At 43.0% G+C, this 60,948-nt stretch overlaps 2 protein-coding genes across 6 annotated transcripts; both read right to left on the bottom strand.

The window, feature by feature from the left end:
* Positions 1 to 701: 701 nt before the first annotated feature.
* fbxo34 (F-box protein 34) lies at positions 702 to 49,702 on the bottom strand. Of its 2 annotated transcripts, none has more exons than XM_014194751.3 (3): positions 49,413 to 49,702; positions 14,151 to 14,355; positions 702 to 5,143 (listed from the first exon to the last, which is right to left on the bottom strand). In XM_014194751.3, the coding sequence occupies exons 2-3, from the start codon at positions 14,249 to 14,251 to the stop codon at positions 2,719 to 2,721; spliced, it is 2,526 nt and encodes an 841-aa protein (XP_014050226.2). In that variant the 5' UTR covers positions 14,252 to 14,355; positions 49,413 to 49,702; the 3' UTR covers positions 702 to 2,718. The 2 variants fall into 2 exon arrangements, with proteins under 2 accessions (XP_014050226.2, XP_014050231.2); XM_014194756.3 differs by lacking the exon at positions 49,413 to 49,702 and adding an exon at positions 49,134 to 49,241.
* Positions 49,703 to 51,670: 1,968 nt separating this feature from the next.
* Positions 51,671 to 56,428, bottom strand: lgals3b (lectin, galactoside binding soluble 3b). 4 transcript variants are annotated; one of them, XM_014194762.3, is made up of 5 exons: positions 56,329 to 56,424; positions 53,689 to 54,030; positions 53,517 to 53,605; positions 52,397 to 52,565; positions 51,671 to 52,137 (listed from the first exon to the last, which is right to left on the bottom strand). In XM_014194762.3, the coding sequence occupies exons 2-5, from the start codon at positions 53,962 to 53,964 to the stop codon at positions 51,976 to 51,978; spliced, it is 696 nt and encodes a 231-aa protein (XP_014050237.1). In that variant the 5' UTR covers positions 53,965 to 54,030; positions 56,329 to 56,424; the 3' UTR covers positions 51,671 to 51,975. The 4 variants fall into 4 exon arrangements, with proteins under 4 accessions (XP_014050237.1, XP_082830456.1, XP_014050240.1 ...); XM_082974330.1 differs by lacking the exon at positions 56,329 to 56,424 and adding an exon at positions 54,165 to 54,445; XM_014194765.3 differs by lacking the exon at positions 53,517 to 53,605 and having other exon boundaries at positions 56,329 to 56,428.
* Positions 56,429 to 60,948: the final 4,520 nt, after the last annotated feature.

The raw sequence follows: 60,948 nt of genomic DNA, 5'->3' as shown, positions 1-60,948 counted from the left end.
TATATATACACACACACAGGTGTGTGCCTTTCCAAAGCATGTCCAATCAATTGAATTTACCACAGGTGGACTCCAATCAAGTTGTAGAAACATCTCAATGATGATCAATAGAAACAGTTAAAGGAAAGGGGGATGATGCATCAGAGCTCAATTCTGAGTCTCATAGCAAAGGGTCTGAATACTAAGGTGTGTTTGAATTTGTTCTAAAAACCTGTTCGCTTTGTCATTATGGGATATTGTGTGTAAATTGATGAGGGATTTTGTTTTAATCACTTAAGGCTGTAACGTAGCAAAATGAATAAATAAGTCAATACTGTACTTTTTGAATGCACTGTAGTCTCTATAATACCGTAATAAGCAGTTGTCACTGACTAGTTGGATATTAATTTCCCAGAGAACAACTTCTGTACTTATAGCATTCATATAAATCCACATGTCAATAAAACTCATGAATGTAGCTGTTTGTTAAATTGTTTTGTCTCCTTGTAGCTGCCCTGGTTGTTCTGAAATAAAATTGTATAACACTTAATTGTGAGGCTAAATACAAGGGCTTGACATGCAGACAAATGAAAAGCAGGTTTTTGCTGGGGTCTTGGGACTGAGGGTTAAAATAGAGATCTCTAGCTAGTAGCAAATGTATCAAGTTGGGATTTAGAAGATGATCCTTAATGCTCAAATCAAAACCACTGGCAACCCACAGGATCTTTTCATGCATTTTATTGCCAAGTCTTATTCATCCCCTACTGTCTGTTGTGAATTCAGAAAGGTCACCCAAATGAAGAAAGAAACGAAAGAGCATGCATATGTGAACACACCATTTCAGGAGGCACTGACATGACAGACAATTCCATGCTAGTGTTCATATTAGGACCCATTGATACATTGAATACTCATCTCACTTTGCCTTTTCAAGTGGACAATCCAGACCCTTTGTCGGAGGACTGCCATTTTGGTATTAAAGTTGACAAAAGGGGAAATTTCCCTCAAATGTTTGAGATGATTAATATCAACTTCTAGGAAGTCATTTCTCACACAGCAAGGAATACATATTTATTTTGCTTTTATAAATCTGTTGTGCGTGTCTTTGTGCTCTTTCCCCAACACACCTGGACCCAAACAATACCCCTCACCCCAATGAAAGGCAAGCCTACCAGTTCTACAGTATAGACCTTAAGTTGTGAACAACATTGACTGACGTATGTCAATGACAACAAGATGTGATAAATAATAGAAATGGGTGACATTTAAGGCTGGAGACCCTTAATATACATTTAGTCTATATCCCTGAATCTTCAGTAAAGAACAATATATTCCATTTTATGTTGTAACCTTTACACTTTCTTTCAGTTTAAAGACACCACGAGAAGGAAAGGTGGGTTATGACAGTTAACCTCAGAATGAATGCACTTTATTGAAGTAAAATGCCTTTGCAGACAGAGTACAGCTGGAATATTATACAACAAACTGTTTTTTAAAATATCTGGGGGCAAATTACTTTTTGAGACCATTTTTCTCCCCCTTTGTAATCAACCCTGATTGTTCTCCTGTTTTTAGATCATGTCCAGTTAATCATTGTAAAGAAGAGACACACAGGTGAACTTCTCCAGAAATGTTTCCCTTCAAGAAATATCAGCATCATAAAAAGGAGGGATGAGCACTTGTCCAAAATGGCACTCTATTCCATTTATAGTGCACTGCTTTTGACCAGCCTTATTGCTCTGGTCAAAAGTAGTGCACTATATAGGGAATACTGTGCCATTTCAGACGCACATTAAAAATGGTGGAGAATAATGCACTGAGGACGGCCAATAAGTATATGGTTTATACATCTGGGACCCATCGTAAAACACCCAATAATAATAATTCATAAATATATACATGACGGGGTCAAAATAAACTTTTTTTCATTTTTACCAAACTGAAGATAAATGCATTCAAGTCATAGATACTCGTGCTGCTTGTCAATCTTCTTCACTTTGTTTTTGATATAGGACTCAGTAGCACTATCTACAATGTAAACACAACTGGGCTCAGAACACACTTTTTCCAATCAAACCAGATACAGGACAGACAAAACCCTTTCCCTCTCTGACCCGGAGACTGATACAGTTGAGTTGGGATATAGGATGGGGTTGATTCACATTTTGCATAAACCGGGGGACCTGCAGCAATGTATGTATCCACTTAGACAACAACACATTAACACTGAGTAAATCACACTTCTGGGTGGGGTATACTACATAACGTTGATAGGCTTACCTTGACTAAAATAGCTATCCAACGTATTGGTTAATGCATAAGCAAGGAGACATTATGGCTGTGGGCAAGGAGACACATTAAGCATCAACACTGGGGAGAAATCTGAAACAAGGCTTCTCTCTTCAACACACTCTGGTCAGAATCAGATGTTTTAACCCAACACGTTGAAGCAAGTAAATAGAATACCCTGTCAGAATCCTTTGAAGACTGAGAATTATGACCAGGGTTAAAGTGCTGACCATCTCAGAGGACCTGAGGAGGGGTTAGAGGTCAGTGGTTAGGGGTCAGGGGTAAAGGAAGAGATCCAGTGATTCCTCATCAGTACCAGCAACCTGGTTGCGGTCAGACACTCCCCACAAATAAATGCACATATGGCAACACAGACACGCACACAAAGCCCTCATTGGCAAAGTAAAGCACACAGAAGTCAAGTTACTTTTTCTCCCATTGTCTATTCCACTACTCCTCAGTGACCGCCCTGGGTTTCTTATAGATTGGCATGTTGATACTATGGAAGGCGGGCACCCAGCGGTTGTCATGGAGACCGACGTTGCAGCCGGGCGTGTCTTTGTGGGAACCGTGGCAACACATCCAGTATCCGGGGCCGTAGGGCAGCGCCTGGCAGTAGGGCTTGTGGTGCCAGCGGCAGAGGGACACATCCCCGCGCCCATACCGTTTTTTACACTGCTTGCAGGGATCGTCTTTGTAGCGGGGGTCGCACACCCAGCGGGAGTCCGCGGGTCGAACGCCGTAGCTCTCAATGAGGAACTTGAAGTAGTGGCAGGTGCACTTAAGCGCTGCCAGGTTCTCTGTGGGCAGCAGGCAGAAGATCTTAACGATGATGTGGTGGGGCAGGAAGGCCATGTACTGCTGGGGTTCCAGGAGCAGCTGGATCTTAAAGCGCATCTCCAGGAACTCGTGAGACACCAGGCGGCGCAGGGGGAAAGGCACGGTCTCGCACTGGCTAAAAGCACTCCCCTCTCCCTCACTCACCGCCTTCTCCTCCCTCTCGTCCTCCTCTTTGGCCCAGTTCTCACTGTGCGATATGGTTTCAGGGAGGAGGGAGGTGATAGCAGGGTCGCAGGGCTGAGTCTTGGAGGTTTCCGCTAAGTCTCTGGTGAGTTTAGGGCTGGACTCAGTGTCCTGGGTGCAAGTACTGTCTGGGTGTGGGAGTGTGTGTTGTTCTAGCGCCGGCTGTGAGGGCAGAGGGTGTGAGAAGAACAGCATGCCTGGGAGGGGCTCCTCACTCTGTAGACTGCTGCTGGCCCGCTCTGACTGGAGCTGGAAGTACAGATCCTGCCCAGCCTCAATGACCCTGCTCCCCTCCTGCTGTCCCTGGGCCTCACACATCTCCTCTGGCTCTCTGACAGCATGGACGGAGGCTCCACACCCAGAGGCTCCACACCCAGATTCCACACTGTGAGACGGAGAAGCTGGGTCAGAGGAACGGGAAGCCCAGTAGGAAGCTTCATGGCAGCTGCTGGGAACTAGTTTGTCCATGCGGATGGTGCGAACAGAGGGACGGCCCTCAGAGGGACTAGCGTGGAGGTGCTGCACCCCCGTGGTCTCCTCTAGTCCGTGCTGGGGCCCGGTGGGAGACGGAGGTGGCTGGGCTGAGATGGAGCAGGCGTCTGCTCCTGCCAGTAACACCCGGCCCACCCTCCTCCGCAGGCTGTTGTTGCGCGACAGCTCTCCTCCAGATCCGGACCCTTCCCTTGGAACACTCCGGCGCTTCAGGCACTCTGACTCCAGCTTGGCCACCATGTCCGACACCTTTACACACTCTGCATCCTCATCTGTCCCCTGGGGGCTCTGGTCTGGGGCTTTGGGCTGCTGGGGCTCTTGGGTCAGTGACAGCCCCCTGGATAAGGTAATGCTAGTGGAGCTCCGCAGAGAGACAGGCTTAGAGTCCCCTTGCTTGTCGCTGGCTCTCTGCTCCAAGGCGGCCACCAACTCCCCCACAGAGAGAGCCTTACCCGTCCCACTCCCCTCCTCGCCCTCTACCCTACATACCTGCTCCCCACCCACCCCTACAACCCCACACTCAGGCACTCTAGGGCTCTCGCCAAGGGTCACCTCTTCGGGGCCGTTCTTGGTGGGACTCAGTGGGCTCTGTCTCTCTAGGGCTCTGGGTGACTGTCGGTCTCTGTCCTGGTGGTGGCCCCGATGCCCTGACCTCCTCCTGCGCTTGGCCACAGAGCCACCCTCTTCCTCCCAACAGCTTTTCATCTTCACAGACACCGTCCTCACTGAGATGCTGCTCACCGAGTCTCCCTCACACGCCTCCCTGACCGGCTCTCCTCCACCGCCACCATTCACGAGGCCGCCGCGGCACTGGGGCGAGGCGAAGATGGCGATTTTCTCCTTGGTGTTGCCGGGCTTGATGACGGCCCAGATGTCCAGCGGTCCCTCTCCGTCCTCCCCCTGGTAGGAGACGCTGAGGGAGGCCTCCTGGTTCTCAGATCCCCCCGAGCCTGTAGAGGAGGTGGGGAGGAGAAGCAGCAGGGACGAGGTGGTGGTGTAGGAGGTTTCGGAGGTTTTCCTCCGGGCCCAGGTTGTACTACTGTGGAATACATTTCCCCCAGACCCACTCAGCCTTGAGGTCTGCAGCCCACTACCACTGTTGCCATGGGTACTATTACTGTTGTCACTGCAGCACAGGGTGTTGGTGGATATGACACTAAGGGGGGAGCGGGCCGTGCCCGGGCCGAGCCCGCTGCTAGACGAGCCCACTAGGGCTGGACGGACCCCCCAATCTGTCCTCAGAGACAGGGCCCCCTGCTGGCTCATATGGTGAAGACCTCTCTGGCTGTCCTGACTGGACTCCAGGTGGAACTCTTTCTTCTGCAGTTTGGGGTATGGCTTGAGGTGCATGGCTGCAGCCCTGGAACAGAAGAAAGGAGTCAATGTGTTATTGTGGTGCATGTGTTATGACAGCCTAAACAGGGGCCTGTTCAGGAGGATGCAAGGTTGGAGGACATTCATAGAAGGCAGAATAGCAAATGAAGTCAGCTCTAGTTATTCTATTTCTATCCGACACGCCCTGAATATTTTGCCAATGCAGCAAATATATTATCAACAAACGCAGTTGGGAGTGGGACAACCAGAACTATAACCCTCCATCTATGCTCAGACTACTGGGCCTCAGGTCAGCTACAGAAGAAAACAAGAGGTGCATTCCAAATGGCACAATATGTAGGGTATAGGGTACTTATTGCAACACAGAGCAGGGGTTCCCAAACTTTTTGGACCCGGGAGGGGACTAATGACGCGCTGGTCAGCTGTTTGTTCACCCAATTGCTAATAACCCATCCGCAACCACCCTTTTTTCTTCTCTTGAACAATGACGTTTTTCTTAAACATTTATTCATTGGGTATTTAGGCCTATTGAACAGTATGTAACGGTGTGAGCTCTAATCACGTTGAACCACTGTTCTCCATTCCCCATGCACGCCAAGTACCCTACAAACATTTCCACTTCATTAAACTGCATTAGGCCTACTGCCATTGCATTAAACTGATGAGACCACCATTCATTTGTGCTAATAGTGGTAACACATTTGGTATCGGAGAGAACATTTTGTAGTTTAAGCTAATTCCCACTAAAACAATTGTAATACAAGAGGTATTGTGTTGAAAATGTGATAATTGGTAGAGAACTGTGGATACCAATATCCGTGTGAGCCTCCCAGGCCCATGTTACAAATGGTTAAGAACATGCATAGTATTGTATTATCCCGCAACTTATTCTACAGATTCCTTTGCCAAAATTTAAGTCATCTGTACGCAATATTCATCAACTCAAATGTCTCAGGGAACCCCTGAAATAGAAATTGAAGAACAGGTTTCTGCACTTAGCATGGAGAGGCAGACGGCCAGAAGGGGAAGATTTGCCCTGCCTGCACCGGCCAACATACACCAAGTGTACAAAACATTAGAAACACCTTCCTAATATTGAGTTGCACCCCCTTTTGCCCTCAGAACAGCCTCAATTCGTTGGGGCATGGACTAGAAGGTGTTGAAAGCGTTCCACTGGGATGCTAGCCCATGTTGACTCCAATGCTTCCCACAGTTGTGTCAAGTTGGCTGGATGTCCTTTGGGTGGTGGACCATTCATGATACACACAGGAAACTGTTGAGCGTGAAAAACCCAGCTGCGTTGCAGTTCTTGCCACTCAAACCGGTGCATCTGGCACCTACTACCATACCCTGTTCAAAGGCACTGAAATATTTTGAATTGCCCATTCACCATCTGAATGGCACACAATGTTTTGTACACTCAGTGTATATTCCTCTGGCAAAACCTTCCTTGCGAAAACACTAACAGTGGAAAAGCGCTGAGCTTGCCTTAAACTACATAGCTTACTTTACACTGGAGTAGGGTTTAGTGTCGATTGTGCATTGGGTACTTTTGGTGCTTATCTATGAGATCACTTTCATCCTATTGATCAGGCAGGCAGTGAGAGGCAGCACTCGATCCTTGCCTTGGATGGAGTGGCTCAAACCCAGGTGATCCCATTTGTTCACACTGCATAAACAGTCTGCTTCCCAAATGGCACCATATTCCCTACATCAAATAAAAAATATATATTTGTCACATGTGCCGACTACGACCTTAGTGAAATGCTTAACCAACAGTGCAGTTAAGAAAAATACCTTCAAGTAAGAAATAAAACAAATAATTAAAGAGCAGCCGTAAAATAACAATAGCGAGGCTATATACAGGTGGTACCAGTACAGAGTCAATGTGTGGGGGCACCGGTTAGTCGAGGTAATATGTACATTTAGGTAGAGTTAAAGTGACTAGGCATAGATAATAACAGAGTAGCAGCTGCGTAAATGTGGGGGAGGGGGGGGCAATGCAAATTGTCTGGGGTAGCCCTTTGACTAAATCTTCAGGAGTCTTATGACTTGGGGGTAGAAGATGTTTAGAAGCCTCTTGAACCTAGACTTGGTGCTCCGGTACCGCTTGCCGTGCGGTAGCAGCGAGAACAGTCTATGACTAGGTTGGCTGGAGTCTGACAATTATTTGGGCCTTCTTGACACTGCCTGGTATAGACGTCCTGAATGGCAGGAAGCTTGGCACAGTGATGTACTGGGCCGTACGCAATACCCTTTGTAGTGTCTTGCGGTCGGAGGCCGAGCAGTTGCCATACCAGGCAGTGATGCAACCCGTCAAGATGCTCTCGATGGTGCAGCTGTAGAACCTTTTGAGGATCTGAGGACCCATGCCAAATCTTTTCAGTCTCCTGAGGGGGAATGGGTTTTGCCGTGCCCTCTTCACGACTGTCTTGGGGTGCTTGGACCATGTTAGTTTGTTGGCGATGTGGACGCCAAGGAATGCAAAGGCACTCTCAACCTGCTCCACTACAGCTCCGTCAATGAGAATGGGGGCGTGCTCGGTCCTCTTTTTCATGTAGTCCACAATCATCTCCTTTGTTTTGATCACGTTGAGGGAGAGGTTGTTGTCGTCGCACCACACGGTCAGGTCTTTGACCTCCTCCTTATAGGCTGTCTCATCGTTGTCGGTGTTCAGGCCTACCACTGTTGTGTCATCGGCAAACTTAAATGATGGCGTTGGAGTCGTGCCTGGCTGTGCAGTCATGAGTGAACAGGGAGTACAGGAAAGGACTGAACACGCACCCCTGAGGGGCCCCCGTGTTGAGGATCTGCGTGCATCATTTGTGGATCTGTTGGGGAAGTATGCAAATTGGAGTAGGTCTAGGGTTTTTGGGATAATGGTGTTGATGTGAGCCATGACAAGCCTTTCAAAGCACTTCATAGCTACAGATGTGAGTGCTACGTGTTGGTAATCATTTAGGCAGGTTACCTTTGTGTTCTTGGGCAGAGGGACTATGGTGGTCTGCTTGAAACATGTTGGTATTACAGACTCGATCAGGGACAGGTTGAAAATGTCAGTGAAGACACTTGCCAGTTGGTCAGCGCATGCTCGGAGTGCACGTCCTGGTAATCCGTCTGATCCTGCGGCCTTGTGAATATTGACCTGTTTAAAAGGTCTTACAACGGCTGCGGAGAGCTTGATCACAGTCGTCTGGAACAGCTGATGCTCTCATGCATGTTTCAGTGTTACTTGCCTCGAAGCGAGCATAGAAGTAATTTAGCTCCTCTAGTAGGCTCGTGTCACTGGGCGAGCTCTCGGCTGTGCTTTCCTTTGTAGTCTAATAGTTTGCAAGCCCTGCCACATCCGACAAGCGTTGGAGCCAGTGTTGTACGATTTGACCTTAGTCCTGTACTGACGCTTTGCCTATTTGATGGTTCGGAGGGCATAGCGGGATTTCTTATAAGCTTCCGGGTTAGAGTCCCGCTCCTTGAAAGCGGCAGCTCTACCCTTTAGCTCAGTGTGGATGTTGCCTGTAATCCATTGCATGTACGTACAGTCACTGTGGGGAAGACGTCATCGATGCACTTACTGATGAAGCCAGCGACTGATGTGGCATACTCCTCAATGCCATCGGAAGAATCCCAGAACATATTCCAGTCTGTGCTAGCAAAAAAACTGTCCTGTACCTTTGCATCCGTTCCATCTGACCACTTTTTTATTGACCGTCACTGGTGCTTCCTGCTTTAATTTTGGCATGTATGCAGGAATCAGGAGGATAGAATTATGGTCAGATTTGCCAAATGGAGGGTGAGGGAGAGCTTTGTACACATCTGTGTGTGGAGTAAAGGTGGTCTTGAGTTTTCCCCCCTCTGGTTGCACATTTAACATTGATAGAAATTAGGTCAAACTGATTTAAGTTTCCCTGCATTAAAATCCACGGCAACTAGGAGCGCCACCTCTGGATGAGCGTTTTCCTTTTTGCTTATGGCGGAATACACCTCATTGAGTGCGGGCTTAGTGCCAGCATCGGTCTCTGGTGGTATGTAGATGGCTACAAAAAAATACAAATGAACTCCCTAGGTAGATAGTGTGGTTTACTGCTTATCATGAGATCCTCTACCTCAGGCGAGCAAAACCTCACAACTTCCTTAGACATCGTGCACTACCAGATCCCTAGACCTTGGTCAAAAGTACTGCATTAAAAAGGGAATAGGGTGCAATTTGGGACATGTGGTGTCTTGGGGATGGAAAGCTGTGTCACACTGAATCTGATTATGGCAAAAACAAGGGTTGCTGTTCCCCCAGCCCAGCCACCCTCCCTCCATTGTTCCCCCAGCCCAGCCTCCCTCCCGCTGCTATTCCTCCAGTCTCCCTCCCTCTGCTCTGACATAATGGGAACAGAGCCTAAGTTCAGACACAGCTGGGCCCTTACACAAGTCCTGTCAGCTGATCCAGCCCCTGACACACACACACACACACCACACACTCTCCATCAACGACACACAGGACTTCAAGTAGCCGCAGTGGGACAGGACAGACGGCAGTACATATAAGGCATTATTCACTGCTGCTCTGGAGCTCTGATAAATGTGGGACAGTAGGGTGGAGGTGGGGGGCACCTGAGGTGACCAAATCAGGGAGGCATGCAGGGGAGGGGGGCGACAAGGGCACAGCAAAGGCACTGGCTGCATCTCAAATAGCTTTTCTATATAATACACACAACCAGTCAAAAGTTTGGGCACACCTACTTATTCAAGGGTTTTTCTTTATTTTTACTATTTTCTACATTGTAGAATAATACTGAAGACATAACACATGGAATCATGTAGAAACCAAAAAGTGTTAAAAATAAAAATCTAAATATACTTTATATTTGAGATTCTTCAAAGTAGCCACCCTTTGACAGCTTGGCATTCTCTCAACCAGTTTCACCTGGAATGCTTTTCCAACAGTCTTGGAGTCCCCACATAGCCAACAAGTGCTCAGCCTGTTTTTCCTTCACTCTACGGGTACCACTCATCCCAAACCATCTCAATTGGGCTGAGGTCGGGTGAAAAACAAATGATAATCCCACTAAGCGCAAACCAGGTGGGATGGCGTATCGCTGCAGAATGCTGTGGTAGCCATGCTAGTTAAGTGTGCCTTGAATTCTAAATAAATCACAGACAGTGTCACCAGCAAAGCACCCCCATACATCACACCTCCACCTCCATGCTTCACAATGGGAACCACACATGTGAAGATCATCCATTCACCTACTCTGCGTCTCAAAGACAACACGGCGGTTGGAACCAAAAATCTCAAATTTAGACTCAGACCAAAAGGACAGATTTCCACCGGTCTAATGTCCATTGCTCGTGTTTCTTAGCCCAAGAAAGTCTCTTATTGGTATCCTTTAGTTGTGATTTCTTTGCAGCAATTTGACCATGAAGGCCTGATTCACACAGTTTCCTCTGAACAGTTGATGTTGAGATGAGTCTTCTGAGGCTGGTAACTAATGAACTTATACTCTGCAGCAGAAGAGACTGAATCAGGCCTTCATGGTTGAAATGCTGTAAAGAAACCACTACTAAAAAAAGGCACACCTATCTATATAAAAGGTCCCACAGTTAACAGTGCATGTCAGAGCAAAAACCAAGCCATGAGGTCGATGGAATTGTCCGTAGAGCTTCGAGACAGGATTATGTCGAGGCACAGATCTGGAGAAGTGTACCAAAAATGTTCTGCAGCATTGAAGATCCCCAAGAACACAATGGCATCCATCATTCTTAAAATGGAGGAAGTTTGGAACCACCAGACTCCTCCTAGAGCTGGCCGCCGGACAAACCGAGCAATCGGGGGAGAAGGGCCTTGGTCAGGGAGGTGACCAAGAACCCGATGGTCATGCTGACAGAGCTCCAGAGTTCCTCTGTGGAGATAGGAGATAGGAGAACCTACCAGAAGGACAACTCTCTCTGCAGAACTCTACCAATCAGGCCTTTATGGTAGAGCGGCCAGACGGAAGCCACTCCTCAGTAAAAAAAAGCACATGACAGCCAGCTTGAAGTTTGCCAAAAGGCACCTAAAGACTCACAGACCATGCTAAACATTCTCTGGTCTGATGAAACCAAGATTGAAATCTTTGGCCTGAATGCCAAGCATCACGTCTGGAGGAAACCTGGCACCATCCCTACGGTGAAGCATGCTGGTGGCATCATGCTGTGGGGATGTTTTTCAGCGGCAGGGACTGGGAGACTAGTCAGGATCGAGGAAAAGATGAATGGAGCAAAGTACAGAGAGATCCTTGATGAATACCTGCTCCAGAGCGCTCAGGACCTCAGATTGGGGCAAAGGTTCACCTTCCAACAGGACAACGACCTTAAGCATAACCCACTTGAACCCAATCGAACATCTCTGGAGAGACCTGAAAATAGCTGTGCAACAACACTCCCCATCCAACCTAACAGAGCTTGAGAGGATCTGCAGAGAAGAATGTGAGAAACTCCCCAAATACAGGTGTGCCAAGCTTGTAGCGTCATACCCAAGAAGACAAAAGGCTGTAAACTGAGTAAAGGGTCTGAACACTTATGTAAATGTTTTTATTTTATATATATATATATTTTTTTTTAACTGTTTTTGCTTTGTCATTATGGGGTATTTTGTGTAGATTATGAGGGGAAAAAAAGTCTATAACCTAACATAATGTGGAAAAAGTCAAGGGGTCTGAATATTTCCCGAAGGAACTGTATATAAAGTGCACTACTTTTGACCAGGACCCATAGGGTATATAATAGGGTGCCATTTGGGACACAAACACACTGCTCTCTAGGGGTGGGGTGGCTTCATCTAGTAATTGGCTAGCTGGAGAGCATGTAAAGCGGTGTGCCAAGGGAGGGAGAATAACAGCGAGCTGTGTGTCCTTGAAAGGCCTGCAGTAGCCCCAGTCACTCTCCTCTCCACCACCAGTCCCAGTGTTTTCACTGCTCTAGTGTGTGTGCACGTGTTGACTGAAAAGGGGAAAGTGTGGCACCAACATCAACAACTGAGTAGGCTCACATTATACAGCCGTGGCAACAACTACACCTGTAATAACAATTATAATTCATTACACTTTTTTTTTTTTTTTTTACAATCTCAAAGCACTTTAAGCAACAACAAAGACATGGAATTTTGAAAAACAAATCATTCATGGACAATAATGGCAGGCATGGTTCTTGGACTCTAACTGATTCATATCAGTTATCCATTAGCTGACGTTACCAAAAGGTCATTGAAGCTCAGACAACAACATGCTACACTAATGTCACTAGCATCAGCCATTTTGTTCAGAGATCCACACTCCAGGGTTGTATTATAATCAGTGAGGTGAAACATAAATGTTGCGAAAAGTAAATGAATATAGATGCTGTAACTACTCTATTCCACATTTTTGTTCTATAAAATACATTTATATGTGAATGTTCTGCAATATTGTGGTTGCACCCTCCTAAACAGCCCCTTGGTGTGGCATGCCAAGTTTGACTGTTACTCATTATTACACAACCTGGCCAACAGAGACTATTTCCCCTTCCCAGCAGTGCTCAGACCCCACACTGAGACTGCGTCTCAAATGCCACCCTATAGCCTATATAGGGCTCTGGTCAAAAGAAGTGCACTATATAGGGAATAGAGTGACATTTGGGATGAGCCCATTACACAAACACCACCCTCCTCCAAGTCATACTTTCCTCAATGCCTGGTGCCAGCGCCAAAACACACATCAGTGCTAATGGCAATTTCAGGGAAAAGTACAATTTAGCGTTATGTAAAAAAACTAAAAACTGTCTGAAGTGAAAGGCACAACAGAGCTGGCCCTATGTGGACTGGAGGGGCAGTCATGGGCTCTGATGAGGTGAGCTCACACCTGGACTCCGCTAGAGAGAGCAGCTTCAATGTAACAACCTCATTCTTTTCTCCTCTATTCCCCTCCCTCCTTCAAGAGTCCATAACTTCTTCTCCATAGGAGGTTGCCAGGGAACGGATCCAACTTCAAAAGTCAAGGAATGAAGTCACACGAGGGCTGTGTTCTAAATGGCACCCTATTCCTTATGTAGTGCCAAAGCACTCTATAGGGATAGGGTGTCATTTGGGAAACACACGAGCAAATCAGTCTGAGGCTGCGCCTGCATGCTGCAATTATGTGCAACATCACATGTTCTTCCTGAGGCGAGGCAGGGGGCTACTGGAGCGCACACCTGGGTTCAAATGCTATTTGAAATCGATGAAATACTTGTTTGCGCTAGCCGGCCCGGAGTACAAACAGTTTTGGGACTATTCCATTTGTCCATTAAGCCAGGCAAACGCAATCAAGCACAGATTATGAATTATGAAATTATTTGAAAAAAGTATTTAAAACGCAGCATCTGGGGCTGAGTCAGCCTGAAGCACAGCACGGGCCTCCACACGTGTCTGTAGTTTGGCATAAACAAATGGGCCTTCATTTACAGACACGAGGTAAGCGGGGGGGATAATAAACTCAAATGTGTTTTGCGACATCGTTATGGGAAAGTCATACTAAATAATCCCAGTACTTAAACCATCATTCACCTGGCTGGCAGGCACTGTCCCACAGAGCAGTACAACAGGTCAAGTAAAACAGTCACAACTTTGGTTGCAAATAGAAACTTTGAGTAGAGCTGACAATCCCATATTCTACATAGGCCTATTGATTCTACATTATGTATTTCTATCCGAAACACTAACCTTGCACCCTCCTGAACAGGAATTCTAGCTCAATATGGGTGGCTCTAATAATAATGCCATGCTGAAGAGGTAAGCCTAGTTCAATGCTAATGTTAGCAGTAGTGACTAGGTAAACCAACCCAAACAAAGCATGGATTCTAGTCTTGTCCATAAGCTGCTTTTAACATAGGAACCAAGTAAGTCATTTTATAATTTGAGTGCGCTGTCCCTTTAACTCACCTCTGAGGTATGCAAGTAGGTAGGTAGAGTGGTGATTTGTGAGTGAGGGGGGGACTCGGCGAGATAGGAGAAGCTTACTTCCAGTGTGTGTTTGTATCTTGTCTCTTACCTCCAGGCTGACAGCAGCAGGTTGGGTGGTGGTTTCCTATGATCGCTGTGAGAGGAGGCGGTAGCTTTGCAGTAACTCGTAGATTCACATCGCTCAGGCATTCAGCTCCTCCCTCCAGTCCAGTGTGGTGACGGACGTGTGTCTCCCACAACCCCCTGCAGGCCACGATCTGATGACCGCACAACTCAGGGTCCCATCCACCCCACTGCAGGGAAACAGACACGATGTACAGTTAATTACACAGCTCAGTTCCAGACCACCTCGCACATAGAAGAAAGCACTTAAATGGAACATGGCTGTGTGTGTGTGTGTGTGTGGGTGCAGGGTTCTCCCCAGGATTTAACACTTCTAACTGCCATTTCCTGCAAAAGATTGCCTTATATGATAACAAAAAGTAAAACATTTGAAATAAAAAACAATTTAGAGTGGCGCAGCCAGTCCACAAGGTGGTTCAGCACCCCTCTTACATTCTTTGAGGAGAACCCTGTGAGGGGGGGGGGGGGGGGGGGGGGGAATCTTATGCCGATATAATGACAATTCAATTAGCCAACCATTATAATGGGTTAATCACCCTGGCCTCCCAGGAACAATGATCTGCAGAACTGCATAAGTCAAAAAGCACAGGGCCGAATCAAAATCCAACACTTCTTGAAATGCTGCCTGGCTGAGATTGACATGTGGCAACAAGTTAATATACAAGAAACATATGGACAAATATTCACAAAAACATTTCTTTCCACAAAGTTGTTCCTCTGAATGTGAATGAATGGCTTACGTAAAGCAAGCCAGACCTGGCACGGTCTAACAAAAACAGACAAAAGGCAAAAACAACCATATGCCTTTACAAGGTTTACAATGTTGTGTTTGTGGTTTAACCACCTTAGTTTCCATTAGCTTATGCCTCATTTCCAACACTATCCAATAAATCTAAAAATACACCACTGCTCTGCAACAAGTCAACCACAGATAGCCTAAACAAACATGTGCCATTACATCAAATCATTTTCCACCTTCAACTTATAAGTCAGATATGAAACCAAAACTTGCAACTATTCAGACTGATAAACTGTACATAGCTTCATTTCAAACTGAGCCAACACTGAAGTGGAAACACGCTCCCTTCAATGCTGCATCCCAAACGGCACCCTATCTACTCCCCATTAGCGCACTACTTTTGACCAGGGTCCATATGGCCCTGCTCTAAAAGTAGTGCACTATATAGGGAACAGCGTACCATTTGGGACAGAACCTTGAATCCTTCCCCCATTCTCATTCTCTGGCTGAGGAAAAACAAGCCCCGAGTTTGTTTTCAAAGAGATATGTCAGCCATGAAGACCAGATAAGACTGAACAAAAGCTGCTTTGAGAACAGTGGAACAGTGGCCAGCCAGGGGACTGAGGGGGCAGAGGGGAAGGGAAGCCTGCTCTGCTTATCATACACTTGGCTAGCTAAAACACAAGTCAGTCAATCACTGAGGGACAGGCTAGCATCTCATGGTACACAATGATGATTAGACTACCCGACTCATTCCTTCATATCAGCATTATTTATTAGCCCAGCACCAGAATTCTCAAGTTGAGGATGTGCACAATCATATGAACCTTTTCTTCATAGACTGTCCCTGCCAGGGTGGCTGGACAAGGCGGTTCAAATCCTAAATGTTTGGTTACACTGGATTCGGGTCATTCCTGGACATTGATAAATACACAGCGCGTTCTAAAACAGTACTCAGACCCCTTTACTTTATCACGTTACAGTAAATCTAAAAAAATTGACAAAATTAATTTCCCCCTCAATCTACACACAAAACCCCATAATGACAAAGCGAAAACAGGTTTAGATTTATTTGAAAATGAATAAAAATGTAAAAACAGAAATGCCTTATTTACATAACTACAGACCCTTTGCTATGAGACTTGAAATTGAGCTCAGGTGCATCCTGTTCCCATTGATCATCCACCTGCGGTAAATTTAATTGATTGGACATGATTTGGAAAGGCACACCCGTGTCGAAAAGAGGTCCCACAGTTGACAGTGCATGTCAGAGCAAAAACCAAGCCATGAGGTCAAAGGAATTGTCCTTAGAGCTCAGATACAGGATGGTGTCGAGGCACAGATCTGGGGAAGGGTACGAAAACATTTCTGCAGCATTGAGGGTCCCCAAGAACACAGTGGCCTCCATCATTCTTAAAGGGAAAAGTTAGGAACCACCACGACTCTTCCTAGAGCTGGTCGCACAGCCAAACTGAGCAACTGGGGGAGAAGGGCCTTGGTCAGGGAGGTGACCAAGAACCCGATGGTCATTCTGACAGAGCTCCAGAGTTCCTCTGTGGAGATGGGAGAACCAGAAGGACAACCATCTCTGCAGCACTCCCCCAATCAGGCCTTTATGGTAGAGTTGCTAGACGGAAGCCACTACTCAGTAAAAGGCACATGACAGCCCACTTGGAGTTTGCCAAAAGGCAACTAAAGGACTCTCAGACCATGAGAAACAATATTCTCTGGTCTGATAAAACCAAGATTGAACTCTTTGGTCTGAATGCCAAGCGTCACGTATACGGACGAGACCTGGCACCATCCCTAAGATGAAGCTTGATGGTGGCAGCATCATGCTGTGGAGACGTTTTCAGTGGCAGGGACTGGGAGACTAGTCAGGATCGAGGGAAAGACTAATGGAGCAAAGTACAGAGAGATCCTTGATGAAAACCAGGACCTCGGAAGGTGAACCTTCGCCCCAGTCTAACAGGACAACCAACGACCCTAAGCACACAGCCAAGACAACACAGGAGTGGCTTCGGGACAAGTCTCAATGTCCTTGAGCCGGCCCAGACAGAGCCCAGACTTGAACCCAATCGAACATCTCTGGAGAGAACTGAAAATAGCTATGCAGCAATGCTCGCCATCCAACCTAACAGAGCTTGAGAGGATTGGGAGAAACTACCCAAATACAGGCCTGCCAAGCTTGTAGCGCCATACCCAAGAAGACTCGAGGCAGTAAACCCTGCCAAAAGTTGCTTCAACAAAGTATTGAGCAAAGGGTCTGAAAACTTGTAATTTTTGGGGGGTACATTAGTAAAACATGTTTTTTGCTTTGTCATTATGGGGGAGTAAGTGTAGATCTTTGAAGGGGAAAAATGGTTTCATCCATTTTAGAATAAGGATGTAACATAATGTGGAAAAAGTCAAGGGGTCTGAATAATTTCAAATGCACTGTACATATGCATGCACGTACAATTGAAGTCGGAAGTCAACATACCTTAGCCAAATACATTTGAACTCAGTTTCACAAATCATGACATTTAATCCTAGTAAAAAGTCCCTATCTTAGGTCAGTTGGGATCACCACTTTATTTAAAAAATTTGAAATTTCAGAATAATAGTAGAGCGAATGATTCATTTCAGCTTTCTTTCATCACATTCCCAGTGGGTCAGAAGTTTACATACTCACTTAGTATTTGGTAGCATTGCCTTTAAATTGTTTAATTTGGGTCAAATGTTTCAGGTAGCCTTCCACAATAAGTTGGGTGAATTGTGTCCCATTCCTCCTGACAGAGCTGGTGTAACTGAGTCAGGTTTGTATGCCTCCATGCTCGCACACACTTTTTCAGTTCTGACCACAAATGTTCTATAGGGTTGAGGTCAGGGCTTTGTGATGGCCACTCCAATATCTTGACTTTGTTGTCCTTAAGCCATTTTTCCACAACTTTGGAAGTATGCTTGGGGTCATTGTCCATTTATGACCAAGTTTTAACTTCCTGACTGATGTCTTGAGATGTTGCTTCAATATATCCACATTTTCTTTCCTCATGATGCCATCTATTTTGTGAAGTGCACTAGTCCCTCCTGCAGCAAAGCACCCCCACAACATGATGCTGCCGCCCCCGTGCTTCACGGTTGGGATGGTGTTCTTCGGCTAGCAAGCCTCCCCCTTTTCCTCCAAACATAACGATGGTCATTATGGCCAAACAGTTCTATTTTTGTTTCATCAGACCAGAGGACATTTCTCCAAAAAGTACAATCTTTGTCCCCATGTGCAGTTGCAAACCGTAGTCTGGCTTTTTTTAAATGGTGGTTTTGGAGCAGTGGCTTCTTCCTTGCGGAGCGGCCTTTCAGGTTATGCAATATAGGACTCGTTTCACTGTGGATATAGATACTTTGGTACTTGTTTCCTTCAGTATCTTCACAAGGTCGTTCGCTGTTGTTCTGGGATTGATTTGCACTTTTCGCACCAAAGTACATTCATTTCTAGGAGACAGAATGTGTCTCCTTCCTGAGAGGTATGACGGTTGCCTGGTCCCATGGTGTTTATACTTGCGTACTATTGTTCGTACAGATGAACGTGGTACCTTCAGGCGTTTGGAAATTGCTCCCAAGGATGAACCAGACGTGTGGAGGTCTACAATGTTTTTTCTGAGGTCTTGGCTGATTTCTTTTGATTTTCCCATTTTCTCAAGCAAAGAGGCACTGAGTGAAGGTTGCCCTTGAAATACATCCACAGGTGCACCTCCAATTTACTCAAATTATGTCAATTAGCCTATCAGAAACCATTACATAATTTTGTGGAATTTTCCAAGCTGTTTAAAGGCACAGTCAACTTAGTGTCTAAACGTCTGACCCACTGGAATTGTGATACAGTGAATTCTAAGTGAAATAATCTGTCTAAACAATTGTTGGAAAAATGACTTGTGTCATGCACAAAGTAGATGTTCTAACCGACTTGCCAAAACTATAGTTTGTTAACAAGAAATGTGTTGAGTGGTTGATGAACGAGTTTTAATGACTCCAACCTAAGTGTATGTAAACTTCCGACTACAACTGCATGCATGCATACACAGTCAAAAGTTTTAGAACACCTACTCATTCATGGGTTTTTAACTATTTTCTACATTGTAGAATTAGTGAAGACATCAAAACAATGAAATTTACATTTACATTTAAGTCATTTAGCAGATGCTCTTATCCAGAGCGACTTACAAATTGGTGCATTCACCTTATGATATCCAGTGGAACAACCACTTTACAATAGTGCATCTAAATCTTTTAGGGGGGGGGGGGTTTAGAAGGATTACTTTATCCTATCCCAGGTATTCCTTAAAGAGGTGGGGTTTCAGGTATCTCCGGAAGGTGGTGATTGACTCCGCTGTCCTGGCGTCGTGAGGGAGCTTGTTCCACCACAGGGGTGCCAGAGCAGCAAACAGTTTTGACTGGGCTGAGCGGGAACTGTGCTTCCTCAGAGGTAGGGGGGCCAGCAGGCCAGAGGTGGATGACACATGGAATCACGTAACCCAAAAAAGTATTTAACAAATCAAAATGTATATTTTAGATTCTTCGAAGTAGCCACCCTTTGCCTTGATGACAGCTTTGCACACTCTTGGCATTCTCTCAACCAGCTTACATTTTAGTCTTTTAGCAGACACTCTTATCCAGAGCGACTTACAGTAGTGATGCATACATTTCATGCATTTTTCTTCTTTCTTTTTTATACTGGCTCCCGTGGGAATCGAACCCACAACCCTGGCGTTGCACACACCATGCTGGCATTGCAAACACCATGCTCTACCAACTGAGCCACAGGGAAGACACTCCAATACCTCACCTGGGAATGCTTTTCCAACAGTCTTGAAGGAGTTCCCACATACGCTGAGCACTTTTTGGATGCTTTTCCCCTCACTCTGCGGTCCAACTCATCCCAATCCATCTCAATTGGGTTGAGGATGGGTGATTGTGGAGGCCAGGTCATCTGATGCAGCACTCCATCAATCTCCTTCTTGGTCGATTAGCCCTTACAAAGCCTAGAGGTCGCTGGTTCAGTGTACCTTAAATTCTAAATAAATCACTGACAGTGTCACCAGAAAAGCACCCCCACACCATCTCCATGCTTCATGGTGGGAACCACATGCGGAGAGTACCCATTCAACTACTCTGCGTCTCACAAAGACACGGCGGTTGGAACCAAAAATCTCACATTTGGACTCATACCAAAAGGACAGATTTCCACCGGTCTAATGTCCATTGCTCATGTTTCTTGGCCCAAGCAAGTGTTCTTCTTATTGGTGTCCTTTAGTAGTGGTTTCATTGCAGCAAATCGACCATGAAGGCCTGATTCACGCAGTCTCTTCTGAACAGTTGATGTTGAGATGTGTCTGTTACTTGAACTCTGTGAAGCATTTATTTGGGCTGAAATTTCTGAGGCTGGTAACTAATGAACTCATCCACTGCAGTAGAGGTAACTCATATGTCATATCCCATCTGGACAAGAGGAATACCTATGTACGAATGCTTTTCATTGACTACAGCTCAGCATTTAACACCATAGCACCCTCCCAACTCGTCATAAAGCTCGAGACCCTGAGTCTCGACCCCACCCTGCGCAACTGGAACCTGGACATTCTGACGGGACACCCCCAGGTGATGAGGGTAGGAAACAACATCTCCACTCCGCTGATCCTCAACACTTGGGCCCCACAAGGGTGTATTCTCAGCCCTCTCCTGCACTCCCTGTACAACCATGACTGCGTGGCCATGCACACCTCCAACTCAATCATCAAGTTTGCAGACAACACTACAGTGGTAGGCTTGATTACCAACAAAGTTGATACCGCCTACAGGGAGGAAGTGAGGGCCCTTGGAACGTGGTGTCAGGAAAATAACCTCTCACTCAACGTCAACAAAACAAAGGAAATAACCGTGGACTTCAGGAAACAGCAGAGGGAGCATACCCCCAAGCGGAGGACGGTAGTGGAGACGGTGGAAAGTTCCTTGGCGTACACATCACGGACAAACTGAAAATGGTCCACCCACACAGACAGCGTGGTGAAGGCGCAACAGAAATTTGGCTTGTCACCGAAAACCAACTTTTACAGATGCACAATCGAGAGCATCCTGTCAGGCTGTATCACCGCCTGGTACAGCAACTGCGCCGCCCACAACCGCAAGGCTCTCCAGAGGGTAGTGCAGTGTGCACAACGCATCACCGGGGGCAAACTACCTACCCTCCAGGAAACCTAGAGCACCCGATGTCACAGGAAGGCCAAAAAGATCAAGGACAACAATCATCCGAGCCACTGCCTGTTCACCCCGCTATCATCCAGAAGGCGAGGTCAGTACAGGTGCATCAAAGCTGGGACCGAGAGACTGAAAAACAGCTTCCATCTCAAGGCCATCAGACTGTTAAACAGCCATCACTAACAGAGTGGATGCTGCCAACAGACTCAAATCTCTGGCCACTAATAGCTTTTATTAAATTAATTTGTTAAATGTATCACTAGTCACTTTAAATAACGTCACTTCAATAATGTCTACGTATCCTACATTACTCATCTCATATGTTATTACTGTATTCTATACGTCTACTGCATCTTGCCTATCGCTCATCCATATATTTATATGTACATATTCATCCCTTTACGTGTGTGTATAAGGTAGTCGTTGTGAATTTGTTCGATATTACTGCACTGTCGGAACAAGAAGCACAAGCATTTCGCAACACTCGCATTAACATCTGCTAACCATGTGTATGTGTCCAATAAAATTATTTGTTTGTGACTGCACTTTGAAATGTTCCGGATTGACTGACCTTCATGTCTTAAAGTAATGGACTGTTGTTTCTCTTTGCTTATTTTAACTGTTCTTGCCATAATATGGACTTGGTTTTTAACCAAATAGGGCTATCTTCTGTATACCACCCCTACCTTGTCACAACACAACTGATTGGCTCAAACGCATTGAGGAAAGAAATTCCAAATTCACTTTTAACAAGGCACACCTGTTAACCTGTTAGGGCTAGGGGGCAGTATTGACACGGCCGGATAAAAAACGTACCCGATTTAATCTGGTTACTACTCCTGCCCAGTAACTAGAATATGCATATAATTATTGGCTTTGGATAGAAAACACCCTAAAGTTTCTAAAACTGTTTGAATGGTGTCTGTGAGTATAACAGAACTCACATGGCAGGCAAAAACCTGAGAAGATTCTGAACAGGAAGTGGCCTGTGACAAGTTGTTGTTCATCTTGGCTCTTTTTATTGAAGACTGAGGATCTTTGCTGTAACGTGACACTTCCTACGGCTCCCATAGGCTCTCAGAGCCCGGGAAAAAGCTGAATGATATCGAGGCAGCCCCAGGCTGAAACACATTATCGCGTTTGGATAGTGGCTGGTCAGAGTACTCTGAGACTCAGGCTCGTGCACAACGGCACGAGATGTTTTTATTTTCTCTCTCTTTGTACGTATACACGCTTTCCCGGTCGGAATATTATCGTTTTTTTACGAGAAAAATGGCATAAAATTGATTTTAAACAGCGGTTGACATGCTTCGAAGTACGGTAATGGAATATTTCGAATTTTTTTGTCACGAAATGCGCCATGCTCGTCACCCTTATTTACCCTTTCGGATAGTGTCTTGAACGCACGAACAAAACGCCGCTGTTTGGATATAACTATGGATTATTTGGACCAAACCAACATTTGTTATTGAAGTAGAAGTCCTGGGAGTGCATTCTGACGAAGAACAGCAAAGGTAATAACATTTTTCTTATAGTAAATCTGACTTTGGTGAGTGCTAAACTTGCTGGGTGTCTAAATAGCTAGCCCTGTGATGCCGGGCTATCTACTTAGAATATTGCAAAATGTGCTTTCACCGAAAAGCTATTTTAAAATCGGACATATCGAGTGCATAGAGGAGTTCTGTATCTATAATTCTTAAAATAATTGTTATGTTTTTTGTGAACGTTTATCGTGAGTAATTTAGTAAATTCACCGGCAGTGTTCGGTCGGAATGCTAGTCACATGCTAATGTAAAAAGCTGGTTTTTGATATAAATATGAACTTGATTGAACAAAACATGCATGTATTGTATAACATAATGTCCTAGGGTTGTCATCTGATGAAGATCATCAAAGGTTAGTGCTGCATTTAGCTGTGGTTTGGGTTTATGTGACATTATATGCTAGCTTGAAAAATGGGTGTCTGATTATTTCTGGCTGGGTACTCTGCTGACAATCTAATGTTTTGCTTTCGTTGTAAAGCCTTTTTGAAATCGGACAGTGTGGTTAGATTAACGAGAGTCTTGTCTTTAAAAAGGTGTAAAATAGTCATATGTTTGAAAAATTGAAGTTTTTGCATTTGAGGTATTTGAATATTATTATTCCATGGGATTACACTGGCTGTTGAGTAGGCGTCCCACCTAGCCCATAGAGGTTAACTGAAATGCATTCCAGGTGACTACCTCATGAAGCTGGTTGAGAGAAAGCCAAGAGTGTGCAAAGCTATCAAGGCAAAAGGTGGCTATTTGAAGAATCTCAAATATATTTATTTGTTTAAGCATTTTTTGGTTACTACATGTATTTCATAGTGGTGATGTCTTCACTATTATTCTACAATGTAGAAAATAGTAAAAAGAAAAGAAAAACCCTTGAATGAGTAGGTGTGGGGTCCGACCCGATACTAGGTGTACTTAAACTGGACACTGTGTAGATTTGTAGCACACAGAGCGAGCAGTGGCGCGAATGAGAGCCACGAGTGCACAGCCACCGCTTGCTCCTCATCCCCTTACAGTGGTGCGCATCAGTTATACCTATTTCACATTAATATGACCTCATTTTCAGTGAGACACAGAATCCTTCGCCGTGCACAGACGAACAATTGAGGAGAAATGGGTGAGAACACACTAGGCCTACTTTTTGTCTTGCATATGTAAAGTGTCCCCATTTTACAAACTAAAGACATTTTTCCAGCAGCTACTGAACATAAATTAAAAAGGCCTACTTATCCGCTTCTCAGATTAAGAGTGCTGAGCTGAGATCGGTTTTGCCTTCTAAATCATAATGAATAAGATAATGAAATCAAAGTGATTAAGACAAAAAATCTGAGTAGAAGTGCTGATAAAGGACCTGTCCATATAATCTTAGTCAGCATGATCTTAAAGGCTAAACTGATCCTGGAACAGCACTCTTACTCCGATAAGCTTTGTGGATACAGGCCCTGATCTTGCTAACAAAACCACACATGCTGAAAATGCACAATCAAAATATTTTTTATTTCACCTTTATTTAACCAGGTAGGCACGTTGAGAACAAGTTCTCATTTACAATTGCGACCTGGCCAAGATAAAGCAAAGCAGTTTGACACATACAGAGTTACACATGGAGTAAAACAAACATACAGTCAATAATACAGTAGAAAAATAAGTCTATATACAATGTGAGCAAATGAGGTGAGATAAGGGAGGTAAAGGCAAAACAAGGCCATGGTGGTGAAGTAAATACAATATAGCAAGTAAAACACTGGAATGGTAGATTTGCAGTGGAAGAAAGTGCAAAGTAGAAATATAAATAATGGGGTGCAAAGAAGCAAAATAAATAAATACAGTAGGGGAAGAGGTAGTTGTTTGGGCTAAATTATAGATGGGCTATATACAGGTTCAGTAATCTGTGAGCTGCTCTGACAGCTGGTGCTTAAAGCTAGCGAGGGAGATAAGTGTTTCCAGTTTTAGAGATTGTTGTGGTTCGTTCCAGTCATTGGCAGCAGAGAACTAGAAGGAAAGGCGGCCGAAGGAGGAATTGGCTTTGGGGGTGACCAGAGAGATATACCTGCTAGAGCGCGTGCTACAGGTGGGTGCTGTATGGTGACCAGCGAGCTGAGATAAGGGGGAACTTTACCTAGCAGGGTCTCGTAGATGACCTGGAGCCAGTGGATTTGGCGACGAGTATGAAGCGAGGGCCAGCCAACGAGAGCGTACAGGTCGCAGTGGTGGGTAGTATATGGGGCTTTGGTGACAAAACAGATGGCACTGTGATAGACTGCATCCAATTTATTGAGTAGGGTATTGGAGGCTATTTTGTAAATGACATCGCCGAAGTCGAGGATCGGTAGGATGGTCAGTTTTACGAGGGTATGTTTGGCAGCATGAGTGAAGGATGCTTTGTTGCAAAATAGGAAGCCAATTCTAGATTTAACTTTGGATTGGAGATGTTTGATGTGAGTCTGGAAGGAGTTTACAGTCTAACCAGACACCTAGGTATTTGTAGTTGTCCACATATTCTAAGTCAGAACCGTCCAGAGTAGTGATGCTGGACGGGCGGGCAGGTGTGGGCAGCGATCAGATAAAGAGCATGCATTTAGTTTTACTTGTATTTAAGAGCAGCTGGAGGCCACGGAAGGAGAGTTCCGGAGAGTTGTATGGCATTGACGCTCGACTGGAAGGTTGTTAACACAGTGTCCAAAGAAGGGCCAGAAGTATACAGAATGGTGTCGTCTGCGTAGAGGTGGATCAAAGACTCACCTGCAGCAAGAGCGACATCATTGATGTATACAGAGAGGCGAGTCAGCCCAAGAATTGAACCCTGTGGCACCCCCATAGAGACTGCCAGAGGTCCGGACAACAGGCCCTCCGATTTGTCACATTGAACTCTATCAGAGAAGTAGTTGGTGAACCAGGCGAGGCAATCATTTGAGAAACCAAGACTATTGAGTCTGCCGATGAGGATGTGGTGATTGACAGAGTCGAAAGCCTTGGCCAGGTCAATGAATACAGCTGCACAGTATTGTTTCTTATCGATGGCGGTTAAGATATCATTTAGGACCTTGAGCGTGGCTGAGGTGCACCCATGACCAGCTCTGAAACCAGATTGCATAGCGGAGAAGGTGCGGTGGGATTCGAAAATGGTCGGTAATCTGTTTGTTGACTTGGCTTTCGAAGACCTTAGAAAGGCAGGGTAGGATGGATATAGGTCTATAGCAGTTTGGGTCAAGAGTCCCCCCCGTTGAAGCAGCTGCTTTCCAATCGTTGGGAATCTCAGACGATACGAAAGAGGTGAACTGGCTAGCTTCTGTAGTGGATTTCAGATGAGGTGAATACATTTATTTTATTTTACATTTTGTGAGGCTGGTTGCAGGAGAGTGTTTTGAAGTTGAGTTTTTAGAAGCGAAATATATATATATATATATATATATATATATATATATATATATATATATATATATATATATATATATATATATATCATATACATATACACACACACACACGTCTGACTGCTATGCCATCTTGGATGGATATACTACAAATATCATTGCATTAATATAGAATTACCAACCCAGAATAAATTAAAACTGGAACTAGGCCTTTGGCCATTTCACATAGCATTTTTATTTTTGAGAGGGACTGATCTATTTGGTTCGTCAACATTCTTCTCCAGAGGCGTTTTCTCTTTAGCGAGTTCTCACAACCCAGCACTTCTCTGTTGCCCATTGTGGCCTGCCTGCGGCACAGCACCAGTGTATGAGTGTGGGTGTATGCATGCAGGGGAGTAAAACTAAAGCAAGTAAAATGCACACAAATTCTTCCAAGCCTTCCGTGTACAGCACAGCAAATCAGCACGATTAAACTGGTCAAACACACACACACACGAGAGAGAGACACACACAGGATCTTTTCACATAGATTGTGTGGTTAACTGTAATCAAAGCGCGGGGGGGGGGGGGGTTCTACTCAGCCAACATATAGAATTGTTTTAAGATGGTCATAAAGCCATTTGATTATTTGCTTCTTTTTTCTTTGTTTTGCTTAAATATTGAATTTGGCCTTTACTACTATAGCCCATAGAAACGCATTAATAAACAGCAAACAATACAGTAAAAACAATGTATCGTAAGGAATAAGGTTTTGAAGTGTTTCATATCTAGAAGATGTAAGAAAGACCAAGAAATATTTATCTTGTTTTGAACACATATTTAACCCCTTTTTTTGTAGCGACAAAACTACCTCCATACTTCCATTCAATTGTATAGGTTACCTTCAGACGAGTCCCATGACACTTATGGGGGTCATAGAGCAAGTACACAAGTGGGCGTCCAAAAAACGCAAAAAAGCCCAGAAGGCTAACAAAATTTGCTCAAGTAATAATGAAATGAAAAACAAATTTCAAAGACAGGCAAGCCAGCTCATTAAGTTATACATATAGAGCTACTGAATGTAATTTTTGGACATTTACAAGCGAATGTGAACAAGAGATTGTGTAAATGAACAAAAGTTGACGCATGCAGTACTGGCTCTCCTGCAGCAGTACACGCTGTGTCTGTGTGGAATCTGGAGTCGCTAGGGCAATGGGCCTGCCTGTTTTGCTTGGAGAAGAGGGGGGAGGAGCAGACAGGCTGAGATGGAGAGGAGAAAAAACACACAAGGAAATCAAGATAGCAGTGGCAGCTGTACAAATAACTAATCCAAAGGGCGTTGACTTCTCAAACCCGACAGGGGCCTCCCGAGTGGTGCAGCAGTCTAAGGCACTGCATATCAGTGCTAGAAGCATCACTACAGACAATGGTTCAATCCCGGGCTGTATCACAACCGGCCACGACACATATTTGGCCCAGCATCGTCCAGGTAAGGGGAGGGTTTGGCCGTCATTTTAAAATAAGAATTTGCTCTTAACTGACTTGCCTAGTTAAATAAAAGGTAAAAAAATAAATGAGCCACTTCGATAGCAAGTTAAACAAGGGGTGGTGTTAACAGAGTCTAGCACCCGCAAAACACCAGTCTCAACGTCAACAGTGAAGAAGCGACTCCGGGATGCTGCCCTTCTAGGCAGAGTTCCTCTGTCCAGTGTCTGTGTTCTTTTTCCCATCTTAATCTTTTCTTTTTATTGGCCAGTCTGAGATATGGCTTTTTCTTTGCAACTCTGCCTAGAAGGCCAGCAACCCGGAGGCACCTCTTCACTGTTGACGTTGAGACTGGTGTTTTACGGGTACTATTTAATGAAGCTGCCAGTTGAGGACTTGTGATGCATCCGTTTCTCAAACTAGACACTCATGTACTTGTCCTCTTGCTCAGTTGTGCACCGGGCCTCCCACTCCTCCTATTCTGGTTAGAGCCAGTTTGTGCTGTTCTGTGATGGGAGTAGTACACCGCGTTGAACGAGATCTTCAGTTTTTGGCAATTTCTCGCATGGAATAGCCTTCATTTCTCAGAACAAGAATAGACTGACGAGTTTAAGAAAGTCCTTTGTTTCTGACCATTTTGAGCCTGTAATCAAACCCACAAATTCTGATGCTCCAGATACTCAACTAGTCTAAAGGCGGCCAGTTTTATTGCCTCTAAGTCAGCACAACAGTTTTCAGCTGTGCTAACATAATTGCAAAAGGGTTTTCTAATGATCAATTAGCCTTTTAAAATTATAAACTTGGATTAGTTAACACAACGTGCCATGGAACACAGGAGTGATGTTTGCTGATAATAGTCCTCTGTACACCTATGTAGATATTCCATTACAAATCTGCCGTTTCCATCTACAAATAGTCATTTACAACATTAACAATGTCTACACTGTATTTCTGATCAATTTGATGTCATTTTAAAAATGGACAAAAAAAAGTGCTTTTCTTTCAAAAACAAGGCCATTTATAAGTGACCCCAAACTTTTGAACGGTAGTATAGCTGTCTACATTCTTTCTATGATAGGCCTAAACATTAGAAAGATGATGGCGATGCATAATTTTTGCAAAAAACACCTTGCCTTTTCATTCGAAGCTCATTTACTTGTGCGGCTGCAAGCCAAATTGTGTTACACTTCAGTTCTCATCTGATGAAAACTAAGGTATTTTATGTCAAATGTGTTGCACGAAGATATTTTCTGTGAAGGAAAACTATAGTTGCACATCACCTGATCCCTGTATTGAAGCAATAAAAAATAAAAAACATGACTTTCAATATAAAAGGCGACCACTGTTAATGCACAGCTGGATTCACCTGCTCCAACTTTCTCCTGTTACTATTTACAAACAAATAGTTGACTGGCTCAAATGTGCTGGGGAACTAGTAAGCTTCATAACGTAAAATAAGAACGTAATCTGCTTTATCCCCTAACGCGTTACACAAGTTGACTGCAGGTATTTACTTAAAATGCTTCAAAAATAAAAATGTATTGATAAAGAAATAGTTAACATATTGACGGTATAGAAATACCAACCCATGGCTATTTCCAAAATACCGCCTAGGCCTACCATAGTGTTCGTGAGAGACTCCCCTTTCTACAGTGGTGTCACTCATTTGTAGCCCAAAAGGGTCGGACGCTACAAACAAAAGCTGGCACATTAACTATACCGACTTCTGTGGAGGAAAACGGAGGACACCATCGTGTTCGCGAGGGTCTCATCTTTCCATAGAGTGGTCATATTAGTTTGTAGGCAAAAACGATTTTTCGGGATGTCTCAGGTCTGACAAACACCACTGTAGCTCGGCCACCTTCCACTGCAAATGAGGAATGCCGACATTGCCGGATTGAGATGCAGCAAATGCAACAAAGCTATTTTTTATGTTACTTAGATTGATTCACAGGTCAATCTAAGGATTAAGGATCTTCGAGAGGTATCGAATCATTCTCGAGAGACATTACTGTAATGTAAAATCATCTCAAAAGCTACCTCCAGAGGCCACCCATGACAGTCGCCCGATAGATGCCCATCTCCAAGCAGGGAAGTGTAAACAGAATTGTCTCCTTGAGCCCAACATGCCTACAGTAAAAAACAAATAGCAGACCAATGTTTTTGAAATGGCAAAAAATGCGTAGACATTTTCATTATATTTAAGACATGTTTTATTGAGTTATCTGAAATTGCAGTTAACTTCACTAGGGTAGGGGGCAGCATTCTGAATTTTGGATGTAAAGCGTGCCCAAATTAAACTGCCTGCTACTCAGGCCCAGAAGCTAGGATATGCATATAATTGGTAGATTTGGATAGAAAACACTAAAGTTTCCAAAACTGTTAAAATAATGTCTGTGAGTATAACAGAACTTATATGGCAGGTGAACACCTGAGGAAAATCCATCCAGGAAGTACTATTATTTTGAAAGGCTGTTTCTCCATTGAAAGCCTATCTACCATACAAAGACTTAGGACCCAGTTCACAATCTCTATGGCTTCTTCTACATGTGGCCAGTCTTTAGGCATTGTTTCAGGCTTTTACTCTAAAAAATGAGGGAGATACAGCACTTTCAATGAGTGGACAGTGGAAATTTCCAGACATGAAGCCAGTGCGCGATCGGGAGCGTGCCTTTCTTGTTTCTCCTTTTCTATTGACAAAGCTTTTGTCCGGTTGAAATATTGATTATTTATGACAAAAACAACTTGAGGATTGATTTTAAACATCTTTTGACATGTTTCTACGAACTTATATTGTACTCTTTTGACTTTTCGTCTGGGTGTGAGAGCACGCTTTGTGCCTTGAGGTTTTTGGACATAAAGAGGGACATTATCGAACAAAACGAACATTTGTGTAACATGGAGTCCTGGGAGTGCCACCAGATGAAAGGTTAGTAAATAGTAACCATTTAGCCATCTATTCCTTTTTTTAATTCTCTTTTGAGGCTGTATCAAAATGTCAAAATGTTTGACTTTTGTGAGTCCTTTCCTTGGCTGTGAAATGTCTATGGTTTCTTGTGGCTAGGCGCTGTCCTAACATAATCGCATGGTGTGCTTTCGCCGTAAAGCCTTTTTGAAATCGGACACTGTGGTTGGATTAACAAGATGTTTATCTTTAAAATGGTGCATAATACTTGTATGTTTGAGGAATTTTAATTATGGGATTTCTGTTTGAATTTGGCGCCCTGCAATTTCACTGGCTGTTGTTGAGGTGGGACCCTAGCGTCCCAATGATACTAGAGGTTAATAGCCTGTTACATTATGAAATTGTTACCGTAGCAACAGGGATAGTACACCCAAATTACAAATTGTTATCTTTTTTTCTTACCTTGTAAGCAGTCTTGACAAGGTACGACATAAATCCATGCTTTGGTTAAGTTTCCCTGGCACCATTTCGAAATGCACGCAGCACAAATCCCATTCAAGTCATGGGACCGATATTAGCATTTTTTGCACATCATGTTCAAATCATCTGTAAATTACTTTAATGAGCTTCAGAATCAATTTGAGATACTTTCAGATTACTTGGACATGATGCATGAAAAATGCTACTAAATCAGTACCAAGACTTGAATGGGATCTCTGTCCAAAAATGCTAAAACGTTAGCATTTGGAAACAAAACCAAAGCATGGATTTCCTCCAACCCTTTAAGCAGTCCATAGACAAGGAAACCAATGTGTCATTTTGGATGTAATTTTGTAATTTGGGTGAACTCTCCCTGTGGAATCTCAACTGTGGTTCTGTTCAGAATGAAACGATTGTAAAATAAATTCACTGTACTTTTATAGTCGTATGTGAGGTAGTAAACATTCATGTTTGATATGCCAACGTACTAGCTGTATCTAGATAGCACAGCTATTGTCTTGCAAGTTAGATTTAACGTGTGTACGAACAAAATAAACCCTTTGCTTGTGAATCGTTGCATTATTCAAGAGTATAGTAAGCTACCTCATGATTATAGGTTTTAGATTCTCTCCTGCTACTCCACTCAACTACATTTACCCTGTCATACACAAACAAACCTGTGCCAAGCCAATGCTCCAGTCCCATGACTAGGTCGATAAGAGGACACCCTGAATGACAAAGAAGCCCACAGAGCACAGCCTCTCCAATTTCATCAGTAGCAGCTTCTAGACGATACCAAATTCTGATGCTGCTGCACCATGTCCCTATCCATGAGGCATAGCTACAACATAGAAATATAATCAATATTACAGTCATTTTTAAAATGCTCTGGGTCCATCCATTAGAGACCCATTGACTTGACTCGGGATGCACATTCTAGTGATTATTTTTCTATGGGCTACCCTTTCCTTTCATAAGGCGCTTCCTTTACCTGAACTTACTGAGGAGTTTCCATCCTAATACAATAGCACTTTAAACAGTCAGGAAAAGGAGGGGTGGGGCTGCACACTGCAATTCTTATACAAAGCTATTTCCATTACCAAGCACTTGATTGACAAGCACTAAAAGTGCTATCGAGTCCAGCTGCTGAAATTTGAGGGGATTTTCTAATATAGGCTGGTACTGTAAAGTATAGCCAACAATACATCAGGAAACCAACCAGTCCAGAGAGAGAAAGAAGCTTAGTTTAATAGATTTGAGACCACGCTAACAAAACATGCTTTTCTGCCCCCTTGGTATAAATCCATCATTACCAAAACAACTTAAATTAGTTCAAACACTTAATGCACTTCACAGCTCATGACTCCAGTCAATAGCAGAGCTGGGAATTGCCAGGGACCTCACAATACGATATTGTCACAATACATATCGCATCGGCACCCAAGTATCGCAATAATCGCGATTCTACACTGAACAAAAATGCCACAGATGTTCCTCTACCATAAGCCGCCTCCAACATAATTTTAGAGAATTTGGCAGTATGTCCAACCGGCCTCACAAACGCAGACCATGTGTAACCACGCCAGGCCAGGACCTTCACATCCGGCTTCTTCACCTGCGGGATCGTCTGAGACCAGCCACCCAGACAGCTGATGAAACAGAGTTTATGCAAATTCTTTGGTTGTGCAAACTGTCAGGGAAGCTCATCTGGGTGCTCGACATCCTCACTATGGTCTTGACCAGACTGCAGTTCGGCGCCGATACTGACGTCAGTGGGCAAATACTCAACTTCGATGGCCACTGTCATGCTGGAGAAGTGTACCTTGCAGATGGCAGAGAGCGTGTATGGGCGAGCAGTTTGAGGTCAATGGTGTGAACAGAGTGCCCTATAGTGGCGGTGGAGTTATGGTATGGACAGACATATGCTACAGAGAAACGAAAACAGTGGTAGACCACACACGCTCACAGAATGGGACTGCTGAGTACATAGAGCGTAAACATTGTCTGTCCTAGGTTGCAACACTCACTACTAAGTTCCAAACTGCATCTGGAAGCAACGTCAGCACAACAACTGTTTGTCGGGAACTTCATGAAATGGGTTTCCATGGCCGAGCAGCCGCACACAAGCCTAAGATCACCATACGCAATACCAAGCGTAGGCTGGTGTGGTGAAAAGCTCGCTAACATTAGACTCAGGAGCAGTAGAAACGTGTTCTCTGGAGTGATGAATCACACTTCACCATCTGGCAGTCCGACGGACTAATCTGGGTTTGGCGGACGCCAGAAGAATGCTAGCTGCCAAAATGCATAGTGCCAACTGTAAAGTTTGGTGGAGGGGGAATAATGGTCTGGGGCTGTTTATGCTTCGGGCTAGGCCCCTTCGTTTGTCTAGTTAAAATAAAAATAAACAATTCCAGTGTATGGATATCTTAACGCTACAGCATACAATAACATTTTCCATACAGAAATGGTTTGTCGAGATTGGTGTGGAAGAACTAGACTGGCCTGCACAGAGCCCTGACCTCAACCCCATCGAAGACCTTTGGGACGAATTGGAAGGGCGACTGCATGCCAGGCCTAGTCGCCCAACATCAGTGCCCAACCTCACTAATGCGCTTGTGGCTGAATGGAAGTCCCCGCAGCAATCCAGTGGAAATCCTTCCCAAAAGAGTGGAGGCTATTATAGCATCAAAAGGGGGGGACTAACGCCATATTAATGCCCATGATTTTGGCATGAGATGTTCAGACGAGCAGGAGACCACATACTTTTGGTCATGTAGTGCATCTGTGACCAATCTGTATTCCCAGTCATGTGAAATCCTTAGATTAGGGCCTAATGAACTCAATTCAATTGACTGACTTCCTCATATAAGTCATTAAAATCTTTGAAATGATTGCATGTTGCATTTACAATCTGTTCAGAGTATACATATTGCGAGTTGATGTTTCAAACATATTGCTCACCATATGTCTGCTGCAGAGGGACAAGAAAGAGCGAGCCAACTTGCACAGAAATATTATAGCAATAGTTAATACGATATATATCGTCAAAAGTAATATCCCGATATGTAACTATATCAATAGGGCATTCTGACCACTGACTGACCAGTAAAAGTTGTGCAAGTAGCCTGGGTAGAACACAAAACTCATAACAAATCAAGTAAAGAGACATCCATGATACTCTCAACAGTCCACACACCCACGCTGTGCAGCACTGACGAACTGTAGCAAGTGCTGTCTTGTCTGAACAGTGACATGGCACACAAGACCATCGATTTGAGGGTGATCTCTCATAGCAACATGATTCTGTCATGGCCATTGAGACTCAGAGCCACAGTCTCAACAACACTTCCGTTGGCAACATTTCAGTTATCTGATCAGTAGCTACCAGCTAGCTGGGGCCTGGGCCAATAAAGCCATTAGCTCAGTAAGGTCAATCTAAAATAGCGAAATATTAGGCAAGCCAACACACAATTTGACTACGGGAATCAGATCCTTCAAAAGTTCAAACCAAAAATAAAAATATCCATATTTCTGAAGATTAGGCTATTCAACATTGAAATAGAAATCTGTCAATGCTCCAGTTACACAGGTTACACGTGTAGTCCATCAATAACAGACCATCGCAGGCCTACACAAACCGAGGACCTCATACCTAACAGGGCTGGTCTTGAATTCCACACCTCTACTCAGAAGTTCACACCTATTCAGTAATTAGCCTACTTTTGGCGGGGGGGGGGGGGCTGTGAAGCGCTATGATGAGTAGCTAGCGTGCACAGCAAGAAGTGTCTCTCTTCCTCCTTTGCCAAGCAAAAGGCTTCAGCTCTGACACCACACCACCAGACCAGGAATAGCAACAACATACAGCAGCACACCCGGCAATCTCACCCTGCCCATTGGATAGAGACTCATAAAGGGGAATGGAAACAACCACAACATGTTGCTGGAGTGCAGACAAAGGACACACAGGACCTAAGCTACAAGACAGAGCAAGTCAAGACTGGGCAACTTCATTTTTCCCCACTCAAGTGAGAAAATGGATATAGTCTTTCAACAAATCTTGTACAAAACACCCTTCCCAGTTATTTTAGGCTTAGCGAATTCCTTCCCATCAAGCCCTTTCATACAGTCGCACACCATTCATTCACAGTTCTCCTATGCTACGGCATTTCATGCATTACAGTAATCTAAAAGTCCACCATACAGTTGGTCTGTCTGCATGTCGCAAAACAAACTCTCTCTGCCATTGCTTTATTGCAATTGTGTGTAGCCTAACATCAAAGCATGCTTCCAACTTTAGCATTGACCAAAATGACTCAGTATGAGAAGACCAATAATGGAATGCACTGAGGGACAAAGAGCATGTAGGAGTGTGCATTCACAGCACAATGCAAAAAAATTAAATAAATAAATAATAATTGCTGTATGGGTATTGAACAGCCACATTGAAATGTAAAGGACAATCAGCAGGCAAGGCCACAACTCATACAGCACGAACACTAATTATTCAAACTCAATCATTTGTATTACAAAAAGTCAATTTCCTTTGGCGTCAACTTAGTAATAGGTCAACCAAATGTTTTTTTGATTGAAAAAAAAAAAACGCAGCTTTTCGCAAGTTGTCAAGAGTGAATTATTGGGGCTCAGGTGGAAAGCTGCCTGGGAGTAAAGACGACAGAGCAGCGAGAGAACAGTGAGAACAGAACATGATTAAAAGCCACTTATCTAAAAGACAAAAGCTTGTCATAACCTGTTGCACTCGCAGGCCTGGCCCGCCTCACCCACTCCAATTGAATTAAAAGGCAATCAACAGCTTGTTTTTGCCATGTAGGAAACACCGGTGTTGAACACATCTCTCTCTCTCTGGTAGTGCTATGTGAGTCCTAACAGAGTGGACAAACATGTTTGACACTGTGGGCTGTCCAGTTGTCAGGATGCCTTAGTGGGAGGAATAGGCCAATTCACCCCAACAGGCGGAACTTTCAGACAGCCGCACTTGACTACACACTAAAGAGGTTCTCATTAATTGTTCATAGAAAGGATGCAACGCATGGGCTACATCTACTCCAGATGATTTGCGAAAAATACATATTTACCCAATGTGCAAGCACACTAAACCTATATGCATGTAGGATATATCTAGCCTAACCTACACAACTGCTGCGCAATGCCAATATTGGATGATTCCATACCAGGAAGGCCCAAAATATTTTTTGGTATCTCCAATTGTTCTGGCAATTCTCACATAGAAAAGTAATTAGGAGGAAGGATGTTGGATATGATATTTACTAAGGATGTAACAATTCGCCGATATGCATCAGCCCCCAATTCAAATGTTTAAGATGCATCGGTCCGTGGACCCCAAAACCGATCCAAATATAGCATGCATTGGTCAGAAAATGTACTCAAAACGCTAGGAATTGGCAGCTCACTTTTTCTCATAATACATTCTTCCTTCCGAAAATACTGCACCAGTCGTGGCCTAAAGTTGAGAATGACACAAATACTAATTTTCACAACGTCTGCTGCCTCAGTTTGTATGATGGTAATTTGCATATACTCCAGAATGTTATAAAGAGTGATCAGATGAATTGCAATTAATTGCAAAGTCCCTCTTCGCCATGCAAATGAACTAAATCCCCCCAAAAAATGTCCACTGCATTTCAGCCCTGCCACAAAAGGACCAGATGACATCATGTGAGTGTTGACGAGGACAAGGCTGGAGATCACTCTGTCATGCTGATTGAGTTCGAATAACAGACGAAGCTTCAAAAGGAGGGTGGTGCTTGGAATCATTGTTCTTCCTCTGTCAACCACGGTTACGTGCAAGGAAACACGTGCCGTCATCATTGCTTTGCACAAAATGGGCTTCACAGGCAAGGATATTGCTGCCAGTAAGATTGCACCTAAATCAACCATTTATCGGATCATCAAGAACTTCAAGGAGAGCGGTTCAATTGTTGTGAAGGCTTCAGGGAGCCCAAGAAAGTCCAGCAAGCGCCAGGACCGTCTCCTAAAGTTGATTCAGCTGCGGCATCGGGGCACCACCAGTACAGAGCTTGCTCAGGAATGGTAGCAGGCAGGTGTGAGTGCATCTGCACGCACAGTGAGGCAAAGACTTTTGGAGGATGGCCTGGTGTCAAGAAGGGCAGCAAAGAAGCCACTTCTCTCCAGGACAAACATCAGGGACAGACTGATATTCTGCAAAAGGTACATGGATTGGACTGCTGAGGTCTGGGGTAAAGTCATTTTCTCTGATGAATCCCCTTTCCGATTGTTTGGGGCATCTGGAAAAAAGCTTGTCCGGAGAAGGTGAGCGTTACCATCAGTCCTGTGTCATGCCAACAGTAAAGCATCCTGAGACCATTCATGTGTGGGGCTGCTTCTCAGCCAAGGGAGTGGGCTCACTCACAATTTTGCCTAAGAACACAGCCATGAATAAAGAATGGTACCAACACATCCTCCGAGAGCAACTTCTCCCAACCATCCAGGAACAGTTTTGTGATGAACAATGCCTTTTCCAGCATGATGGAGCACCTTGCCATAAGGCAAAAGTGATTACTAAGTGGCTCGGGGGAACAAAACATTGATATTTTGGGTCCGTGGCCAGGAAACTCTTCCAGACCTTAACCCCATTGAGAACTTGTGGTCAATCCTCAAGAGGCAGGTGGACAAACAAAAACCCACAAATTCTGACAAACTCCAAGCATTGATTATGCAAGAATGGGCTGCCATCAGTCAGGATGTGGCACAGAAGTTAATTGACAGCATGCCAGGGCGGATTGTAGAGGTCTTGAAAAAGAAGGGTCAACACTGCAAATAATGACTCTTTGCATCAACTTCATGTAATTGTCGATAAAAGCCTGACACTTATGAAATACTTGTAATTATACTTCAGTATTCCATAGTAACATCTAACAAAAATATCTAAAGAAACTGAAGCAGCAAACTTGGTGAAAATTAATGTGTCATACTCAACTTTTGGCCACAACTGTATATAAACAAAGTTAACCCAATGCCCCTTTGTGAAAAAGTATTGCCCCATTACAGTTCAGGATATCATCAGGTTGCTTCCTGAGGCACCGGGGGCTGAAACTGTCATGGTTCATGTGGGGTTGAATGACATTATGAAGGGCAGCTCAGAACAGCTGAAGATGGATTTTAAAGATCTGATTGGGTCACTACTTGACACCAAACGCCCCATAATATCTGGCCCAAATAACTTGGGTTTGCTGGATCCTTTCACAGCATTACAAGGCTGCGTTGAGACAATGACTTAATGACCCAAGCCCAGCTCATTTATTCCCTACCATTATGTCACAATGCTTCAGCAAAAGTACATTATCCCAGGTGCGTTGGAATACAATGTAGCTTATTGTATGTCCCTCTTACTGCCCTGAATGCCTTTGCTGATCCTACAGCTATTGTATGCGGTAATCATATGCCTATGAAGCAGAGTAATACTATTAGCACTGAGGTGATGTGCCCAAGCAGGATGTCCACTGTGTGCAGCGCACCCTGCACTAACATAAATAACCTGAGCATGTCTACCTCTACTAAGCTTCCCACTAAAGCAATAAAAACAATCAAGCATCCCAGAAAAGTACTAAAAATAGCCCACGTTAATAACGCAGCTTAAGAAACAAGGTTCATGAAATCAATAATTTGCTAGTAACAGATGACATTCATATTCTGACAATCTCTGAAGCTCACTTAGATAATACAGTGGTAGCAATACATGGTTAAGATCTACATAAAAGATAGAAATGCCAAAAAGGTGGAGGTGTGGCTGTTATATTCAGAACCACATTCCTGTAAAGTTTAGAGAGGATCTCATGTTAAATACTGCTGAAGTAATATGGCTACAGGTTCATCTGCTTCACCTGAAACCCATTCTGGTGGGAAGCTGTTACAGATCACCAAGTGCTAACAGTCAGTATCTGGATAACGTGAAAAATGCTTGATAATGTAAATTATATCAATAGAGGTATAATTTTCTGGGTGATGTAAATATTCACAGGCTTTCATCGGGGTGCCCACTCAAGAGAAAGCGTCTGACTAACTAGTGCCTGCAACCTGGTTCAGGTTATCAATCAACCTACCAGGGTAGTTACAAACAGCACAGGAATGAAATCCTCCACATGTATTGATCACATCTTTACTAATGCTGCAGAAATGTGGTCTAAAGCAGTATCCAAATCCATTGAATGTTGTGATCACAATATAGTAGCTATATCTAGAAAAACCAAAGTGTATAAGAGGTCATACAATAAGTTTTGTAGCCATTCCTAGGTTGTTGATGTAAAGAATATTTGTTGGTCCGTGGTGTGTAATGAGGCGCAACCAGACCCTGCACTTGACACATGAAATTGCTTATCCCAGTTACTAATAAGCATGCACCCATTAAGAAAATAACTGTAAAAACTTAAATCCCCGTGGATTGATGAGGAATTTAAAAATGGTATGGTTGAGTGGGATGAGGCAAAATAAAATGGCTGCACAACCGATAGGCAAACGTACTGCAAATTGAGAAATAATGTGACTAAACTGTATAAGAAGAACTACACTATGAAACAAAGATAAATGACAAAGAATGATAGTAAAAAGCTTTGGATCACCTTAAATGAAATTTGGGCCAAAAAGGCAAACTCCACTCCATCATTCATTGAATCAGATGGCTCATTCATCACAAAACCCATTGCTAATCTTGCCAAACTTAGCCATGACATGCCAGCAATAAACGCTGACACTACACATCCAAGTATATCTGACCAAATTATGAAAAGACAAGAATTGTCATTTTGAATTCTGTGAAGTAAGTGAATGTATTGTTTTCTATCACCAATGACAAGCCACCGGGATCTGACAACTTGGATGGACAATTACTGAGGATAATAGCAGATGATATTGCCACTCCTATTTGCCATATCTTCAATTTAAGCCTACTAGAAAGTGTGTGCCCTCAAGTCTGGAGGGAAACAAAAGTTATTCCCCTACCTAAGGATACTAAAGCCCCCTTCACTGGCTCAAATAGCCCACCAATTAGCCTGTTACCAACGCTATGTAGAACTTTGGAAGAAATTGTGTTTGACCAGATTCAATTTGTTTACTGTAAAATAGCATTGTCAGACATTCAGCACACTTATAGGGAAGGACATTCAACAAGCACAGCATTTACACAAATGACTGATTGGCTGAGAGAAATTGATGATAAAAAGATTGTGGGGGGGGGGGGGGCGTTTTTAGACTTAAGCGTGGCTTTTGACATTATTGATCATAGTCTGTTGCGGCAAAAACTTGTGTCATGGCTTTACACCCTCTGCTATATTGTGGATAGAGAGTTATCGGTCTAACGGAACAGATGGTGTTCTTTAATGGAAGCCTCTCCAACAAAATCCAGGTAGAATAAGGAACTCCCCAGGGCAGCTGTCTAGGCCCCTTGTTTCAATCTTTGACTTTACTCAATGTTGTTAGTCAATGTGTCTATGTATGCGGATGACTCAACACTATACATGTCAGCTACCACAGCGACTGAAATCACTACAACACTTAAAGAGCTGCAGTTTGTTTCAGAATGGGAGGCAAGGCATAAGTCAGCACTAAGTATTTCCAAAACTAAAAAGCATTGTATTTGGGACAAATCATTCACTAAACATTGTAATTAGTGTGTTAATTGAGATTAAACTGCTTGGAGTAACACTGGATTGTGAACTGTCATGGTCAAAACATATTGATACAACAGTAGCTAGGATAGGGAGAAGTCTGTCCATAATAAAGCGCTGCTCTGCATTCTTAACAGCACAATCAAAAAGGCAGGTCCTACAGGCCCTAGTTTTGTAGCACCTGGACTACTGTTCAGTTGTGTGGTCAAATGCCACAAAGAGGGACTAAGGAAATTTGCAATTGGCTCAGAACAGGGCAGCACTGCTGGCCCTTGGATGTACATAGAGAGCTAACAATAATATGTATATCAATCTCTCCTGGCTCAAAGTGGAGGAGAATTGACTTCACCACTACTTGTATTTGTGAGAATTATTGACATGTTGAACGCACCGAACTGTCGGTTTGAACTACTGGCACTCATGCATACCCCACAAGACATCTCTTCACAGTCCCAAAGTCCAGAACAGACTATGGGAGGCGTACAGTACTACATAAAGTCATGACTACATCAAGTAACTGATGCAAGCAGTAAAATTTGATTTTAAAAAAATATAAAAATACACCTTATGAAACAGTGGGACTGTGAAGCAACACAAACATGAATACAAAACACACAGGTAAAATATGTTGTAATGTTTTTAAAAATGTATAACGGCTTTAAATTTTGCTGGACCCCAGGAAGAGTAGATGCTGACTTGGCAGCAGTTAACGGGGATCCATAATAAATACAAATAACTGATTGTGCCACCTTTAGCTGCAATTTCTGCAACGAAAACGCTTCCTGTAGTTGTCGATCAGTCTTTCACATGGTTGTGGAAGAATTATGATCAGTGTTTGGTTTTTCGCCAGACATAACCCATGTCAAAAAGTTCCACTTTTGACTCATCTCTCCATAGAACTTTCTTCCCTGGAGTCTTGAAGATCATCCAGGTGCTTTTAGGCAAACATGGGTCCAGTTATGAATGGCGAAAACCAAACACTGCATTTCAGAGTAAGAACCTCACCAATGTTCAAGCACAGTAGTAGTGTGATGGTTTGGGGATGCTTTGCTGCCTCAGGATCTGGACACCTGGTCACCACTAAAGGCACCATGAATTCTGCTCTGTATCAAGAGAATTCTAAAAAGGAGATAATCAGGCCATCCGCCATTGAGCTGAAACACATCTGGGTCATGCAGCAAGACAATGCTCCAAAACACAAGCAAGTCTACATCAGAATGGCTGAAAAACTAAATATTTAAAGTTTTGAAATGGCCTAGTCAAAGTCCAGACCTGAACCCCATTGAGATGTTGTGGCAGGACCTGAAATGAGCAGTTTGCTTAAAAGCCCACAAATGTCACTGAGTTAAAGTAGTTCTGCATGGAAAAGTGGGCCAAGATTCCTCCACAGCGATGTGAGAGGCTGAACAACAACAACAGGAAGTGTTTGGTTGCAGTCATTGCAGCTAAAGGTGACAACCAGTTATTGAGTGTAAGGGGGCAATTACTTTTTCACAAGGCATTGGGTGTTGCATACCTTTCTTAATTAACCCTCCACACTCGTGAGAATTGGCCTATATGAATAGGGATAAATAGAAATGTTTCTTCCAGAAGAAATATGAAATGCACATGCATAACCATGGTAACAATTACATGGTCACAGTTTGGAGATTGGATAAAACTAAAGGTGAGGACAAAACAGTTAATCTGACAAGACTGAATGCAAACATTACACGGTTGATTGTATGTGCATTTTACATTTATGCCACATTTGATGATAAAGAAATCTTAAAATACTCTGGATACATTCAGCAACATATGAATAGTCATGGTTATTTGGGGAAGGTGCAGCATAAGTCAAGGGTTTGAGTGAGAGGTCTAACTGGTGTCTCTAAGTGGCCCCACACCTCTCCAAAGTGTGCACACTTCCTATGTCATTTCAATGCACTTTTATGACTCAAAAAGCCTTCAATTATAGTGTGCTATTTTGAGCTCTCCTAGCTGTGCTGTTGAAGAACTAGAGCAAGCAGACTTGTTTTTTTTGGGGGGGGGGGGGGGCACAGCCCTGCATCACCGCCTTTATGCATTCCAAAAATTGTCTGTTATAAACAAGCAATCTGGTCAGGTGGGTATCATTTCAAAACGGGTTCTATTGCCAACATGGCTAGCTAAGTTACAAAAAACGATTTTACAGTGTTTAGGCTTTCACAAGGCAATTCAGAGAAGCAGATGGTAATTTTGGTGCGCATAGAATTGAGTCACGAGAGCACGCAGAAGTGTGTTCCCCGCCAAATTTCTTCCCAATACGACAAGCATAGGCTCATTCTGCTGAGAACAACCCAGGATATGACAACACAGTGATCAGAAAAGGGCTGACACCATCTAGTCGACTGCTTGGTCGATATGCTGTTGGTTGATCGAGATTTCTTTAGCCAGTCGCATATTACATTTTTTTCATGGTACACAAAACAGTCTGATTCGTACTTGTCTGAGTGGACTAACCCATTGGGGAGGCCGTGTGGATGGCACAGTCCATCACTCCAAAACGTGCTACTGAAATTGTATATGGTTATATTATGTAAGAACAATAGTGCAACACAAATACAAATATTATTTTATAACAAATTCACTTCCTTCCGCGTCGGATAGCGGTCGCTGTCCGCGGTTCTGAAACAGTGCACTGTTGAATTGCTGCCTTTTCCTAGACCATGTTGCTACAGTGTTTGTGCACAATAGCAAAGTTAACTAGCATATTGGTGTTGAGGACAATGCGGTGGGGGCAGGAGCGGTGTGAGGAGACGAGAAAACAGACCTTGCCTTAACTGTCTAAGAAAAGTGGAGAGGAAAACAACTTAATTAGGTCTATAATCAATAGCCTAAGTGTTAAACGTACCTGACTTTATAAGTCATCCACATACACGGAGTATACAAAACATTAGGAACACCCGCTCTTTCTATGTTAAACATAGTCAACCACAACATGTCGGATAAAGCAATTTCACAATTTCGGCTGTTTTGTCATTCTGCCCCTGAGCAAGGCAGTTAACCCACTGTTCCACGGGCGCCGAAGATGTGGATGTCGCACCTCTCTGATTAATAGGGGTTGGGTTAAATGCGGAAGAAACATTTCAGTTGGACAACTGACTAGGTATCCCCCTTTCCCTTTAAATTTTTGTCATGCTGTTATAAAGGCTTTACACTTGTTTTCCATTAGAACAGCCTCTGGTATTACTTACAATTTAATCGATCATTCATGTCATCAGACAGCATACGAGTCATTCATGATTTGAAATGCAATCAAGCATTTTAGTTTTAAAATAAAACAAGGGAGCCTTGAATAATTTGACTAAACAAAAAAATAAGACGTTCCATGCATGCGACTATTTTTAGTCTTTGCTGTAATAAAGGCTTCACAAAAAAATAATAATGGTACGCTTAGAATTGATTTAGTGTTGTTTATACTGTTCCAAAATGGTCCGAAATAATATTGTAATCTAACAGCACCTATTTGGCACAATTATGCGCGCAGCACTTGCTCCTTACCTACCTTATTTTTCTAGATGTCCAGTAGTTTTCACAACTAAGTCAAATCTATTCCACACATCTGACTTCCCCTTTCCCTCCTGAGCAACCAGTAAACATTCACCCGTTTTGCTGTCACATGTGTTATGGTGTTGTAGTTTGTTATAACCAATTTATTGATGTGATTATCATAGGCTGTAGGTCAGGTGAGAGAATAGGGCATGTTTTTCCTAAACAAATAAAGGATTTGAGTAACAGAACTTAAGCCAGAAACGGCTGTAATTATGCTGCAGTTTTAGCAACATGGATTGCACAAAACAAAAAACACTTGATGTTCTGTGGTTGCTGCAGCAGGGAGGAGAGAGAGAACGGGTGCTAGTCACAGGCACTCGCCGTCTTTTCTCTCTTTTTTTACAGCGCAGCAAGTCTGAGCCCGATCAAATACACTTGTCAGACTCCCTCTAGTCATTTGTGTCTTAATTATTTCATCAAACAGTGCACTTAAAGCATCAGACAAGCTCAGTGCATATAAGTGATTTTATTAAAACAGAGTGTATATGTGAAATAAACACTTAGGCGAAAGAACAGACTACTCTTGGTTGACTTTGATTTTTTGTTGTTGTTGTCAGGGACAGACCTAATAAACGTTGACACTGTATATTACAGGAGTTTCATGATATGGAAATGTGAAGTGCACATTGGCTTGCTTGTATGACAAAGCGGTATTTAACATAATCCTCAATGTCTCATCTTTCAAAATACATTGAGTCATCTTTATTTACAGCGTTTCCATCACTCAGACTAAACATTTGCAAAGTTGCCCAATTAGCAGGAAGGATGGGGGCAACTTCTTGTCGCTTGCGGTGCTCAAGTTCAGAACAGTCAGTCAAAACCAATACTGCGCTGTGAACCAGAAAATTTGAGCTCTGACATGTATAGCATGTTACTGTAGAGCCACTACGTTTCAATGTGGGCACTTGTTAGTGTCCAACTGCCATTTTCAACCCGTATAAGGGTATGAGTGTAAAGAGTTAAATGAAATAAGTATCCAAATGTGTTATTTGTTCACTCAGGTTCCTTTAATATTCGTTTTTGGCTGAAGATCTGATAACATTCAGTGTCAAAAAAATGCAAAGAGAGAAAATCTGAAAGGGGGCAATTACTTTATCACAGCACTGTAAGTTCAGCAATTGGACTCTCCTGGGGGAAGCTTTGAATTGGTCAGTATAGCCTACAGTATGAAAAGAGTGCAATCCTCTTGCATCCCACATCTGCCTGTAGTTATTGGACTGCCTGCTGGACTCATGAGTTGAAGCAAAATGCTGTCATATCCAGGATGGAGTGTTATGCACACTACCCCTCCTGATAACTGACTGCACCTGTAATAGATGGAAGGGACTTCATGCACACCCACTGGAGAATTGAAGACAACTTTACCCAGAGAGCTGCGAATGTCATTGTGTGGTTACTGGTTTGACAGCCAAATCCTTAGACCATAGATGTATAATGGCATAATAGTTCTGGTTAGACAGCTGAAGTTGTACTCTACACAACTTATTTTGATTTGCTAGGTAAAGTGTAGGCGTTTATAAGCACATCAATGTGATAATTACAGCAGAAAATGTTTTGTATGTAACAAACACACCCATTGATTGTTTGCCAATAAGCACATCGACACTCAAGCTGGGCGATGTTTGCGCAATGTCCACATGTAGCCTACACCTGTAGGGAGATTAGTAGTTCTGGGATTTGTCGCCTGGAAAATATCTACTAGCAGACATAAGGAGACAAAAACTAGCCAGTTAGCTATAGAATATTGCTTTGTTGGATAGCGGACTGAAGACAGGGCATTGAACTTGCAGTTGTTACCGTATGTGAACATTTCAGACACTGGTTCTTGCGATTTTGGCATAACTGGGATTTCAAAGAAATCCGCTAGTTAGGCTAGCCGGCTGCAGCTATGCCCAAGCTATACTAGCTAGCTGCTGTCAGCTTGGCTAAATACAGGTCAGCGCAGGCTTTAGCCAACGCATTGAACTGAATGAAATTGACCATCTTGATATGGTGAGTCAGGACAGAAGAAGTCCTAAACTTCACTACAATAGCAAAGCTAGCTTTGCTTACCTCGCTGTCACTACTCACAACTGTACTGCCCTTGGTTTGTTGTGATTGAATGGCAAAGACACACTCACATCAAACCACACCCCCAAGACAACTCACTTTTGGCTTCAGTCATGGCCGCAAGCACTTAATGAGCAAGGAAAAAAACAAGGCCAAACCATTAAGGTCAGCGTCCCTTTAAAGCACAAATCATTGCGCATTTGGGCCTATAGGCCTAACATGTGAGATGATTGATGTTGGACAGTTAGGCTAATGGGTTCTTCTGACTAAAAGGCCAAACAGACTGCCGATGAACGGTTAAAAGCAGCGGGTGGCTGTCCTATCGCCCCTGACCACAGAACAGCTGCCTTCATTTTCTGTTACTTTCCCAACTATTCTACATGTTGAATTGCCACCGTTGGTCGACACCCAGCAGGTGATCTACTGCGCACAGCTGAAGTTTGTTATTGTGTCTTTTTCCCAATGTTTTACAGTAGTTGAGAGGTTATGGAGTTGCTGTACAATATTGAAATCGATGGAGACAACATCCACCCTGAAACATCTGCTTCAGTTCCCTGGAAGTGCCAAAGCCTTCTCTGGCTGTACAATTAACCACTGAATGACTCGCTCAATAATCACTCACTAAGCCTACATCCTCATCCCAAACCACAACCGACAGAATGAAGAATTAAATCATAAACAGTTACAAGTCACAGTAGACAGTAGCATGAAAATAGGAAGATTTCAGCATCGTTGTACAACAAATCTGTCACAAGAACTCATGGCGACTTTGTTCAAGAAAATGCTTTTTGCCAAATGGCTTATTGGGCTTCATCATCCAACCCATTTTGAGTACTGCACTGTAGGAAAATCTTGTAACTACACTCTGTACAAATTAGCAAAACACTGCTGTGACACTGAACATCCCACATGGCAAAAACATACCCTTTAACACCTCTTGACAATTGACTTGTTAAATCACAGTCCAGGCCTAAGTACAAAGTTTGGACTAAAAGCGTATTTGCAGGACAAACAAGTGTTTAGAACTAATCACGTGTGCCATAACCTTTAGCACTTCACAACAAGCAGCTGTTTACTTCTTCAAAAGATTGTCATTTTAAGACTCACAGTTTAAATGGGAAGTGATGCACTTTAAAGCACAACCGTTATCGAAAGTTCTTCACTCCTATTAAAGATGGACATTTCCACGTAAAAGGACCCATATGAGCGCCAACATGTGAAGTTCATAAGAACATGTCAAATTGTGTGTCAAATGAAAGCTACGAGTACATTTGAGAAATTAAGGCTTTGATTTCTGGTCAAACAGAAAAGGGGTCTTAGAAATCTACTAGAAAAGTCTTAAATGTATTAGAAATTGATCAAAAACACTAATGTTGAAGTAATAACTAATATCAACACTTATATTTGGTTTGTGATAAATTATTTGCCTTCTAAGTTTAAGGGGGGGAAAAGAAACATTGCCTTACATAAATTGCATGGACTGTGTGCAATAGTGTTTAACATGATTTTTTAAATAACTACCTCATCTCTGCACCCCACACAAACAATTATCTGTAAGGTCCCTCAGTGAATTTCAAACTACAAAAAATTTGGTTAGACCTCACATTCGTGTCAAAACTCTGAGCAAGCATATTCGACATGGGCAACAGGTATTATTTAAAAGATTCGCAGGTTTAGTTATTAATGAGTTGCATAGACCTCTTTCTGTGTTTTTACAAACATTGCCGCAGGACTGCGATGCGTGGAAGTTGGTGGCAGAACAAGGGGAGTTATAGAACGCCAAAATGCCTTTGAGTGCATTTCACACTACTTTTGGATTATAATTGGATTTCAAGGCTTGTATGAATGTCATGCTTAATATAATGTTTGTTTCATCATCGCAAATCAACTGCATTACTTTTTTTGTTAAACACTACCAGTAAAATGGCTCTTTGGCTAGCATTTGGTACAGCCTATATCAATGCGCGTTAGCATTCTAGCTAACTGCTGCTGCATCCAAAATAGTTACTTTGCAAAGATCACAACCAACTATAATCTTGGCGACTGTTAAAGCATGAATCAAAACATAATTGTAAGCGTATGAGAACCCCAAAAAGGTACTTTGTTTAGTAATAATAACGTACATATAGACTGTGTTGAATGGGCGCAGATGGCAATCTTACTGCAGCCAAGCGTCGTCCGCATCGCTGCGTGACGTTAGTACTGGAAAAGGGTCTATTCATCCTCAAATCGAGTTGCATGTTTGCAAATCGCATTGAATGTCAAGTTACAACTTTGATACCGTTCAATTTTTCCACACATGATACAAGTTTGCGAAATTACACATTTGTAAATCATGATACGTGGGTATCGACATACAAACTTGCCTATTTTAGAATGACATGTTATCACATTGATTAGTATTAACCATGTTAATGAATAACTTAGGAAATTAGCTGTTTGACTATTTAGCAACACCGCGACACACAACAGCAAATTAAGATATTTCCACACATTGCCACATTCATGTTTACAAAACGACCATCAGTGTTACCATCGTTCGAATTGGCTAACAAATGTGTGAGCTTGTTGTGCTGCCTGTGCTGAAACTTACTAACGTTAGCTAGCTGTTAGCTTGCTAACGTATTGACAAAACAAGGTGGAAGTTACCAAGGTTATTGATATATAGCTAACTAGTTAATGATAGCTATAAATTAGTTCGTTAAATTTAAGCAAAACGAGATGTCAACGTTTATAACAAACGGTTGATCCAATTGAAAAAGGCCTTTTCCACCAATGTACAGGAACACAACATCGCAGTCAAGCCTTGAATCAAGGGTGTAGCAGCTAACTACCTATGCCATGGTGAGAAACTTGTAATGATAATTCCGTACAAAACAAGTCCATAACGTTAACTAGTTAACGTTGTGTGGACACATACTTAGCTAACCAATTACCTTATCATATTAAAGTGAAATGCAGAGCAGTCTTCCACGCCACTCACCTCGACTAGTAACTAACGTTAGTATTGTTAATAGTTAGCTAACGTTAGCTACACAAATTCTGTTCTGACTAATTTAGCGAGGCAGCTTGGCGAGATATTTTAGCCTGTGACACGCACAGCAATGTGTCAACTCAGTTGAACAATATTAGCTAGAATTTGTTATTATTAATCCATGTAGTTAGCTACCTATTTTAGCCATAGTTAGAGTACCAAAGCAAAGGTTGAAGCTGACCTGCTGCTGCGAAAAAACGGAAATGAAAGGTCTCCAATCCCCTTGTTAGGAGCACTTGCTGGGCAAAGCAGCGCCGTCTTCACTGTTCAGCAGAATCCTTACAAGAAATTATAACCGTATCCATACGGTCTTAATAACTATGAAATAAATGAGTCACATCGTTCTCATTTCGGCCGTATTGGTGCGAACGTCGTTAATCACAGTTGCTGGATAGCTAACCAGTCACTACTACAAAACTACTCGCGGGGGACGTCCACGCAGCGTTCTGACGTGCTTGGCTTGCTTATTCAAAGCGTCCGCCAAACTATCATGCGCGCGCAAAAAGATCAAAGAACATTCGGAAACTTCATGCATAAGCAAATTACAGACACAATTATACTTAGCCATTGAACATACATGGTGAGTCAGCACTTTTTGGTTGCATCTCGACTCACGTTGGTTGATCGTCCTACTACACTTCTTTCCATTGAACATACAGTAATCTTTCATGAAAAGTTGAACAAATATTGATCACTTTTATAGGTCATTTACATTTTGGGAATAGGCCTAGGCTCACTTGAGGAAACAAATTAGACATTTTTAAAATAGATTAGTTGAGCCAAAATTATAGGACACATCACAAGTTCTGAAATCCATATTAAGCCATTCCATAAAGCAGGTGCAAAACCGATTTGAGAGCAATTTAAAGTTCCAACCTTTATGAAGTTCACAGCAGTTTATACATGGGCATAAGTGTCATTTAATAATTCATCTGTTTTCAGTTTCCATCGAGACTGTCCATAGTTTCCATCATGAAAAATGTATCAGTGGCCTGACTTCAGGATACTAAGGTGTCTTTGTTTGGGTCCCTTAATGGCACCCTGTTCTCTTTATAGTGCACTACTTTTGACAAGGGCCAACAGGACTCTGAAGTCCAAAAGTAGTGCACTATATAGGGAACAGGGTGCCATTTGGGATGCACTACTTGTTTCCCACAGGCCACAACACATTGTGTCAGGTAAGCATGTGCCAGCTTCCTCTGGTAACCTGCTGTAGAGAGGAATGTGATCAGTCAATGTTTCCCCTCCAGTAGCTTTGAGCAATCTTTATACTCATTATTGAATCATATACCGGAGGCAAGGTGCCATCTTATTTTAGAAGACATACAAGCTTTGAACTCGAGACAAGCTTCCCGTGAGGGTAACCCATTTTCATTGTGTGTAGCCTAGCCCTACAGATCAGTGTGCCGGCGAGTACCTTTGTCAAGGAAGCATTCTTAAAACACCTGGTTGTATCTCAAGTGTACATCAACTTAAGGTACCATGGAGCTGTGTATTATTGTACACTTCATATTGTAAACATTTGCTCCACAGACTGGTCACACCCTCTCCTGGAGATATGAGCCACGCAGTTGAAGTCAGTGTAGCCATGACTGCCTCTACAGTCAACACACCCATTTGCCCCTGTCTACTTGACACTGTCAGTTTTTTTTGTTGTGTGTGTGTGTGTGTGTGTGTGTGTGGGGGGGGGTAGTTAGACGTGGTTTGGCTGGTAGATTAAGAGCCGGTGGGGGCAAAGTCCCTATGATGTGGCACGTCTAACTGCATCTTGGCAGTCTCATCTTAAGTGATCCAAGGGGTTCATTGCCGTGGAGGGCAGCAAGGGCTGTAATGTTTGTGCTCACAAATTAAAAGCCATTGTGAGAGTTCTAGGAGTGTTTTACAAGTTATGCCACATTGTGACAACACATCACTAAACATGAGAAACACCAATGACAGACACGAGCACTCCTTAGTCTGTAAATAGAGAACTGAAATAAGTTAATGAAAGCAGAAATTTCAGTGGTATAAATAGCATATTTTGTTTAGTGGCTAGTGAAAAGATGCAGTGTTGATTTTGTCAACGTACTCCTTCTGTAAAGTCAGTGCATCACTTGAGACGATCGTCAACAATATTGCTCAGAGACCCTTTCCTCCAAGTAAACATTAAGTGCTGAAGATAATCACCACTTATTGAAAAACTATAGAAATCCCACATGACCAACAAGCAAAGTCTAGAAACTTGCTCATGTTTGCAGGGTTAAAAGGATTTAACTGACAGTGCATCATTTACTAATGTAAAGTAATAGCCTAGTTGTTTAAGTTCCACTGTGTACAGGTAGGCTACAATTAGTTTTTTCCCCCCAGCCTATCCAAATACTAGACTTGTGGTTCTCAAACATTTACGTATCAACTCTGCCACCTAGTGGGATGCATTATACAATCACTCAAGACATCCTGTAGTGTCTACATGGAGAAAAATATGCCAACACCATTTATTGCATACAGTCTATACATTACCAGTTTACACAAATTACTTGAAGACCAAAGTATATGAATTTGCCGTAAGGGAATTTCACTTCTGAAAATATATTTTAACAGAGAACAGACTGGCCTAGTACAGAATGTGAGTCCTAGTGGCTTAAAGCTTGAAAGTCAAGCTACTGTACTTCTGTTTAAAGACAAGGGAAGTCTTTTGAATCATATAAATAACTTGAGGCTAGGCCATGCTAGTCATTCTATTTCTATGGCTGGAACCAAACCTGCTAGATATTAAAGTTATCGATCTCCACAGACGTGAGGGTGACGTCATTGTAGATACCCAGGTGTTTGATTGAGTCGAGGTCACGGATGCGGTGTTTGTACTCCAGGAGGTGCGAGTTGTTCACTGCCACCCTGAACTCATTGTTAGTGCACATGATTTTCATCTGGAAAAACACAGGACCAAACTCATTATGCAAAATCAAAGACTGTTGATATGAAATGAATGTCACTATACTGATCATACAACATTCATAAATAAACCTAAAATGACAACATTCAAAAATCAATACAGGGGTGTCCAAGTCTGTCCTAAATGGCACCCTATTCCCTATATAGTGCACAACTCATTTTCAATGACCCCGACCATCATAGTTGCAGAACTGATTGGTTCACATGAAGTGAACAGGAATGTAGATCCCTTACCTCAAAAGGCTGGCCCTGAGTGAAGGGGAAGTGGTTGTGTTCCCTCTCCTCTTTGCCCCATTTACTGCCAATCAGACTGTTCCTCACAATCGTTTTCTTGCCCTGGTCATCAAAGCGAGGGTTAATGTGCATGGCAATGTCATTCCCTTTGGTCAGGTTCAATGTGAACCTAAAAGGAGATCGTAACATTAGTCAAGATTACCCTGACATTTACATTAAATAAGAGCATGGTAGCTTATGTGCCAGTCTGTGCTATAATGACAACTCCTTGTCTCATTTCCATGTCAAACAATTTAGTTTGTCTTGACAATGATCAATGGAGTTTAGCACACAATCAGATCTGTGACCAGGCAAATAACATGGTGGAGCGAGGATTTTGTGAAAGACAAGTGCGTTTAACTAGTGTCTATTATAAGTCAAACAGCATTATGTTTTATGAGGAATGCGTGTTGTGCAAGCCATCTCATCAGCACTCAGATGTTTCCATGGTGATGGATGGGCTCCAAGACTATGGCCATAGTTAGTGCTCTTGACTTTAGTGATTTGTGGTAGGTATTATCTGGCACTGAATTCATCATTTGTTCATACCTCACCCATTGTCATTACATGACTGAAAATGTAATCAGTTGAGAATTATAAATAATGTGTCACGATGCCCTGTTGGGATTAGGCTACTGTCTGCCAACCTTGTTCAAAGATTTAAATTCCACTTTTTTTTCCTTTTTTTTTTAAACTAGGCACTGCTTGATTATCTATGCAAATCCTCTCATTAGTCTCTTTTTACATCACAAGGGTAGATACTTATGAGTCACATTCTGACAAACAAAAGATCAACCATATTTGATCTTGAGCATAGCCTGGTTCCAAACTGGTTTGTGAAATCATTTTAACCCCTTGTCATGCCAGACATGTTTGATATGAAAAGATTACACCAACAGACTGGTACCCAGGCTACAGTAGAAGAGGTTTGCAGACATGTCAAGGGGGTATGCCAATCAAATACCTATAATTGGCTACAAGACTGAAATCATAGTAACATTCAGAATCATGTGGAAATGACTGCAATGGAGATGTTCACAAGTCAACTAAATTATAACTATATTTTGATGTGAATACTGACATTTTGGCATTGTGGTTAATTGTCCCGTTAATGGTGATGACCATCTTGTCATAGCATCCGTTTGGCAGGTTCTGATCATATGGCACTTTCTGTAAAGGAAATAAAATGGGTCCGTTGCTCTTGGTTTTTCAAATCATAACCAATATCTTCAGGATTAAACGTCTTCCCTTACCAGTGATTGATGTTGAGGAGCAGTAGGTTGGCTAGGCTGCCCTGGCCATGTTGGCTGGCTGGGCGGTCCTCGCCCTGGTTGTCCGGGCCAGGTTGGCTGGCTGGGCTGTACTCCACCTCCATATTGTTGCCCCGGCCATGAGGGTTGGGAAGGGTTTGGTTGTTGTCCAGGCCACATGGGGGTGGGCTGGCCTGGTTGCTGCTGACCAGGCCAAGCCGGTTGAACACCAGGCTGTCCTGGCCATGTTGGTTGGTTGGGTTGTCCACCAGGCCACATGCCCCCACCACCCTGCTGGTTGTTCTGGGCTGGAGAGCCCGGTCCACCACCCAGAGCATCTGACAGCTACAGGGGAGCAAGGGGGATGAGAGGATTGGTGATTTGCACACGTTCACTGTTTCAAGGCGCTTCCCTGATTTATTTAAGATGCATGATTATTCCTGCACTAAACAAATGACAGAATTAAGAAAACTACTTACATTCATTTTATCTGAAAAAGAGGGTGAGAAATGTGAATTGTATGTTTTAAATACTGCAACTGCAGGGCTTGAGAGAAAGTACACTTAAATGTTAGTTTACATTAAACTTTATCCACCACCCAACTCAATCTTTGGAACCATACCAGTCTTCTCACATAGTTATGCCAGATACTCTGTGTACAAAAGATTTGCATGATAAACTGACTAGGTGAATGCTATGATCCTTATTTGATGTCATCTGTTATAGTCACTTCCGTGTAGATGAAGGGGAGGAGACAGGCTAAAGGAGGATTTAAGTCATGAGACAAGGATTATACTTGTGAAAAATTATGGGGGTTTGGAAATGCAGACAATTACATTGATAGAAGCCACAATCTGCAATTTTAAAGCTGCGCCACCCTATTAAAAAGAGATTGCCCTCTGAATGGCACAAACAAATGGGCAAGAAAATATTTGTGCTTTTGAATGAGGTACAGTAGGTGCCAGGCACACCAGTTTGAGTGTCAAGCACTACAATGCTGCTGGATGTTTCCACTCAGTTTCCCATGTATCAATGTTCCACCACCCTAAGGACATCCAGCCAACTTGACAACTGTGGGAAGCATCCCTGTGAACACTTGCAACACCGTGGAGTCCATGCCCCCAACAAATGAGGCTGTTCTAAGGGCAAAAGGGGTGCAACTATTAGGAAGGCATTAATGTTTTGTGCACACATTACTGATAAGGAGTACCGCTTTTCTGTATAGCATTGTAAGAATGCCTTCATGTCAGACCATATCAAACAGGGGGACACCCTTTGTGTTGCTGAATTCCAGCAACTTGCCCCAAATTCTTTTTCCCCCACTTCAGAAATCCTGGTTGGAACACTCCTGGAATGACATCAATAAGCATGACATCTGGGAAGTCACCAACCAAGACTTCTCAAACCATGGATTTTTAGGAAGGTTACCAGCATTTTGCAACCCAAGACCCATCCTATCCTCACCCCACACATGTCAGACCAGACCTACTTTGAGTCTGGAAATCTGGTTACCCAGACTATTCGCATTGCCCCACCAACACTGCTGCTACTCTATGCCTAGTCACTTTAAATCTACATTTTACCTCAGCTAACCAGTGCCCCCACACCAACTCTGTACCAGTACCCCCTGTATGTAGCCTAGCTATTGTTATTTTACTGCTGCTCTTTAATTACTTGTTACTACACTGCATTGTTGGTTAAGGGCTTTTAAGTAAGCCTCACTGTAAGGTCTACAGTAGTTGTATTCAGCACATGTGACAAATACCATTTTATTTGAAATGAGGTGCCATGTTTATTTCAGCAGACAAAGCCATTACATTTGAGTCATTTTGCAGACGCTCTTATCCAGAGCAACTTACAGTAGAGTGCATACATTTTTCTAACTTTTTAAAATTTAATTACATTTTTTTTACATACTGGCCCCCTGTGGGAAACGAACCCACAACCCTGGCGTTGCAAGCGCCATGCTCTACCAACTGAGCTACAGTGGGACAAAGCCATAACACCCCTACACACATTAACTTAATTTCAAAAGTAAACCAGCCAAGGTATTCATGTCAACATACATTTCAATATTAGCCTACTTCCTGGATTCTGTGTGTACAGTGTAGCCTAACTACAATAAGGATGAGAGAAGGGAAGTCTCAACTCTACTTAGTCCTAACAGGCTGTCACCATTACATAAGACTGAAAACAGTGTGAAGAAAAGAACTGCAATAGAAAAACATGCACATGAAACAGAGCAACAGGATGTTGACAGACTAACAATCATTGTCAGAACTACTAAGAGTTTAGTGGAATGTTCAGTGCATCATGGAAAGTTAGGGATCACAACACATGAACGGCAGGTGTCTGTTAAAACCTCTCCAACCACCATTTGTTAAATACCATTTTGCATTGCCACTGATTAAAAAGGTAGACTCAGCATTATGACATGTGCAAAGAACAGCATAGTGGGTCAAGTGCCACATCAACATTGAACCATGAGGCTAACTTTCTCAACCATTTTGGTCCAGTACCTACCACACTAAACAGTGTTTTCCAAACTCAGTCCTCAGGACAAATCAGTATGTCAATGCAGATGAATATCTCCATGTTAGAGTACAAGGAACTGACACATGAACACTGAATTCCTCAACATACCTGTTGTGCATTGATGTCACCACGCTACTCCCTTCATATGGCAGACATATACTAGAATTGGAGAAGCTGCGTGTCAGGGCGTATTTATACAGGGTTTCCCCCAAGGCCACGCCTTTATTTCCCTTATCCCTATATGGGAGACCACACCCTAATGCAGGGTTCCCCAACTGGCGGCCCGCGCGCCGAATTTGGACCGTGGGGGATTTTATGAGGCCCCACAAGTTTTCTGTGCAAAAAAATTTAATGTTTTATTTCTTTCTTTTTATTGTTGTATATAAAAGACTGTAAAAACACCAGCAAATCAGCTCCAAGTGATTTTAATTTTCGAAATCTGTTCCAAAGTATTCCCATGCATAATATAGAGATATATGTGAACGTATACAAATGTAAGCAAGGTTTGAAATGTTTATGTTTTAGTCAAATGTTAAATCTGTTTGGGCTTCTTGTGGCCGATTTGCAATCTACAAATAATTTGTAGTTAAGTTCTGACCCCCTGACCATCCTCTCAAGAAAAAAATAGTCCCGCGGCTGAAACTAGTTGATGATCCCTGCCCTACGAAGCAACTTTCCCACCTGCATGAAACGTATGTACAACAACATGACACAGGTTTGCATGTGTTGATTTGAGAATTATGTTTTTATAGTACAAGTTGTACTGTACAACTATCAAATAACGGTAATGTGAGATTCTTACAGTTATCTGTTCACTTTTTAGTTATGATGAGGGAAACGTTTCCATGGAAAGTTTCCATGTGTACACATGTTTGCACCTCTGGGAGGATCTGTTTGCAGACAGCCCCAACCACAAAGGTCAGTTTCTATGGCTAGTGGGTGTGGGTGCAGGAATGTTGTCAAGCAGACTTTTCTAATGTGTCCCTTGTTTGTAGAAGTCAAACAACAACCCACTCCGAGTGACAGATCTGTTCTGTGTTTACCATGGATTCAGGGTGAGGTTTGTTAGCATTGTGATATATAGGATCTTTATGTTTGTTACTAGGTGTGACGTTTATACCCACCTACATAGCAACCTACAGCTAATCCCTTACCATTATCAAGGCATCACCAATGAACCACAGCAGGCCTGTGAGAATGGGCAGGCTGAATTTAAACCAATCCTCAACGTCATAAACTAAATTAATAGAAGACAAGGGAACAAATATGGAACAAGATCCAGGATTTGTCTGACATTCTGTTCCCCTTTCTCATATTACTTTTAAGAATGAGGCCAGTGATGAATCAAACACTGTATGATGCAGGACCCCACCCTGCAGCATTCATGCTATTCTTCCCAGTGCAGGAGTGGCAGGCAAAACGAACACATACTGTACCCTCACATAAGCATATTCTTTGAAGCTTTAAATTAATACCCACTGATCTGATAAGAGTTTCAAAAACCCCATTCATACACAGACCAAAATCCCACTCATTTAACATGCCTGCATTTTTATACCAGCTTTTTCGTATATCTGAAAGGCATAGGGGGTAAAAAACATGGAAAAATAAAAGACCTAGTCATGATTACTGCATTTTCAGACCCTGTAACCAAAATACAGGTTTCAGGTCTGTGGGAATAGTTCTCAGTTTTTTTGCAGGTAAATTCATGAACACTTCCATTGTTTAACACCTCACTAATTTGAACTGCACACAGCCCCCATGGTTTAACACCCCCACCCACCCCTCCCATTTTGCCAGTCACCCACTGATATGTATAAAAGGGGTCTACTTACAATAAGTGGTAAAGAGGCTGCTTGAAAGGGGGGTCATAAACATTTTTTTGCAGGTAACATACAAAAAAAAGCATTTTTTGGCAGACATTGTCTATATTTCACTTCATTCTGTCACACAAACAGAAAATCTGTAGGTTATGGAAGATAAATTACAAGTATGAGTGTTACAAGGGCACAAGGCAAGACCCAGGTGCAGACACAGGAGGCAGATGATTGGAGTCTTAAACGGTTATTAATCCAAAAAGTGGTAGGCAAGAGAATGGTTGTGTACAGGCAAAAGGTCGAAGAGAAGAGAATGGTTGAGAAGAGAAGAGAAGAGTTGTGTACAGGCAAAAGGTCGAAGAGAAGAGAAATGGTTGAGAAGAGAAGAGAAGAGAAATGGTTGAGAAGAGAAGAGAAGAGTTGTGTACAGGCAAAAGGTCGAAGAGAAGAGAAGAGTTGTGTACAGGCAAAAGGTCGAAGAGAAGAGAAATGGTTGAGAAGAGAAGAGAAGAGAAATGGTTGAGAAGAGAAGAGAAATGGTTGAGAAGAGAAGAGAAATGGTTGAGAAGAGAAGAGAAATGGTTGAGAAGAGAAATGGTTGAGAAGAGAAATGGTTGAGAAGAGAGAGAAGAGAAATGGTTGAGAAGAGAAGAGAAGAGAAATGGTTGAGAAGAGAAGAGAAGAGAAATGGTTGAGAAGAGAAGAGAAGAGAAATGGTTGAGAAGAGAAGAGAAGAGAAATGGTTGAGAAGAGAAGAGAAGAGAAATGGTTGAGAAGAGAAGAGAAGAGAAATGGTTGAGAAGAGAAGAGAAGAGAAATGGTTGAGAAGAGAAGAGAAGAGAAGAGAAGAGAAGAGGTTGAGAAGAGAAGAGAAGAGGTTGAGAAGAGAAATGGTTGAGAAGAGAAGAGAAGAGAAATGGTTGAGAAGAGAAGAGAAGAGAAATGGTTGAGAAGAGAAGAGAAGAGAAATGGTTGAGAAGAGAAGAGAAGAGAAATGGTTGAGAAGAGAAGAGAAGAGAAATGGTTGAGAAGAGAAGAGAAGAGAAATGGTTGAGAAGAGAAGAGAAGAGAAATGGTTGAGAAGAGAAGAGAAGAGGTTGAGAAGAGAAGAGAAGAGGTTGAGAAGAGAAGAGAAGAGGTTGAGAAGAGAAGAGAAGAGGTTGAGAAGAGAAGAGAAGAGGTTGAGAAGAGAAGAGAAATGGTTGAGAAGAGAAGAGAAGAGAAATGGTTGAGAAGAGAAGAGAAGAAAATGGTTGAGAAGAGAAGAGAAGAGAATGGTTGAGAAGAGAATGGTTGAGAAGAGAAGAGAATGGTTGAGAAGAGAAGAGAATGGTTGAGAAGAGAAGAGAATGGTTGAGAAGAGAAGAGAATGTTTGAGAAGAGAAGAGAATGGTTGAGAAGAGAAGAGAATGGTTGAGAAGAGAAGAGAATGGTTGAGAAGAGAAGAGAATGGTTGAGAAGAGAAGAGAATGTTTGAGAAGAGTTGAGGGAAAAACCACACTGGTTGACTTGACAAACATACAAGACAAACTGAAACAGAGAGACAGGAAACACAGGGATAAATACACTGGGGAGAATAAGCGACACCTGGAGGGGGTGGAGACAATCACAAGGACAGGTGAAACAGATCAGGGTGTGACAGAACGTCAACCAAAATGACTGACAACTACTGTTCAATAACTGCACTAATAAAGTGTCCTATATATCAAAAGTAATGACCTTTATCCCTAAAATATACTTACTGACCTGGACACTTAACAGAAATACAATTTCCTGTCACCTGTCACAAGTAGCAAATTAGATCCCTTGCCCTAAGACAGAGAACATTTCTGTTGCAGACAGGTTACATTTCAGAAAGATCAAGTTTGTCAGCGTTCTTGCACTGAGCCTGGCATTATGAGGGTGCATGATGAGGCCTCCATGACTAAACACTCTCTCCACTGGGGCACTGGTGGCAGGCACAGCCAAACCTGTCATTGCTACGTGCTTGAGCCTTGGAAAGTCTTTTGCATGGGTTCTCCAAAAATCCAAGCAATCAACTTCATTTTCCTCAGAAGATACTTGAATGTAGCGAATAATCTCTGCTCTGACAGATTACTTACTATGTCTCCTTTCTTCTTGCTGATCTTGTTGCGGTAGCCAGAGAACATTCTGGAGGTTTTGGCAGGTGGTTGTTCTTCTTCTTCACCACTACTGTTCTCCTTAACGGTGACTTTCCGTGCCTCAGCCAAAACAAGGTCTGAAAAAAAATTCATTAAATGATGTATATGATCAAGAATATAACAGTATACATTAAAAAAAGTGACATAGAAAATGTTGCATGTTGCAATGCATTGTGCCTACCAATCAGACTCTCCTTCAATTCAGCTTTATCTTCATGTGGTATGAGGACATAATGATCAAGCCAGAACAGACAGAAAGATGGGTCCAGCAGCGCAGCCATTATGTATACATTGTCACCAAATGGAGGTTTTGTTGCCTGTCATCCGAGTGCTCAGTTCTGACATTCACAAACAGCCCCTGAAATCGGCGTTTGAGTGACCGCTGCAGTGCTTTTCCTAGACTGACTAGGTGACGACTTGTGCTCAGTATACTTTGCAGATGATAGTTGAGTGACAGTACACAAGGAAGGGCAGCACTGAGAGTCACCGCTTTCTCCCCCTGAGTAAGGTCGGAGGCCTGGACAAAAGGGTCCAAAATGTCCACTAGCTCCAATAGCTGGCTCCGTTCCCTTGGTGATAAAGCAGAGCTCCTTGTGTCCTTGGGCCTCAAGTAGAGTATTGACTCTGTTGATTCAGATTGGTGACTGCTTTAACAAGCCGGAGGATGGAATTCTAGCTGGTAGACTCAGCCGCAGGGATACTACGATTGGCTCTGAACTCAGCTTCAAATGCTTCTTTCAGACCACAGG

Source organism: Salmo salar, chromosome 01 (genome assembly GCF_965601325.2).
Source record: "Salmo salar chromosome 01, fSalSal1, whole genome shotgun sequence".
NCBI classification, from domain to species: Eukaryota; Metazoa; Chordata; class Actinopteri; order Salmoniformes; family Salmonidae; genus Salmo; species Salmo salar.
Note: the sequence above shows the minus strand (reverse complement) of the source record. Positions and strands in the feature narration are given on the sequence as shown.

Excerpts from the sequence above, each read along its gene's own strand:
- lgals3b (XM_082974330.1), bottom strand. Across the intron at positions 52,566-53,516 it reads ATTAACCACAATGCCAAAAT|GTTCACATTGAACCTGACCA; the intron begins GTCAGTATTCAC and ends ATCTCCTTTTAG. Across the intron at positions 52,138-52,396 it reads CTCAGGGCCAGCCTTTTGAG|ATGAAAATCATGTGCACTAA; the intron begins GTAAGGGATCTA and ends GTGTTTTTCCAG.
- fbxo34 (XM_014194751.3), bottom strand. The coding sequence starts at position 14,251 with ATGCCTGAGCGATGTGAATCTACGAGTTACTGCAAAGCTACCGCCTCC. Across the intron at positions 5,144-14,150 it reads CTGCTGCTGTCAGCCTGGAG|GGCTGCAGCCATGCACCTCA; the intron begins GTAAGAGACAAG and ends CTTCTGTTCCAG.